The sequence below is a fragment of the Macrosteles quadrilineatus genome, unplaced genomic scaffold (assembly GCF_028750875.1).
Source record: "Macrosteles quadrilineatus isolate MER2022 unplaced genomic scaffold, UCM_ALF_1.0 Scaffold_1__1_contigs__length_201487025, whole genome shotgun sequence".
NCBI classification, from domain to species: domain Eukaryota; kingdom Metazoa; phylum Arthropoda; class Insecta; order Hemiptera; family Cicadellidae; genus Macrosteles; species Macrosteles quadrilineatus.
The window spans coordinates 184,378,578-184,439,525 of NW_026542594.1; the positions used below are offsets into that span (position 1 = coordinate 184,378,578).

The following is a 60,948-nucleotide window of genomic DNA, read 5'->3' on the forward strand; positions in this document are numbered from 1 at the left end:
TATAATAGACTTTTATAAATCCCATAATCAAGTTTCACAACTGAAATTTATAACTTGAACTTGGCTAACCTATTTATTACTTTAATGATGTAAACAAAAAATATATATATATATATATATATATATATAAGTATTTATTACTAGTGAACCATGCCCCCGTTTGGAAATTTGTTGATTACAGTAATATTGTTTATAATTATTTTTTTATTTTTTTTACTTATGAATAAAATCAATATCTAACATACCAACATCTCAAAAGTCAATATCTTTATCTTTGACAACTATAATTCTAATTATATATGAAGCAATCAAAAAGAAAAGATATGTTCTAGATACATAAATGGATGCTCTAAGCTCTAAAACCAAGATGAATCTCGCATATTGTTAAAGCTATAATCCCTGATATATTTATACGAATAAATAAGTATGTAATGATAAAATGTGTCTTATAAATTTATATTTAAAATAAGAGGGTAGGCAGAGAAAGAAATTAAAAGAGAGAACATAAAATACTGTAGTAACTTTGTAAAATATGATAATGCGTTGCAATTTCCTGCTACTAAATCATCTTTTCAACCCCAAAATATTCAAACTCGTAGTAACATTGAGTCTATTATTTTTAACTATAAATGTCACAAAAATCACAAAACTATAGTTTAGTAGTTATTTTAATTGCAGATAAAACATACTTTATTATTGAGTCCCTTTTATTTGTTTCATTACTAAAATTTTAGTTAAACAACACTTTTGACATTGCATATAGGATTATCAAGTATAGTTTTTTTTTTTTTTTTTTTTTTTTTTTTCTATTAAACTAGATGGTTAGTTACATTAAATAAACAATTCTTCTATGTATTGTTCTACCATTCAACATATCTATTTACGTTAAACTCTATATATTTTGTACACACGTGTTTTCTCAAACCTAAAAATAAAATATTTTTTTTAATATTAATCTGTACGTGATAAAAGATATACCACGTTCTGAAGTAAAAGACCCTGGTTATATTTCCAAAACATCCACTTATTAAATTTCTGGGAAGTGTGTTTTCAAGATCTCGCAAACAGAAAAATTATAACTCACTATGAATTATTCTATAAAATACAGCCGGTGTCTCTAAAATGCATTTTATTTCTTCTTGCAGCATTCTTCTTTTGTCAAATAAATGATAGTTTCATGTTATAAGACTTTACAGGTTTATCTGTTCATTAGCATTGAAACTAGAGCAAAAATAATTTAATTTAAAAAATGTTGTATTTTTCGGAATATGGGAACGAGGGTTTAAGGGGTTTTATGGGGTAAAAATTGGCGTTTCCCATTTTAGATGCTAAAACATAAAATTTTGCAATTTCTTTCTATGCCATTTTTTTAGCTTAAACTAATAAAATAGCATATTGAAGGGTTTTATGCACATAATGGTTGAGGGGAAACTGCTAATTTGAAATTCCCTTGTTATTCTTCCTAATAATTTAATAAAATTTGGAAAATCTATTTATTTCATTATGCACTTTTCACATTTCACTAAACTTTGTTACTGTAGCAGAAAACCTAAGTACTCCTTAACTAGTGCTATTTAAGTTAAATCTATATAATTAATACGCTACATGAAACTTTGTCGGTTGAACTCCTCCGCCATTTCTTAACAGATTTTATCCATTGACGTCTCATTGGAAAGAGCGTGTCGTGTAGATTTGCAAACTGGCCTTACATTTTTGAAAAAGTCCCTTGGGCTCTGCCCCAGTGGCTTTGAAAGTTCCCATGTTATCCTTATGGAGAACATAATTGTTTACATTTTGATCAGCTGTAGAATTTAATTGCTGTTATTTATTTTTCAATACAATGAAACGCATTGAGTCATTGAGTACATTTATTAACTATTCGAGTTTGTGTAATCATAACCCCAAGACGGATCGTGTTAGTATGGTTGTATCTAAAATTGGTGTATTTATCGTTGTTTTGTGTCGCTATGACGGATCGTGTTAGCATGATTCTAACTTAAATTTGTGCATTTATTGTTGTTTTGTGTACCTATAATTTGTTTATTTGTTGTTTTTTCTTTTAAATGCCTCCGACGCGACGAAAACGAAACATAGACATGAGGCGTAATCGTGGTAACGACCTCGGGTACAGAACACTGGCACGTATTAGGCTTAACTCATCACAGTCAGCACCTGACCCTGGACAATCTCAACTATTACGTTACAAATGCGCCCTAACACTACCCCAAAACGACTTTTCGTTCTCAATTGGCCCTCTATCAATGACCTGTGTTGCCTGTACAGCGAGGCATTTAGAGAAGGAGAAAACCGGCCGGAATGCTTTAGGTTTATCAATAACGATCTGAGTTACACACCGGTAATCTTTGAGTTGATTCTTTTAAACTTATTTTAAATATGACTGTTATTCGTTTTTAAAGAGCTCCTAGAATACTTTGCAATAGCTCGAATTCGAGCAACATGTACACTAGTATGGAATAATTTTGACTTTTTTAGGAGATATTTCAGTGAAAATTGAATCGGACAAGTTGAAATGCACTTAGTGTGCAGGTTTGCTGCAGCTAGGGTATTATTTAGTTTTGCAATTCAACACAATTTTCTGTAATTTTAATACCCGATTCCAAAAAGCAGCTTACACGTTAAATTCAATCTGAAAATAAAACGAGACTTAGGTATAACTACGATTTAAGCTACAACAGAACTTTTGAAACAGTAAAACCATCAGGTAATAAGTTTATATCGAACAAACTTCTAGACAATGTAAACTAGATTAAAACATTTCACTGTTCGCGTGGTTGGCAGCAATAATGTTAGATAATTTATTGTTATTGTTGTTTAGAACACTATTGTCAAAATAGGTTATTAGAGTGGAATGGTGATCTAATTATAAACTGTTTGTTTGAAAGGTCAACAGGTTAATATATCAAAATTAGTTAAATACGCACAGAGGTTTAACCTAAAACTTTCTTACTAATTTAGAAAATTCGGGGAGTGAGGTGGTCTACTGAAAGAGTGCGAGACTTCGGTCACTGAGGTCCCGGGTTCAAATCCCACCGAATCACCAATGGATTTTATCTAAGTGATAATGCCACATCCCATGGTCTAAAAAAATCCCGGACTCGTGGCTAGCGTCCTAGGACAAAAAAAGAAATTTAGCAAATTAGGAATGTAATGAGGCATTTGAGAACTTAGTTTTTAGTTTAGTTTTTTATACGAAGCTCAACTTAATCTTCTTCTTTTGCTTGGTAGTTTCAATCATTAGTGTAGGAAGTTTTTCAATACGAGCAAGAGTTTAATGAAAGAGACGCCAAAACAATAAATTATCTTCTTTTCCATTTTTGAATATGTTTTTGTCAATCTGCATGAGCTATTTAGCTCATTACTTTACATTTATATTAGATTTATGAGTTATTTATCCATTATTTGATCCTTTAACTCGTGTGGAATATACCTACTCCAGGTCCTACCTATAATGAGAAAGTACTGTTGTGGTGTAAAAATTACGGGGTTTTCCAGTATCTTATACGCATCAGTTGCTATATGCTTAACAATAATAGGACTAAGATATAAAACAGTACGCGATTTCTTATTAACCGTATTTTTTTAATATATATCGATTTCGTAATAGATATACCCCTTCTCAAGTACGCACATATCACTAATTTTTGTATACTTAAGGTATCATTATCATTTTAGACGGGGACACCTATGTGCGTATTTCAGCCCAAATATGGGTGTGGTAAGAGGTGTGATGATCAGCTGTATAGCTTTGTTGCCCATTAAGATCAGCTGTTTATTAGTAACCATTTGATAAAAGCCCAATAATCAAGAACAGCTGATTCCAGTTTTGAACCATCAAAAAGCTACACACCTTTCTCAGGATCGATAAATTTAATATTGAATACATATTGAACGCTTTACATATACAAAATCACAAAACCTTAGAACTAACTTAAACGTACTCAATGAATTTACATCTCACAAAATCTACAGATAAAAAATATTAGTTTGTAAATTTTAGAGAAATGTTGCAAAGTAATCCTGTAAATGCAGAATTAATAATTGGTTTACTCCCCTCCATTTCTCTTCCCCCCCCCATCATCCCCCCCTCCTAACGTTGAGTGTGTGTTGAAGATAAAGCTTGAATGTTTCATTACAACTTCATTATCGGGTGAAGCCCAAAACTCCTTTCTCAGAAAACAACTTTAACATCATCTGTAACTGTAGACAATATTTATTTTGTAAAATGGTTTATAACTTATGAGTTTTATTTAAACAGAACTAATTACTTTTTTCGTTGTGAAATAGTTACAATAGAAGATAATGAAATGTATAAATAAATGTAAATGTTCAAAAAGGCCAATATATAATAATTAGTTATACTTATTAATATCCAAAATCTCCAATATGAGTTCACAAAAAAAAAACCTTTAAAGTCAAGTGATCCTGTTGTTGTAGTTAGACTACCAAGGTTTTAAACACTTTTACTTACGACCGTTTTTTAAAATAACCGTTTCAGTTCAGTTCTTAGATTTGAAAAGTTTTACATAACATTGCATTGATTAATTTCATAACAGCATAGTTTTACATAACAACACGGGTAACAGACCAATGAGGTGCAAAGATTGAGAGAGAAGAAGTACAATGATCCGAACTTCAACTAATCAGCTGTTCAGGCCAATTTAATTGTTGAGTGGTGCAATTAGTGTTTGGTACAATTTCGTTGCATCACTGTCAGTGGCAATGAGAGGTTATAAACGAAAACATAACCTCTCTTAAAAGTTTTGTGTGTTGGTTTTTAGTTATTAAAACACTAATGTAGGTAAATTAGTGTACGCAACTCGTGTAAATAGTGTTAACGAATCTCGTAGTAGTTTGAAAGGCACTCGCCAAGGCTCTTGCCTTAAATTTGCTACTCGTGTCGTTAACACTATCTTTACGCAATCGTTGTGTAAACTATTATATGCCTTCATCGTCAATGGATCTAAGAAAATTAGCTGACCTATTGGATAAGCTCGGTGTATTCCAGAATAAATTTCAGTTTGTTTACATCTAATTTAAAGCTAATAAGGAGCACAAACTCTTGATAAAACCGTAATTCACATACATCAACCACATACTTAATGAAAGTTCTTGATGAGAAACATGCCCGAAATATTTTTTTTTTTCAATAGACCCTCTCCTAAGAGCACAAATCACAATACTAAAAGGGTCGTATATAATCAAATGTAAAATATTCAAAATGAATTTGATTGTTTACTTAAATAATACTTTTCGCTGAAGATGTTTTTTTTATCACATACACATTTAGGACTCAAAATTAATTCCGAAGAAACTAATTTCTTTAAACTCAATGAAAAACAATACAAAAAATAAACCAAGAATACAACAACATCTGATCAGCTTAGAGTCCTGATATTCTAAATTGTTTGTAATGAAGTGTTTTGATTATAAACCACTAAAACTTACACAATAGTTAAAAATTTAGAACTCCAATAACAATGGAAACTAAAAGCATATTCAACACCATAGATTATTGTGTCTTCAATAATGAACCTAAAACAAACTTATACACTTCCCAAAGTAACATGTTTACTAAATAGTTATTTTTCAATTTTAAAGTTTTGATTGCGTTTGTAACAAGGTATGAGGCTTTAATGGGGTTGGAGGGGGTGGAAGGGGTTGGGAGGACTTTGGGGCTGAAGAGATGATTTAAGGATCAGGAAATTGCATCGCATTATCATAATTTACAAAGTTACTATTTATGTTCTCCCTTCGTATATTTTCTTTCCACACTTTTCTTCTCTTATTCTTTTAAGAAAATGTTGTTAATGTTCTTTCATTATGTATACACATAAAGTATAACTTAAAAGAAGTCTGTACTGATTGAGGTTGATTCAGTCATATTGCCTTGAATGGTGATGGGGTTTTATATTTGTTCTTGATCTAATTGTTAGTGATTTATTGTATGTTGTTTCGCAATAGAAATAGAAATTCATGGATGCACCAAACATATTTTCTAGCTTAGATGAGTATCCTCAATCTTGAATAAACGTGTTTCTACTATTGGTGTTCTTATCTAAAACATTTTTAAAAACTACTTTTATACTCATTGAGGGGTTTCTCTATGATGCTATTTACTCATAGTACATAGGTACATATAGTATTCTATTACGTGGGATGGTAAAATGTGTTAAGTTTACAAGAAGATATATGACTATCAGTTACCCGGCGCGCGTTGCTGCTCTAAAAGCTATTATTTTAAATGGTAATTTGTTCTTTACAATCTATATCTTTATATATTTATTAGGTGGATAAATATATAAGTTTTATTTTGATAAAGGTTTTTACGTTTTATTTTTACATATTGAATACAATAGGGGAGAATTTAAACGTTGTTGAGTGCACAGGTGTGCTGCTATTGGAGTTTAATATATTTGGACTTATCTAAAAGTAAAATAGTTTTCTGTGCTGCATTCTGTGGAAACATTGTGACACTATTCCAAATCATTACTATACAGAATGTTGTGATTATTCAAACCAACAGTTGGTGAAATTTAACATCTGCTTTTAAATTATATTTATTTGCAAACATTTGTAATTCCAAAAGTATGAGACACTGGACCCCTTAAAACCCTCTGAGGCGGAGCCCTTTTGACGGATCTGCACCAAACATCACACAAACCATCCTTGAATAATGCTTAATAATGCCTAAAAGTTTCATTACAATCTGTGAAGCGGTTTCGGAGGCCATAAGGTACATACATATATACATACATACATAGTTCCTCTTTTATAGATATAGATAAGGTTCTATTTTATTTCCAAATTATTAAAAACTTGGCGGAAAAATAATTGTGTCACAGCAGCACTTTCTTTCAGTTCTTCGATTGAATTAAGATTGTTAAACTACTAACGACTTTGGTATTTTACTTTGAAAGGAAATTCCTGCATCAATCAATCAATTAGTTAATACGGGGACGCCACCTAGCGTATTTTAACCTAAATATGAGTGAAGGATGGGTATAGAGTGAGATGATCTGTGTGGCATTGTTGCTGACTAAGATCAGATGTTTCATCGGTCAGGATCATTTATTTAATGTAAATGATCAGAGGCAGACACTGGCTAAAATGATGCAGATCGATAAATACAAAACTAGAATAATTGTTCACTTTCGTAATAACTAGGTACCATACTGCAAAAGATTGATTTTTAGAGTATGATTGCTAACAATCGTATTTTCTCGTACGCTGTAATAATTTGTTTCTGGCGTTTGCTTTACTACAACTCCTATTGAACTCTGTACTATACCAACAAAGCCGTAACCTGGTACAAATAAAGTTTCACTTTGTACTAACATCAACAACAGGTTGGTCTACAATGACCTTGATAAGTGTATCGCAAAATATACGAATGAAAAATTAAAGTATTTAAATAAAATTGTTCTTCTGATATAAACTTGAAAAGAGATTACATATATATCTTATTTAAAAAAAAACGTTTGCAGGGTTGCTGCAACGAGGGTATTTACAAACTATCGTTCCAACTTTGATCTGACTTCAATAAGAACAATAAATAACCCTACGATACTGCCAAATACCACGCAAGCCAGTAAATAGATCTAATTGTTGTTTGAAAGTTACATGAGAATATAACATCCTCTGTTTTAAGAATAAATAAAAAGTTTATTTCTCACAAAAACGAATGAAACAATATATTGGGATAGATAAATATAACTGGCTACTAGATCTAGTAGTGTAACTGCGCGTACGATGGTAATTCCCTGACATCTGACATTATTTCAACAATGAAAACTACCACGAAATATTTTGAATTTACTTTATGTCCTGCTGAGAAGAAATCCAAAGGATCGTTGCTCTTCTTCTTCTTCGTGATGTTCCAGTCCAGTGAGCTAAACCCCTACTGGACTGAGGCTGTTTTAGGACGTTGTCCTCTTGCTCTTCTTGACTGCCTCAAGTGGTAGACGAACGGGAACAGGACGATTGGTACACATTTTTGGATCTTCTGCCCATGGCAGTATTGGCACAATCATTTGAGCAGAATAAGTAGGGTCAACTCGCCTGCTTGGAAAAGGCACGATTGGCACAACCGCTCGACCAGGTAGACGCCATCGAATGAGGGAAAACGGGAAGTTTAAAATGTCCCGTCAACTTACTACGACAGTCATTTGCCGGCAATATCGCGTATTTTCAAAGGTTAATATAGGTTAGGTTAAGTTAGGTTAGGTTAGGTTAGGTTAGGTTAAGTTAGATTAGGTTAGATTAAGTTAGGTTGGTTCGGTTAGGTAAGGTTAGGTTAGGTTAGTGTAGTTTTGTTTAGATCCAGCTAGCGCAGTGACCGTAGCTACAGATTTGTCGCACAAACGTACACCTTGATTACTCCAATAAGCACTACAGCAGGGAATTTGTAGGGGACAAAACAATTTCCATTTTCCCAAATTCTGGCTACCTGGCTTCTACTTCCTTACCAGTCTGTTGTGCCAATCGTGCCTTTCTGAACCTTACAGGTTGACCCTTCTTAATCCCCTCTAATGATTGTGCCAGTCGTGCTATTCCAAATCGGCTAAAAATGTGTGCCAATCGTTCTACGGCCAGACGAACTACCAAGGAAATTTATGGATCTGCAATTTTTAGTAGTGGAGCTAAAAAATACTTGCGTGCTAAAACAATACCTGTACTGATCTACTTTCAGTAAGACAAAGTCAATAACCTTTAATCCAATCCATAACTTTCTCACCGAATCAGAACTTAAAGTTATCCGGGGCTGCACTACCCTTTCTGTTACAAAGACAACAAACACTCTAGGCACCCTTATGATGTCTTTTCAGCTTGCAACCCTAATCAAACGCACTCCCCCAAAATTCCCCTTAAGAGGGTGAGCCGTCTGACATTCATCTGCATTCCCATTCAACTTTACTCTTAACGCACCTCTTAATGAATGTCCCGACTGATCAAGTTACCGTTAAAATTAAAACACATAGTTATATTACCGTTATATTGTTGACATGTTTTAGTATGTAGTTATTGATTTTACTAAACGAGCACTCGGTCTATATCCACTGATCTACCCAGCTGAATAAGATTTAATAACTAAACAGTTTGCTCTAATATTAGTTTTTATTTATTATCTTGTCTAGAATTAAATAGGCCTACAACATTTTGATTTGTTTCAACGCGCGTAAACTTTTCAAATACTACTACTTTTTTTTATTTTCTTCACCATTATGAAATGGGTTTTAATGTTTCCCTTAAGCTCGTTAAAAATAATAGTTATACATGGTCTCATATCAGTATATTGATGATTTAGTTTTCTTGAATGGTTATTTCAGTTCATCCGAGATACATAACTTACCTTGTTCATGATCTACATACTGTACTATAGTTAGTAAAAATATCTTAAATTCTAGCAATGACCTGTTTTAAGTATTTTGTGTGTTTTGTGTCATATTGTTTTGTGCCATAATGTTTTGTGTAACAATGTATTTGTAGCATTTTTCTGTTTAGCAACACTTATAACCTTGTAACCTTTGTAGCAATCTAATTTGTGGCAATGTCCTGTGTAAAGTATTTTGTGTGTTCCGTGTCATATTGTTTTGTGTAACCATGTATTTGCAGCATTTTTCTGTTTAGCAACATTTGTAGCCTTGAAACCTTTGTAGCAATGTAATGTGTGGCAATTTCCTGTGTAAGGTATTTTGTGTGTTCTGTGTTAAAAAAACCACAACAATTTTTTTATATAGTGTTCTGTGTATTGTTTTGTGTTGCAATGTTATGTGTCATAATGTTTTGTGTAACCATGTATTTGTAGCATTTTACTGTTTAGCAACCTTTGTAACCTTGTAGGTAACCTTTGTAGCAATGTAATGTGTGGCAATGTCCTGTATAAATTATTGTGCGTGTTCTGTGTCATAATGTTTTGTATAGGAATGTATTGCGGCATAAAGTTTTGTGTATCAATGTATTTGTAGCATTTTTCTGTTTAGCAACCTTTGTAGCAATGTAATGTGTAGCAATTTCCTGTGTAAGGTATTTTTTGTGTTCTGTGTCATATTGTTTTGTGTAGCCATGTTATGTGTCATAATGTTTTGTGTAACCATGTATTTGTAGTATTTTTCTGTTTAGCAACCTTTGTAACCTTGTAACCTTTGTAGCAATGTAATGTGTAGCAATGTCCTGTGTAAAGTATTGTGCGTGTTCTGTGTCATAATGTTTTGTGTGGCATATTTCCATGTTCCACTGTTCCGTGTAGCAATTTTGTCGAATGTTTTGTGTAGTGATGTAGCAAAGTTCTGTGTAGTGATGTATTAAAATGAAAACGTATCAAGCGATCCCAAGCAAAACAAGCCTGTTATTTGATATTGAGGAGGGTGTATCCCCTGTAGGACAGTAACTGGAATTTATTGGTAGAGAAAACGTTCTCTTAGAGAATTTGTTTCATTTCAGACTAAATTTTGTAACGTATATCTATTAGCTTTTTTCCATTTGTAGCGCTATATTAAAACTTTCAGAGGGTAAACCTAAGAATTAAAAAACAAACTGTTTATGTTTCCTTGGGCTATTTTAATTATTTTTATGTACTTTGATTCCTGTTTTCTTACGGTTTGATTAAAAAAGAATGATATGATTTTATTATGTTTATAAAGTTTTTGTATTGGGGAAATTTTATTGAATTGTGTCATTAGGCTTATTTGGAAAAATGTGCTTAAAAATTAATTGATTTGAAAAAGATTTAAAAGCTCCTGCAATTACCGTAATTTTAATATTTAAAAATAATTTAATTTAAGTGTTATTGCATTCTTTAGCTTATTAAATATCAATATACACTCACACAAATATTTCACTGCATAAAAACCGCTTTTCAGAAGGAATTAATTATGTAACCTCTAATCTCTAGTAGAAAGTGAACGAAAAACAATACTTTCTCCATGACCTGACTTAGAGGTGGAAACTCGGATCAAATTATTATTATTTAACCTTATCCTGAGGATTTAGCTTAGAAGACACGAGTTTTCTCGCTTTTGGAAATATATTATGTTAAGTTGCACAGTTTTCCCGTGGCTAATTTTAATACTACATCGATTTCCAAATTGAACTATGTAGTCTTTACCATAAAAGAAACCTTAAACTATTACTGTTTCTCGGGCTTTTTGAAAATATTCTTTATACTTGCCTTTAGTATTTTTGAACTAAGATATACAATAATACAACGAAGATTTGTATTATTAAAATAAATTATAACTGTTCCTTTATTGTGAAATATTGTATTAGTGACATTATTCATAAATATTAATGGAATAAAATTAATAACACAACGAAAATAACTGTTATTACAAAACCACTGTCAAAAGATCGACAACATTCGCTATCCAATAATCAAACAAAATATTCGACGGATCCAATTAATTTAATAAAGTTATTTCATTCGTGACCTCGAATTCCATTAAGGGTTGAACTGAAGACGCAAGAATATTGTTATTGCTTGTTTTCTGAGCGGGGGGGGGAGGGTTTGGGGGGTTGAGCTCCATCAAATGTAGCAATAATAAGAGCCCCGGGAAAACTACCCCTCCTGGGTCTAGTTCCCATCTTGTATTTGTTTCCTAAAATATTGACGTTCTGTAAATCTGAATGAACAGTTTAAAATGGTCCACAATAATTGATTAGTTATTGCATAATATGGAGTATGTTCCAAATCTATTATAAAATATTTTTATGTGAATTTAGGTTAAAACTTTGTGGAATTGTAATTTTAAATTACATTAAATTTTATTTGTGAAAATCTGCTGTATATTTTTAAAGTAAAAGTTTTCCGGTGTTTATATTTTTGTATTATATTAGTTTAGTCATCTGGATAAATAAACAAAGATTAGTCTAACCTTAATCGCAGCCTGTATTTCTGTGTGCAAAGTCAACAATTTTAAATTATTTTAACTTTTATGAAGGTGGCATAAAATGTGTGAACCAATAGTGTCAAAATCCACATATTGTGAAGACCTAGAAACCATAGTCACTCTTCCTGATATAGTTTGTTCTCATGAATCTAAAAGTCTTCAAGAGTATTTAGCCTGTAAACAACTTAAGCACGATGAATGTTTTATGAAACTAAAAGAAGAACTAGAAACCATACACTCAGACTTTGATAAAGAAGTTGAAGATCTTAGCGAACTGTTGAAAGACGAAATGAAACTTTTAGAAGAAGAACTGGAAACATGTTTATCTGGAGAAACAGACGGAATTGAAGAAACCACCAATTTTATCAAGAAAGTTAATAGACTTGATCAACGAGTTAAAGTAATCATTCAAGAGTTAGATTTGGACCTGAATGATTTAGGGAAAAAACTATGTGAGAATATTAGAAGGGTACTTGGACAACGCAAAGAAGAAGCAGTCAAGATCAATCATTTGAGTTTTGAAATCATAGAACAAATTTTTGAAGATCATATTGGGGAAGTAAATTGTAAAATACTAGACAAATTAAGACATTGTGAAGATCTGAAACTTAAACACCAGCTTTTTGCAGACGAGTTTTCGTCGAATTGTAAAGACATTGTTGATAGTAAAGGAAAATATCTTGCAGACATAAAAGCATGTGAGCAATTGAAAAGAGAGAATTCTGATCAATTAAAAAGGTTAGTTGAAAAAACAGTGAATGACATGAATGAAAAAGGAACTCAAGTGACAAACGAATTACGAGAGACAATAGAGAGATTAGCTGATGAAGTTTCAGATTTATCAAAAATTATGGTAATTTCAGAATCTGAACGTAAAAATGAAGACTACTTAAAAAGTATGAAGAATAGTTTAGAGATCCAGTTTGAATCCATTAGTCTATGTTATTTAAATTTAATCGATAAGTTGAAATCCTCCATTGAAAATGTCGGAGAAGATTTTGATAACAACAAAAATGAATTGGTTTCTTATATTGCAGATGAAATGGAAAATGAAGAAACCAAGTTAATATTTAGCATGTTAGAAGAAAAAAAGGTTTGCCAACTGGAGCCATTAGAGTTTTGGCTACAGATCCTCGAGGACTGGCCGAAAAAGTTGAAGGATGCGAAAGAGTTTTGTTCTGATGTAGTGTCGTTTTGGATAAACAACTTGACCCGCTTAAACGAAATTCGAACAGACTTAAATGGTACATTTGGATCTGCCCACCAGAAAATTGCAAAACAAGATCAGGGCTTAAACTTAAAAATTAAAACCCTGATGAAAACCCTTAGAGAAGCTCCAGACAAAAGTAAATTGGAAATGTGTTCACAAAAATTGGAAGAACTTTTCACAAATATATCATGTATATGGGATGAATTTCTTGGCTCGAATGCCAAAACTATAGAAGAAATCAAAAATAAGGATGCTTCTACTTTATTAAAACGAACCATAACAGAAGCAGACAATTTGTTGCAGAAGTATCCAAAAGATATGTGGTTTGCGGGAAGTGACTTTGGACATTTCAACAGAACTTTTTACAATCTTCAATTCTTAGCATGTATAAATAGTATAAATTCTGTTGAAGATAAAACATATAGTATGCGAAAAGATATAGCAAACTATGTCAATCTTTACGGTTTAGAGGAGGGAATAATCAAAGAGGATTATAACAATGTGTTTGAAGAAGCCATGAAAATCAACAATGATTATAATACGGTTTCCATTGAGCTTGGTGGCAAAACTCGCCAATTTGTAGATATGAAACGAATAAGGATAGCTGAACTTGAAATGCATTCCGAACGTTTGTCGTCACACCAGGCAGGCGTAAAAGCAATACTAAAAGATTTGACGGAAGGTTATGAAGATGTTCATTCAATTCATAAATCAAAGTTACAGGAGTTTGATGATATATTACCAACATTTGACACAATCCAACAGCTAGATACTCGTGACCAGATCAACAGCACTATGCGTAAATTGGAGCAGGGCTGGGACTCACAATCAATATTTTTGGAAAATCTCATACTCGATGCAAAAATGAAATGCCAACACAAATTTGAAATATTGAAACACTCAAATGACTCTTACCTTAGAGTAGCCAACAATTTCAAAAACGGAGGGAACTACACAGCAAATGAACTAAAGACGTTGACTAAAGAGTTGAAACAATTGGAAAAGTTATTTTTGGGACAAAGCAAGAATTTGTTGAATCAATACGATGTTTTACTCAATGGTGTGTCAAGAAAAGAGGTAGATTCTATTATGCAACGTCTGAATGAAAAACTTAGCGTAATAAATTTACACGATGAGATAGAAGATAAGATAAGTTTGACAAGAATAAATCTTAAGTCTGAAATAAGTAAATCTGAAGCATTGCAGAAAAATTTATATTCAAAAATTTCAAATGTCATCTCTTTAAGAACACTCGACGATAGCCTTCTCGATGAAACATGTTTACTAGTCTCTTCCTTCCTTGATGATTTGTCTTATGAAGGACTATTAGAATGTGAACAAACTCCAAGCCTGGGCAAATCGTTAAATATAAAACCAACGTTGGAAAAGGATCAAAAGGTGACAAAGAACAAATCTCTTCAAGACAGTGTGGTGTCAAAATCCCTCATGCAAAATACCACAGCCGAAAATTTAAAGGATAAGAAAGACTTTCTATCTCGCGTTAAATTGGTCCTTTTAAATAAATATGAATCATTGATCAAAGTTATTGAGAACAAATCAAGGCCTATATCTGCTGATCAACCCAAGAGCCCGAAGAAAAAAGAATTAAAACAATTGAATAGAAATAGTGCATTTGAAGAAACCGTTGGTGTTATTAAGAACGTTTTTCTTTCTTACAACAAGGAATGTGAACTTTTTTGGTTCCAAATGGGTAGAGAATTTCGAAACCAACTTTCCACCTTAGAAAGAGCAATAAAAGAGGTTTCAAAAACTATTTTGGACGAAGCACATTCTTTACATACAGATAACTTGAAAAACGCTCAAAATTACTACAATAACAAAGCATTTGAAATTCGTAAAGTAGCAAGTGAATTGAATAAGTTACGGAAGTCTATTGTTCTACCGCTTGCCCATCCAAACTACCAGCATAAGCTTGAGGATATATACCAACAAGCAATATCGATAAGTGAATCTAGGATCAATGAATACAAGCAACTAGTTTACAACTATCAAGAAAATCTTCAGGCGCTACATGACTATTACGTTGACAGAGTGTCCTTCTTGAAAGAATCTTTAGAACCTAGTCATGCAAAAGTTTCTGAATTGGTTTCAAATAACAAGGTGGGAACTAAAATTAATGAAGTTAAAGATTTCATACTTTCCCAGCCGGTGGATGTAGGAAAGGGAAGTAGTACCTCGTCATCACATAATATACGAGAAAATGAAACTGGTTGTGTCAAGGAACACGAAAAAGAGTCAACAGTTGAAGCAGAACAACTTGAACATCCAAGATACCAGATGTCAATTTGGGATGATGAAGAATCGAATTTCTCAAGAGGCAATGATTTATCTCAATGTACAGAAATTCGACTTTCAACAACAACAATGTCTATTCTTACAATGGCAACTTCAAGTCTGAAAGACTCAGTGGAGATTATAGAGACACTTAACAACAATGTCAAAGACGAATTAAAAGCTTTTGAGAGAGAAATACAAACTTGTGTGAGAAATCTTGAACATGACATGAACCAAGCTAAGCTCATCTACAATAAAATTTGTGATTGATAAATGTCTACAAAAATTCTAACTGTATCAGATCTACATAACAAAATATAGATTACTACAGTATTAAGAAACTAATCTTTTTCCAGTACATGTTTTTATTAATAGTTTTAATAAATCTTTGCATTGTTGAGTTGGTAGTAAACAGACTAAATGCCGTCACACAATATTAAGTTGTTTAGTGAAAGGTAGGCCAGGCCAACCAGTACAACCTTTTAGGTTATAAGATATAACATGTAAACATCTCGAATCCATATAATTTTGCCCAAAATGTTTATAAACAACGACCATAATTGAATTATTAACTCATTCCACAATAACAAGACCATTACCTCGATAACAAGAAACAAGGACTCTTGTGGAGATTAAGACTTGTTATCAAGGTTGAATTCTTAACGAGGTTTGCAACATATTGTGATTGAGGGTAAAATAAATTCTATGGGACTTTAAATGATACTTGTTATCAAGGGTGACTTGTTATTGAAGTTAAACTTGACAAAATATACATAAAACCCTTTTGTGTAGACTTTTTGTTATTTTAACTGTTGATTTCTTGTTGTTCAGCAAACTTTGAGGCTATTTCAATTGTATAAACGATCTATTTGTTTATTGCCCTTTTGATGTATGGCCAAATACTAAAGTATACATTGCACAATTCACCATTAAATAGGAGATAAATATTTTGTCGTCATTGGTGTATTTAAGTGTTACTGTACATGAAACGCGCCAAAACAATCTTCATATAATAATAGTTGAAAATTATATTTGTACTTAAAGTCTTAAGTCAAGGATCAAAACCCAATTTTCTCTTCCCACAACCTCTATGAACACATAAATGTTCGTAAAACATAGTTGTAATCGTTACAGAACGATTTTTCAAGAACCAAAGTCGTTGCAGCTCCAACCGACGTTTCTCACACTAGTTCCGTTAGCACCGAGTACGCAACAATGTATCGAGTGGCATTATACTAGAACGGCGATCTTGTTCTAGAGTACTCTATGATTGACAGTTCATTGTTGTCGGGTCCACACAGCTGATCTCCCAACATTTACCACTTCTGCTCTAGTGTTTGTTTATGTCGAACCCCCCCGTGTTTAGACAGTGATTTCCGATTGCTTTTGCAGTGATTAAACCGGCTCTCACGTTATGGGGTTGGGGTTGTAGGGGTGTTTATGTTGTGTGTGATCGTATGATTTTATTTGAGCTTGTAAACATATTTTGGTTTACTAATGAGGAAGGTTTTCAAAGAGATGAAGTTTGTAGGTTTCATTTGTGATCAGGTATGAAACATTTAAGGAAGACTTCCTGGTGTTGATATTTCTAGGAATTGCAATATCCAATATAGGGAATCAGCTAGAAATACGATTCGTTCATTTGTTTACCGACGACAGTTTTAGTAGCCGTTTCAGTTCAGTTGAATTGAAAAGATTCATTTAACAGCACTGTTGTTTTACTTGACAACACGAGTGACGGACCAATGAGGTTTAAGGATTAAAGAGGAAATAAGAAAAAATTTAATATTTTGAACGTCAGCTTACCTTTTAATATAAGACCAATTCAATTGATTAAATGAATAGTGGCTGGGAGAAGGAGCCATTGCATCACTGTACGTGGCAATGAGAGGTTATAAGCTAAAACATAACCTCTCTTAGAAGTTATGAGTAGTGATTTAAGTAATTAAAACACCGTCGTAGGTAAATTACTGTTACGCAACTCGCGTAAATAGTCTTAACGACACTCGTAGAATTTTTTAAGCATCGTTGCGTAAACTACAAATTATTGAATACTATTCTAATGTAACTTTAGCCATCATCATATCATTTATGAATAACTAACTAGAAATCACCGTAGGCATTTAATTTGTAAAAACATGTATCCATTTTTCTTTGAACTTAAAATAAACTAATGTTTAAAATGTTCATACTTCTCTTAGGCTCGTACCTTATATTTTCTACTCTTGTCATTAACACTATCTTTACGTAATCATTGCGTAAACTGCTATAATAGCATTGTTTTCTTACTTAACAACACAACGGACCAATGTGGATCAAAGATTGAGAGAAAAGAAGTAAAACTGTAATGCTTCGAACTTTCCTCGATCGTTGCGTAAACTATTATAACATTTTTATTTTCTAGAAGTACTTATTGAATACTCGACGAATATTTAAAGAAATTTAACTCTACTTTAAATAGCAAAGTGTTTTCTTTACATTCCAATATTCACACACATCTCTGCTAAAATACACATTTACATTGTGTATTCCTCAACAGCGCTCGCTAACTTATTCTACATTTGCAAGAAAAATATTTAAAACGTGCCACGGCATCTTGATGGCGCTATTCAATTCTTATTCAATACATCTAAACATGGAGCTGTACTTATTGGATCGGTAATGTGAATATGTTATTGGCAATGTGACGTATTTGTAAAACTGTGTTTTGTGTATTTTGTTTCATAATTTCACTGTGAAATGTGTTAGTTATACGATTCGGGTGATATTTTTCTTGTAAGTTTATTTATGTTTGGAAGTAACTATGACTTGAATCAGAATTGTTGTAATCAATGTGTAAATTTGCTTATATTTTAAATTATATTTTAAATCAAATATTCAGCAGAAAATAAAACTACTTTCATTGTTTGCAAAATCTTTCAAGCACTAATATCAGACCTTATACCTCTGTCTACAGTCAGTTGGTTTTATTTCACTGGCAAATCAGTGATCCCCAACCCATCCCAACACCAACGATAGAGCTACAACATCAATGTCAACTTCTTGACCGTATAGTCAAAGGCCTAGCCAAACATGCATGAAATGAAATACCCCCGCCGCAGCAAACCTGCAGACTAAGCGCATTCCCATTTACCTGGCTGGATTTCTAATAATATATTCCCTAAAAATTGGCAGATTTATTTCCTATTTAAATAACCTTAATTTTAGTAAGTACTTAGGTTTGCTGCTACAGGGAAGATACTGAGGTGTGTTTTTTTTTTTTTTTTTTTGCAATGTTGATAGCTTAAAGTATGAAATAAACCAAATTTCCAAATTTAGTTAAAATATATCCATAAACAAGCAAAAACAAGCAATAAGCAACAGTTTAAATTTATTCTCCGTAAGTATTACATGGGAATTTTAAATTTACAGTTTTTTTTTTAATCTCCGTAACCGTTGGGCTTACAACACTTTAATGTACTAAATTATTTTTTTAAGCTCAACAAAATGGTTTGGAGAGAAATAATTAAATGTTCTGTTTTTAAGGTCAAAAATGGGAAAAATCAATTTTACCCCATAAAACCCCCCATAAACCCCCGTTTCCATAGTCCGATTATGCTGGCTCGCGAACTCGTTCGAATAAAAGTATATAAAAGTAATTTTATATTTTTTATTATTGTCTCTTGAGTTTTCTATACTATGGTTATGACATTGACAAGAAGTTGTAGTTCCAAGATGTTTTCCTGAATTGGCTAGGCTATAAAGTAATGTAGTTAAATGTCACAAATCAAAATATGGACTGCAGCACACTCTCAGTTTAAAATTAACTGTTGGTTTAGTTAAATTTAATTTGATGATACGAATTTTATTCCAAGAGTATGTAATTTGTTTTGTGGTCGACTAAAACAATACCACGATACTACATTGAAAAGCATAAATTTCATTTTTCGAATACAAAGTTAGGTTCAACTTAAATTTTCTCAAAAGATTCTAGGATTTTCAAAGTTCTTGCAGCTTTCTGTAGACGCTATACACACAATAAACGTATAGTTTGGCAAACTTGTCATTTCCTTCCCAACAATCCGTTGTATGTACAGGCCCTGTCGACCCACCTCTGTGATGGCTTAAGAAATATTTCTTCTCTGGTTATATAGGTGTTTCTGTTGAAATTGAGGATCAGTCAATAGAATTGCAATATTAAGAAAAATTAAGAATTGGGCTTTCAAATATTAAGAAATAAACTTATATGGATTTAGTACCTGTCGGTAGTTCCAATCGTAAATACCTGGTTGTGGTTGTTTGCCTGTTCTGTTTTTCATGAAATGCCAATCGTATCACCATTATTTAACATTTTGTTGCATTTGTCGTGTTCAGTATGTGTTGTAATATGTAACTTAACCAACAACAAAGCAACTTAAGTGTATTAACATGCTTACTGGAAGGCGGTGTTTGGAAATGGCATCCTACAAAAACACGAAACACAATTGTTACAGTTTTAACTGATGAAATGCAGGTCTAATGTAAACTTAATATAAATGCTGTAAATATATTACATCACAGACTATTATGGCATAGTCCAATGGTATATTGCCTGTGATAACAGTCAACATAGCATCTTTAGGCTACGCATGAATGGTTATAAATTTTAAAAGTAAATTGAAGGACGTAAAATTTGACTTTTGAAAGTTTTGGAATGGTTATTCATTTAACACAATAATTATGTTAGTTTGTATTATCTGCAGTAAAACTGAGAATTGAAGTTGTTACTCACCTAAGGTTCAGTTAAGAAATGTGTTGCTCTCGAATTTACATCATTAGTCAAGTTTTCAAGACTTCCATCGATGCTGATGTTTTGGTGTGAATATTCATATAAACTCTCATGACGTACACAAACATGAAATAACAAAAGTATATTAGGATAATTTATACTTAAATTTAAAAAAATATATTTCATATATATATCTACGTTTCTGTCAGTTCTAAACCAGTTAAATTTATCGAATCCTTTATTGACCACATCACTCTTTAGATCGTAAATTTTAAGGGTAGCTAATTCCTTAACTGGCTGCCAGAGATATACCCCAATTCCATCTGGTGGTAAACCCCTGAACTATTGCAGGCCCAATGTAAACAAAGCAATATTGTGCATTGCGAGAGCTCTGTTTTAGACACGTTATTCAATTTAATCAAACTTCTGCTATTGTTTATATAAATTTTAAAAGCTACTTAACTTTTTACTATTATATTTATTAAACTCATAGGAAGTTTTTTTTATTAAAATACATAAAATGTAAATAATTGCATTTGCCTCTCGCAGGGATGTAAGTGAATTAATACATCCATATGAGAGTATGATATATGTTTTTGTTTAGCGTGCTGGTATCCGTTGCTGGATAAAAATCTCAAATCTCTGAAAAGCTGTGACTCGACTCGCCCGGGTCGAGGAGCGGCTGAAAATTAATAATGATAATTTACAGAAAATAACATAATATACTGTACTTGTATACTGTATCCTCTAGTCTCTAGTCCAATCCCACTCCTGCATTAAATCGGAGACAAATAATAACATATTACAACTGAAGGTAATATAAATTCGGAAGTAAACATATCACGCACATTAGTCGACCTCTTATGTCTCAATGAGATATCCTTTGACTTAGAACAAACATAAATTAATTTTATAATGCAAACTTTTAAACGGAAATTTTCTCTCGATTTAAAAAATAGATAATATTTAACATGAAATCTGATGACAATACGACGTGGTAAAGTAATCCAAATTTCAAAATCCAGAGAGATTTGAGTTTACAAATTGGATAAAAAAATATTTTATTTAATTTAATCAACATAATCATAATGGAGGGACTTATCCAATATCTAGAAATAACTTATCGTCTAATATATCCTTGTTTTGTTTTCTAGACACTGTAGGCACAGACAATGGTCTATGCTGTGGGTGTTTGGATCTAGTATAGGGTGATGCTCAACACATAGTACTACGTAGGACCTTATTGATATTACTAATCAAATAGATTACGTTATTATTACGCATCAAATTTACCTAATTAATATCTTTGTCGTCCAACTTCAAAGTCTCAAAATAATGTATTGCTTCCTAACGTTTTACTACCTTCTGTAGATGTTGTGTGCTAAGTTTGTTTTTAAAACTACAAATTACTGTATAGGCCTACATTTCGAGCGATTTATATTGCTTTAGATCCTATTAAAATTAATTGGACAATTACATTCTATTTATATGTAGGCTATTGCTATTGCTCTTATATTAACACTCCATAGACGTGTACTTACTCAATTAAATAGTCCAACGTAGCCGTGTATATCCACACATTTGACGTGACGTGACAATCTCTTACTTTTGAGCCTTGAGAGGTTAAGTTTCGGCGTTTTTCGGATCCCATGTCTTCCGGGTTGAACAATCTTCTTAGGAGATGACAGATCCATTTGTTTATACCAAGAAGTTACCTTATTATAAGTATATTTACTAAACTAGATTTCGTTTAGACTGAGTGCATTGATTGAATTAATATAAATGCAATTTTCAATATCCATGGTAACAAAAATAAATCTATTGTATGAAAAACTATGACGAAAGTGATAAACAAAGATATATTTAGGTTTATGAATTAGTAATTCAGTATTTTTTACTACCTAATTTGAAAACAGTCCATAATTAATTTAAAATCGTAGTTAAAATCTAAAAATGTCTGTAGAGACTAATTTTGCAACTATGTTTACCAAAGTGGTGTAAAACAAAACTTTAGCATCTCCTCGAGTCCTCTTTCAATTGATTCTATATCCCGTGATGATAGGTTGTATAGTTTTTCATTTATAGAGTTTTAAAAGTATATCAATCATTTAGAATAGAACTTGTTATCATTATCGAGTTATTTTATCACAATCGGATTTTCTCGAAAACGATTCAAATGATTTTGATAAAATTCAGTACAGTACGTTATAGTCCTTTACATTCCAAACAAAATGGTACAAATTCCATTTCCGTTAAAGTTACGTTTCCAAAGTTATTGCAACTTAAGTTTTTTTTTCCATAAAAACCCCATAAAAACAAAAAATTGGATTTTAGAAAATGGCCTGTTTTGATAAAAATTCGTATGTTATGGTCCTTAAAATTTGAAAAAAATTGTACCAATTCCATTTCCGTAAAAAGTAAAAGTGATTGTAACTTGTGTTATTTCCCATATAAACCCCATACATTAACAAAACATAGGATTTTAGGAAAAAAGCCGGTTTCGATTAAAATTAATGTTTTATGGTCTACTCTAGTCTAACTCTAAACAAAAATAGTGCAACTCCCCATTGCTGTAACAATTACGGTTCAAAAGTTATTGCAACTTTTGTGATTCATCCCTATAAAATATCATAGTTTCCCATAGTTTACCCATAGAATAAAGGTTGTTTACAAGCTTATGGGATAAAGTATGTGTCAGTTTGCTGATACCGCTATTTAAATAGGAAAAAATCTGAAATTTTGAGGAATATTGTAGTGAATATAAATTTAATTATTTATTACATGTGAAATACCTAATCAATTTTACTGAGCATTTATTCTTGTACTAGCAGGGTACCCGTCCTTCGTACAAGGTTGGCAAATAAGTATACAGTGCATATTGCAGTTATACTCAAGCTTTGCTTTTGTAATGGGGAAAGACACAATTTGGTAAAATTTAATTTGTTTCTTTAAATTTACGGTATACTATAGTATAACACATCTACCATAGCCATAATGTTCTATCACTGCATAAATCATAGAAAAGGAATCGATCATCAAATATTTTCTGAAAATCACAAATTATTCTTTAAATTTAAACATAGACATAACTGTAAAAAATCCTACTTTGACAGTTAATATTGAGTATCACAGCTTTTTGTTGCTGCTTAGTTCAAAATAGCTGATGTCATAAATGCAAAAAGAATATTAGTGCTGCACCCTGTTGGTAAACCTTATAACTTTTTAATGCCATTGCATATCATAGAACCAACATAAACAGCTGACTAAATTCTTTAATTCCTTGTAAATATGAATACTACTCATACATGGGGAACAACAGAGCCACTGGGGCGGAGCCCGGAAGGATTTTTGAGATAAGAATATGCCTATATGTTAATCGGGAATGTGATCTATCATCATGTCAAATTTCAGCCCAATCCGTCCAGTGGTTATTGCGTGATTGAACTTCAAACAAACAAACAAATTTTAAACAAAGACACAAAATTTCACATTTATAATGTTAGTATGATTTTACACAAAATAGGTAACCGTTTTACAAAAACACAACACAATTCCTTATTCAGTGTGACTACAATCGTGATCAGTTTTATTCAATCCCCTTTGGATTCCTAAGGGATGAATTTGGCAGTCATGAATGTTTAGCATATTTTAATCTTTTGTCGTTCCAATGTTGGCCGCCCTGCTTGCTCCATTGTTATGCGTATTACATATGACAGCTGTCTACTCAATTCAACTACTCCTCTTTGGGTTTCGTGTTTGTGTTTTATTTGTTTAGTTATTGCATGAAACCAGGTTGTGTTGCCTTAGGGTTTCTCCACAAGGTAGTTTGTTTTATCGTTGACAATAACAATAACACTACGTCCGTCCCTTATTCAAAGTAATAACAATATTTTTTAGATTATTGTTAGCAAATCAACCACTAAACCATTTCTTATATATTTTAGTAAATAATAATTCTCTCGCTGGGAGGGGGACACAGGATATATCTCATTCATAAATTTTTTACTAAATTAAAAGATACAATTTTATGAGAAATGAATTCAAAACCATAATTTGGTAAACATTAACAAACTTAATGTAGGTTTTCATTTGAATAAGCCCCACAACATACATTATTATAGTCAAACAAAATGTAAATCTTTATATTATTAATTTAGTTGATTACTCAGCACACAGAAAACGCAAATAGATGGATGGTTGTACTCGTAATTTTTTTCTCAAATCTTATATTTTTAACCTTTAGGGGTTTTCTTTTTTTAAGAAATAATCTGCACTGCATTACATAATACAGTTTTGTGTTACACTTTTACCACAGACAATATAATACTCTAATGGTTTATTCCATTGTCTGTGCGTTTACACTGTAAGAGTTAGACATGGTATTATGCAGTGTCAAATAAAGACAAGAAGTCCTTCTTTATTTGAATAAATCCCCCATAATCCTCAAAAGTGATCAAGACAGACATTTTCTTTTCATTCATAGTACAAGGGAAATTAAATCAAAATGTCCATGCTATCCAATTATAAGAGGGGTAAAACTAGATTAAAGTTCCGGAAAGTTAAAGTGGTAAATTACATTTCTAAAGGTACAAAACATAGAAACTTCATCATTTTCATAGACGGCGTTTTCTCCAAAGTGCTATTTATGGACACAATTTAGCCAAAGATCATACAATAATAATCGAGCAGATCAGAACATGCAAAAACTGTTCCCGGGGGAGTGCTTGGGCCAGACTGGAGCAATGAAATGTTTTCTTGCATCTATTATTGAAGTCGAGAGTCTGCGAGAGTCATTCAATCATCCAAGATCCAATCCGGTATTTCTGCATAATTTAGGGTAATTTTTGAACTCGGGACTAAATTTTGTGTGATAAACAGTGATGTTTTAGGTTTAGGTTTCACATTAAACTTTCCTTCTTTTAACCTGGTTTTTTGGGATTGAAAGTGTCTACCTATTGATATATAATACAGGATGGGGCAATGAGGGCACCCTAATTTTCATTTTGCTGTCACATGACAAACATTGGGACAACGAATGAAAAGCTATGTTTAGGCTATAACATCAATAATTAAACCATGTTATTTTAGAAAAAATTGAGCTATTCGCTTTTCAAAGTTTTTACTTCAGTAACCACACATCAAACACATTTTGTTGACCAAAAATGTTTATAAAATCTGATAGTAGAAATAGATAGACACAAACAAAATCAAATCAACCTCGACATTTTCGAAAACAACTTGTTCTTCAAACTAACTTGAATAATTGAGGGAAAAGAGGTTTTAAAAATTACTCATCTGTAAAAAAACTTATTTAATACTTATAAAACATAAAAAGTTCAGTTCACTCAAACTTGATGCCCTGAGCGAGAGGCAGTGTTTTTCCATGGTTGATGGTGATGGTGGATCTCCTCATGTACTGTTTCCAGGAGTCTGAACCGCTCTCCCTACCCCCGCCTGTGTGCTTCTCACCCCCGAAGGCCCCACCTATCTCTGCCCCGCTTGTGGGGATGTTCACATTGACGATGCCACAGTCCGAGCCTTTAGGCCCGATCCACTGAAAATGTTTAGCGATTAAAAAATTTCTGGTTTGAAATGGTTTTGATGTAATTTACATTTGGTAAATAGTCTAAGGAATCAATGATAAATAGTCAGAGCATAAGAGACCCTCATATAAGTAGATCAAGCAAAACTCAGACCAGTAGCCTATATTCTTAACTATTATGGAAAAATCAACAAATGTCGGGAATTAAATTTAAAACAACCAATAAATTAGTTAAAAACTTTGAAAAGTGCAGCTACACTAAATTACTGGTATTAACTATTTTGTAGAAGAATATATTTAACTCAGCAAGAAATACAAATATTGATTAAAAGATTCTATACACATTTCTACTTTGAAATCTTCAAAACCAGACCCACCTAGAATCTTGAGACTGAATTTACCATTTAGGAAACTACCATTTAATAGTTATTTTAGAATGTGACAAAAAAGCTGAAGTACCTTGAACAGATTGCCGATATCTTGTGTGAAGATGCTAGAGGATAGACCCTGCTTAACCTCGTTGTTCCAAGCGATGGCCTCCTCTACGCTAGAAGCTCGCAGGACGTACACGATGGGAGCGAATGTCTCTGTATGAACAACATCAGCGTCGTGAGGCAATCCACTGATGATGGTCGGCTCTACAAAGTACCCTGGTCGATCCAACACCTACGAAACACAATGATTTAATTATGTTTAAAGTGCATTTGTTACTTTGCCAAAGGATGAACCCGATGGAAGCAAATGTCTTTGTTTGAATGACATCAGAACACGATGTGAGCAAATGTCTTTGTTCGAATGACATCAAAACACGATGGGAGCAAATGTATTTGTTCGAATGACAAAAAACACGATGGGAGCAAATGTCTTTGTTTGAATTACATCAGAACACGATGGGAGCGAATATCTTTGTTTGAATGACATCAGATCACGATGGGAGCAAATGTCTTTGTTTGAATGACATCAGAACACAATGGAAGCGAATGTCTTTGTTTGAATGACTCGTGAGGCAGTCCACTGATGATGATCTACAAAATACCCTGGTCGATCCAACACCTAAGAAACACAATGATTTCATGATGTTTGTAGCAAATTTGATAAACACCCAGGGAAATATAAGCTGGTAATGTGTTCCCCAATAGGAATCCATTGATTTGAATTTATTTCAATTTAGTTATTTATGTATAGGTAGTTGAATGGTTATAGTGATTGTCTTTAAATCTGAAGGTCGCTGGTTCAAGTCAGAGTCACACTAGAGCGAGTTCAGCCCTCTCAGTAAGTGTGTGTGAGTGACAGTCCCAGTGACAGCAATAGTGACACATTCTGTATCCAGTAAGTTAGCTGTAACTAGAAATATAGCAAATTGGGATAATCTTGGCTTCTGATCAGGGCCGATTTACCGAATAGGCACGGTAGGCACGTGCCTAGGGCGCGAGGCAATTGGCTTTTTTGGGGGGCGCCAAAAATTTGGAAAAAAAGGTGGTGGTTGTTTTCATGCGATTGCGGTAAACTTCTGATAATCCCTCGCAGACATCGTAATCGTCTCCCGCGTTTGCGGCGAGATTCTTACTATTTTCAGCGGTCAGGTCGTTTAGACATAATTATCGTCTTCCATGATCGAAGCAATATATGAGCATATCCCGCGGTCGTGAGGAGATTATCATCGTCTACCGCGAATGAGGCAAAATTCTGATCTTTTCCCGCGGTCGTAAGGACATTATCTTCGTCTTGCGCGATCGTGGCATAATTCCGATCGTCCCTCGCGGCCGTGTAAATCATTATTGTATCTCCCGCGATCCTGTAGACATCGTAACCGTCTCCCGCGGTCGTGTATACATGGTAATCGTCTCCCACGATTGCAGCAAAATGTTAATCATGTTCCGCAGTTGTGTGGAGATCATCATCGTCTTCCGTGATCGCGGTAAAATTCTTGCTGTTTCGCGCGGTCGTGTGGACATTATCATCGTCTTCCGTGATCGTGGCCATATTCTGAATATCTCGCGGCCGAGTGTAGACATATTATAGTCTCCTGAGGTCACTGCTGTCATGCGCGATCACGGTAATTTGAAAACTCCAGGTAGAAATACAAAATTCACACATAATTCCCGGTTCATAAAATTTCCGCATGATTCCCGGATTTCTCGGTCGGTGGACACCCTTATGTATATATTGCAAAGGGGCGCTACTATTAGTTGTGCCTAGGGCGCTAACAGGGTCAAAAACGGGCCTGCTTCTGATAGGTTTAGTTAGGTGATTATTACTCTTGTAATTCAAGTACAATAGTGTGAATAAAGTAGTTATTGTTAAATCGCTATTGTTTTATTATCTAGTGCCCATAAGCATGCAAAAGTATCCTTGATTTGAAAAAAAAAATACTATTTTTTGTGTCAAAAGATAGCAACAAGAAAATATAAAACAATCATTGAAGTATGTTCTCATTGAGTACCAAACTGACTACGACTGCTTATCTATATTGATGGGATTTCTATGTTAATATCCAAAGTCAATGGTATTACCTTTCCACCAAACTCGACTTTTCCGCCAGCCTTCACAGCATTGTCAACAGTCTCCCGATACCTCTTCACAGAGTCCTCGGAATGTAATGGTCCGTAGAGAGTGTTCTCGTCTAGCGGGTCTCCGATTCTCGTCAATACTTTCTCATAAGCCTTGATAAGTCTTGGCAATATAGCATCATACACCTGTAATGGAAGAATAGGGTTAAAAATTATTTTAAATACTCCCGCCATGGCAAATCTGCAAACTAAAGGAATTTCAATTTTTCTGTTTACATTTTTTCACAAATATTTCCGTCAGATTTATTTCCTATTTAAACAATATTAGATTTAATGAGTACTTAAGTTTGCTGCTACAGGAAAGGAAAGTGTGTGTTTTGTTAAAGCGTTTCAATACATTGTTGAAGCAGATAAATTCTTTGTTGAAGGGCTTCAAAATGTTATTGAAGTGGTTGACGAGTGGAACCACAGAAAGCATCTCAGAATGCAAATTCATACTTTGTGGAAGCTTCAGTTTTCTTTTAGAACATTTTTAGAACTGGGGTGTACACCAACTAAAATAGGAGTGATGAAGTATGTTAGTGGTTGAAACACGATGTAGGTCTTAGACTTGATTTAGCTAGTTCGGCTACGGACCTTATTTTCAAAAAACCCTCAAACATACACTAAGAATATTAAACCAAAGTACCTTGTGGTGCATTATGAGTCTTCTGGTAGTAGTACATCTCTGACCAGCAGTCCCACAACAAGCAAACACTACAGACTGAGCTACCATGTCTAGGTTGGCGTCCTCTGCTACAATGATGGCGTTGTTACCTCCCAGCTCTAGCAGTGGCTTACCAAACCTCTCTTGTACCTTCACTCCTACCTGTAAACAATAACTTGTGATGCATTATGAGTCTCCTGGTAGTAGTACATCTCTGACCAGCAGTTCCACAACAGGCAAACACTACAGACTGAGCTACCATGTCTAGGTTGGCGTCCTCTGCTACTATGATCGCGTTGTTGCCTCCCAGCTCTAGCAGTGGCTTACCAAACCTCTCTTGTACCTTAACTCCCACCTGTATAAAGATTGGGCTTTAGTCAAACAAAATCTAAGGACATAATAAGTTAATCCCTCATGTGACTACTCTATTGGCTATTTGTATTACTCGTATAATTTAAGATGGTGATGTGACAAGTATATTCGTCAAATTAGTGCGTCAACAGTGCAATGCCCTTACCAAATGAATCAAATCTTGTATTTTTGTGGGACACATACCTTATTTTTCAGTTGAAGGGACACTACGTACAAAAATAACATTTTAAAATTTCACATGATCACTTCAATGGAAAAATGTTACCTACCTCTTGGTCCGACACCTCAGTACCTAAAAGTTAGGACTAAAAATGCATGAGGTGGCAAGTATGACAAGTAGCCTCCAAAATCCAATCTATCCTAATTTCTAACCAAACTATCCTTACAAGATTGAATCAATCATATTATTGTAACAAATCAAACTGAGGAATTTGACACCTACCCAAACAACAATTTAACGTAAAGAACAAATTAACAATTAGTAGGTTCACAACTGTTGCACTTTCACTCCCAAACTACATCTGTACCCCAATATTCCTTACCTTCTGTCCAACGGCAGTACTGCCAGTGAACGACAACAATGGTAGTCTGGTATCCGTGGCCATCGCTTCTCCAATATCAGATCCTCCACACACCAATGAGCACACAGCTCCTGGGATATGGTTCTTTTCCAATACCTCGGATACTACCTTGGTAGTAGCCACGGATACTAGGGGAGTGGTGGGCGCTCCTTTCCACAACACGGTGTCACCACAAACCTAGACAGGTTGAAATGTTATTCAATGCCGTCAATTCCACCACTGGTGTTTCTTTGTAATCACATCAACCAAACAGCCATAATTGCTGAATCTGCCCAACAGCATGAAAATATTTTTTTACTAGCATAAGGTTGTGAGAAGCAATTCTCAAGGTTGTTACTTTAAAAAAAATAGTCGCTCACTTTGTTAGCACCACTTATCAGACATCAAAACAAATTAAACCTTTTGCTTGTGTGTAAAAAGTGTGCTCTTTGCCAATTTCCCTGACCATTCAAGCATCATTGTTTTTTAAGCAGTACTGGTTAACAGAGCAGCTAGGACACCCAAGGAAATTCAACATAACTTAGCCATAGTCAGGACAGCTAGCCGCACAATAGATAAAGATACAGTATTTTATTTTGCAAATGGTTAAGCTGGGTTTTCCTTGGTCAAAAGCAAAGCACGGAAAGCGGAGTTTGTTCTCCTCTCGTCTTAGGTAATTTAGGGGTACTGTTTTTATAGAAACAAAGGGGCTTGCCAACAACAAACAACAAGCAACAACAACAAGCGGAAAATCGCATCCTCACACTCCGCTATCCATGCCTAGGAAAACCCAGCTTTACAATGAAATGTCATGTATACCATAGCGATAGCGCTGTTCCAGCCGTAGACCGCTATAGGGAAGTTGAATGCACTGATGACTCCGACCACTCCCAGAGGGTTCCACTGCTCCAGTAGAACATGTCCGGGTCGCTCCGATGGGATGATAGACCCACTGAACATTCGGGACAGTCCGACCGCATAATCACAGATGTCTACGTACTCCTGCACCTCCCCGATACCTTCCGGAAGGATCTTTCCTGCAGGATAACACTGCTTGAGTTGACATTTTGAATTTCATGATATTAAAATAAGTACTTCTTAAACTTTTTAAGGGTAATTTAAATTAATGCTTCAAGCATCGATGGTTTGATTCCAAGTAAGATTGATTCTTAACACAGATGTTATTTGTTTCTTTGATTAATGGTGTTATTCAACAAACAAGCAACAAGAACAGGGCTTGGATCATTACCTTACAAACACTTAAACATTCTAACTGTGCAAGCACAAGTTCTATAAAATCCAATAAACCTAAATAAAAACTAGAGTTTATAATGTCTATGATAATAATTGTGAGACTAAGACTTTTGGTTCAGTACACTGAAATAGATATCCCATCTATGGACCAATAGTCAGTTTTGTACTGGTTTAATGGTTTCTCTCAGAGTGTAGAATTTTTGTTTTTATAACATGAGAAAAAAAACATTTTAAAAATAGGCATGACAAAACAATAAACAATCACTAGAGCTTATAGGATTAATTAGTTAAACAAAACAAAACTTTTGAAATCACTGAAGATATTTTTACCTACCCATCTCCAAAGACACAAGTTTTCCGAGTGGTACAAGTTTTTCCCTCAGCGCGTCTCCAATCTGTCTTACAATCTCGCCTCGCTTAGGAGCCGGCAGTTCGACCCACTGTTGCCACGACCCCTGACAAGCCTTAACTGTGTCTTCATAGTCTGTTAGGTTGCCTTCCTGCACGGCTGCTATGACTTGACCATTGGCCGGACAGACTGACTCAACCACCTGCCAAACATAAATTTAAAGCACAGGTCATACTAGGCTGGCATCAGCGGCGAATTGAAAGAACTGTCAGCTTAATGTGACCACTAAATTTGCAGCTGACACCGCCAGCCAGCGAGCATTTGTCAGCGGCTGGCGAAGTCGAACGTGTACAACTTTTGGTAGCGAGGTAGCGACAGCTAGAGATCACGTGATCACTCGAACTCGCTGACACCAGCCAGCAGCATAGTCTGACCACCTCTAGAAGCGTAGTCTGACCATCTCTGGAAGTGTGTCAGCGGCGACCAAAGAAAATGTTCAACTTGGTTTTACACAAAAGCACCTGTCTCATTTTTTCAATTAGAGGTTTAACTAATTCTAGCAGTTCCTGGAATGTATGCAGTGACATTCGTAAAACATTTTTGTATGTTTCCGATTCATCTTCTTTTATTTTGCAGCCGGTTTGAATAAGCTCATAACTAACTGTTACATTTTTTGTATCCAAGGCCTGTTCCACTAACGCCTCTTTTTGCGGCTAAGCATCTTTAAATAATAGTTATTTGTGCAACTAGTGAGAAAAGTGAGCAATTGACTCACTCGAGAGAAATCCTTACTCACGAGCCGTAGGCAAGTGAGGAATGGTTTCTCGAGTGAGGCAATTGTACTTTGCACTCGAGTTGCACATTATATTTTTCCTACAGTTACCATAAAACAAATAAATTGGCGAAGAAACGTAACATATTTTTACACAGAAGCGTACTTTTAATATAACATTTAATGTGAAGTGACAAATACAACAGTACAACAGCTGACCAGCTGATTTACAGCCAGTGCTGCCAACGTATTTCGCGCGCATACGACGTTGTCTGCATGTTGCGCGCTCACTATTTTGTGCCTACACGTTGCAAATCTGGAGTGAGACAATGTTAACACATTGACAACTGATGAGCGAATTGGCCACTTTGCTTTCTCAAATCAGTGAGAGAACATGTACATTGTTAGGTAACTGTAGGAAAAGTTCTTTTTCTTTCACGTATCATCAATATTAGATTAAGTACTGGTTTATGAGGACGAGGACCCAAGGACGAAATAGCGACAAGAATTGAGCTTTAAACTAGGCGATTAAAAGTATTAATTTGTAGCGTAGAAATGACTTAAGTCCGTCTTAAGTGACTTACAAAATGACCTTAAGTGGTCGGGGAAGCAGGGAAAAATACCAGCTCACTATCTGGTTTAAACATATAGATTTACTACTTTGTCCACAACTCAATATTTTTATAAATTAAAATATTATCTATTAAATACATCTTACCTTCCCGTTAGCTTTCCAACGGCCATTATAAACTCCAAGGTTCACTTTATCCAACCCGAGCTCTTTCAAAAAACCATACTTGGGATCATCAATCAAGTATTTGGCCTGAGACGACATTCTCCGTGAAACCACCCTTAAGTACATCTTCTCACTCTCACTAGTCACTGAGTAGTGTCTTCTTATCTCAACTTTCGGGTTATCATAGCTGACTTGTCAAGACTTAGTTCAATAATTAGATAATCCCATGAACTTCAGAAAACATTGATAAAACTGAAGAAAATATCAATTGGTAATTATTGACTAAAACTTATAGAAATTTAATGATAAGTGTGATTAAATAGGCATGTCTTTCCCATAATAAATTGGTTCTTATTTTTGGACTTGAATAATAGACTGATAGTACTAAGTAACTAGATTATCTTATTTGAGGGTGATAAAATTAAAATAAAGTGATTTTTTCATCACTCTGTATACAGAAATAGGTAAATTTTGTATAGCTGAACTATAAAAGAATCGTTGATTTTCTATGTATCAAAAAATATGATTTTGTCTAATATACAGGGTTTTCATAAAACAATGGTGGGGTTTAGTTCTGAAATAAAGAGATTTGAGAAAAGCTATTTACTGTATAACTATTTATTTTGTTGGATTCCTAACATAAAAAATTTTATATACATAGCTAATGAGCTTAAACATGACAACCATTTCTTGCTCTATAGACGTCCGGGCAATGATCTATTTCAGCCTACACGTCCAACATTTCTCTTGTTACAATCTCTGGTTATTCTAGTAGATATGCCTGATTTCGAGTTTTTTTTAAGAATAAACTAAGTTTTTGACATCTTAAGTGGCTGTTATACTAGAGTCAATGACTCTAGTTCACATAGTTACACACTTAGCCTTTTCTTGACTGAAAACATGTTTATAGGAAAATACAACTTGAAGACTATTTAAAAGAGTAAGTAGGTTGTCGATTAGCACAATCAAATTTCAAACGCAGCAAACAGCTTTTATGGTATGATAATTAAACACCCGTAACACCCCTTCACAGTAAATATGTTTCATCTAACTAAATAAAAAGAAAAAAGGATACAAGAAAAATCAAGTAATAACTTTTGTAAATCTTTATTGTTATTATATTCATCCATATACATAAACTAAAAATCACTATAACATTTATATTTATTTTTTCACAAACCATAGTTAAATCGTATAAATAATTACCAAATATAGAATGTATAAAGAAAACAGGAATAAACATTATTTACTATCTTTTAAATATTTAAAATAAAATATTCAAATGATTAACAGTTTACTATTATTAATAGTATTTGAGCGACCGAGTTATACATTGTGAGTATATTTTTGTATTATTTTTGTCTTTTGTTATTTAACATACTAAATCTACTAGTTAGACGTAAATTCAGTTAATAAATAAATATAGTTGACCTGAGTATTAAAGTATAAAATATTTACATCAGTGCTTGGTTGATATAAGTGACTTATGAGACACTTGAATTTACCTACAGTCTTTTAAATGTTGATCTCATATCTATAAACCCAATGTTGAGTTTATATCTATAAACTATTTATAAAGCGAATAGATACTTAACAAATAACTCATGTCTTTTTTGCTTAATTAATACTAGTGGAAGATACATATATCACACTACGTGGCAAGAATAAACCTGACCGTGGAAAATAACGCTAAAAAGGAACAAAGAAGAACACACAATAAACATGTACACATAAGCTAAGTATGTACAAAAAGGTAGACACATAATAGTACATAATATCAGTAAGCTGCACAGATTTACTAAAAAAACTTAGTAAGATAGTAATACAGACTCTTGCTGTTAAAAAACATGTTATGGCTCTGCCTTCAGTAACAAACAGTTGGTTTTAATTGTTTGTAAAAACTGTAACAAAATGAAATAATCTTGAATTATTTGTAATTGTACTTAACTACTTCAGATCAGTCACAAAATAACCGGAAAAGTAGCCTTATGTTTAAAGGTGAAATAAAAGTAAATCCTTTATAATTTTTAATGAATCTAGTATAGTTTGAGTACTAGTATAGTTTGAAGGAAGTTTTCTTGGATAGAATAAGGAACATTCAAATATAAGGGAGATTCAATCATAAATTACTGTACGGTATTTTAAATGTATACATTTTACAATCAATTTCTTGGTTTTTTAAATAAGCATTTGAAACTTATGTTTTCTGAGGTAGTATAATGATGTTTGAATGTTACACATATGATCAACAAGTTTTTCAAATGTGCCGTTGAAATTAAGTTAACAATATACATACCCAACCCGAAAAAAAATTAAAACATATTTTGACCACAGTGATATAAGACTTAGATCACCCAAAATATGAATATTAACAAAAAATCCTATATTGCTCAGTCAAAAAGACACAAAAAACAACAAACTTTCTAAAATAGCTGCTGCATTCAAACATTCAAACGTTCAGATCAAATCAAAACTGATTACCTATATAATCAGTGCTCGATTTACTGCAAAATGGCTTTCCGGTACCCCACTTTCAGACGGATAAAAATATTAGCATAAATAGTTACTAATCATAGGTAACAGTTCCGGCACTACAAATCGAGCACTGAATATAGCAATAGCAGTTATTTATTAAAATAAATACAACCAAACCTGAGAAGTTCTTACAACTATTAATGTAGTTAACAAATCAACAATGCTTTTCAACGTATTGAAGAAAATATTTTAGGATGGACATAATATATTAATACTGATAAATCAGCCTTACAAGTGATGTAAACAAACATTTAATCCCTATGGCAAGTTTGATTAAATAGTAGACTCTAAATGACAAGGTCCTCAAACAATAGTCAGTAGGGCATAGAATAATAATCCTTAACTTAAAGTCATTTGATATTTGTTTGGTATTTTTTAAGGATTGTAGCGTGTGATACTAGAGGCGGGCTTTATTTAATGGAATAGGATTAATTTAACTATTACTGAAGCGTCACCTATTACCAATAGATTACTGAGAATAACCTATTATTTTAGTAACGTAATCTGAACTGTTTAAACAAATGAAATAACTATTCCGCTGATCATTAAGGTTTCCATTAACAGTGAGCATCACGAAATAGTGGTAACCTACCTTAGAAATATACTATTGAAAATTTGCTTATTTTTGTAACGTAGTCTGAACTGTTAGAACGAGAGAACGAGAGAGTGAAAAAACGCTGATCGTGTCTTCCTATTAACGGCAAGCACCAAAAAAATTAAACCTTGGTAAGACGATAATTTTTATTGTCTTCCGAAATGTTAAAACGAGTAGCTTAAATAGCACTGATCGTGTCTTCCTATTAGCAACAACCGGCTGAAAAGTCCTTGACATGAAATAATTAGATGTAAAAAATAATAGTACTATTTTACCTATTACTGAAAAGCTACGGAACATACCTGACTATTATATTGCAAAGTAAAGGTATTCCCCATCTCTATTTGATACCAGTAATGCTATTGGACAGTACGGTAAAACCCCACCGAAGGTTTAAATGTTGCCCATGAGCTATAATTGTGTGAGAAGGTAACAACAATGAATAAGAACAATCACTTCATTTTAAAAATTTTCCTTTTGTTTTGAATTGTATTGTTTGATACGTGTAATGCCATTGGACATTATTAATAGAACGATGCACACTTCAAAATGTCGCCTGTAACTTAAAATTTATTGAGAGAGCCAAAAGACAGTTAGTTGTCTGGAAGAATCAGTTTTCTTATGTAAAATATAGATTTTTAGTTTTTCATGGAATTGTACAGTTTGATAGTTGTATTGCTATAAAACCAGAAACCAACCTAGGGCTGGTTTAGTAAATATTTGACTAAGGTTTTTTGGTTTGTTGGGGGCACAAAGAAGAGAAAATTCCTTCGCGAGGAAGGGCACAGCAACTATCTGTTAGGTCCATGGTGTGTCACATTCAAACCTTGAGCCTGAATCAATGATAGTTGAAAGAATCTACAAAACAACCTAACAGTTTGAGTTCTAAAACACTTAGAAATCTCAAAGCACTCCTTGTGCAGCCAATTCCTCCAAGCACCTATCAAGGAACGCCGGGTCAAACCTGGAATGAGGCTCAGTTTTGTGGTGAATGTCGTTCCACGTGACGACATCCTCTCTGCCAGTAGTGACGGAACGTCCAATGGTGAACGTCAGCCTACGCTGGAACGCCACTCTCAGCAGGTGTAGCACTCTTCGTCCCTTCTCTGTATCCGGCAGGTAGCATACCCTCGGGAACCCCACGGCGTAGTACGGCCGACCTGGATTGGGATGCTCTGGTCCTTGGATACCGGAGACTATGCTGCAATAGAAAAATATAAAGTTTAATAAAAGTAGGTTTAACATACAATCTTTCACTAATGATATAAACTAGACATTCCATCACCATGTTAAAGTTATTGTTTTGTAATAAAAATGAACGTAGTTTAGTTGAAGTGGGTTACTGTCAGATTGCACTGATATAAATTAATTACTGATTTCTGCCAAATAACCAAGTGAAACTCATAGCTTTTTGTAGGCAATTGCATATTTAAGCCTTTTTAACTATCTCAGTTCCAAAAAATAAGGTAGAAAATAGAATTTTAGACACTAGCACATTATGTGATTGGCTCAAACAACTATGTTCTTTTCAAAAAATAAATTGGCGACAGCTGGTCCATATAGATGGGACGTTTTCTTCGGTATCCCAAAGTACATTAAAATTATGGAGCAATAGGGGGGGGGGGGACAGGATTTTTAACCGTAAAGGTATAAGGCAGGGGGAATGGTCTGTTTATAATGCAATTACGATTAAATTTTTCCAATATTCACCACTTATTGAAAGATTTCTTCCGATCCACTACAAGGAGTGCATATGAATAGTTTTCATTAAATTTGCCATCAACAATATTTTGGATAAAGGTCTTGGAGATTGGTAGTCACAACAAGTAATTCAGAAATTCAAATATTTTCATGAGAATCCAATTTTGAATAAATATTATGAGATAATTCTTTATAGCCTATATTTGCTAGAAAAATTACTTCTACGGAAACATCTTCACAAAGTAGATTCAAAGTACAGTAAAAATCCAACCAATCAAATCACCTATCTGAATTCCTTACAGAAAAAACTACGGTAATAAGAATAATTATTAAAGAAGGCAGAATATTGGCCTAGATTATTTGTCTCTTGGAGTGTGTTTTTTGTTACTCACTGGTATGTAATCTGTATCGTGTGAGTGCCGGGGAAGCCTGGTAGTGAGGTTGGCAACAGTGTTGTGTCCATCGTCCCAGGTGGTTGGTTGCCTCGCTTCTCACCATAGATTGTCATACACACCGGACATTGGATGTATAACCACTGCAACCAACAATACAAAAATTAATATGCTATTCCACAGTGTTGACGTATAATGCATTTGAAAGATCTTCAATAGGCAACTTAACAACAAACAATATATTAAGTTTTTTTAGGATTTTTTGAGAGGATAGCAGGCTTACCTGAATGGGAAAGAGTCCAAACTGGCACAGGAAACACAAAACAAAACTTTACACTTTACAATATTTTTTTTGTTTTGTTTTGTTTTGTGTTGTTTTTGTTTTTTTTGTTTTTTTTTTTGTGTTTCCTGTGCCAGTTTGGACTCTTTCCCATTCAGGTAAGCCTGCTATCCTCTCAAAAATCCTAAAAAATCTAGGCCCTTGTGCTCTATGCTACACCTTTAATATATTAAGTTTGTTCTTTGAATTTACTAAGTTCAGTGAATTTAGCCACAGAGAAGTAAGGCACAAAAGGAACATTCAATGGTACACTTATGTGGTGTCTAGCAATAGTTGGTGTCTACGGCTAAGTCCAAAACCGCCCCACACCTTCATGTACAACAACGCTCAGCAGTGAAGGAAGAGCCTATGCCTTGTGCGATAATAATTTCTGCACTGTAAATATCTACTGTGGTCTTGAAGACATGATTATCATCTTCCACCATTGTGTCTATATTATGAACATCATCATTCATTATCTTCTGTGATCAATACAAAATTCTGAACATCTACTACAATCTTATAGGCATTATCATTATTTTTCACAATCACAGCAAAATACTGGATGTCTCCCGAGGTCTTGCTGACAGCAACATTGTCTTCCATGACTACGGAAACCTTATCATTGTCCCCAGCGATTGTGGAAAAATTTTGTACAACCCTCCTATTGTAAAGACGTAGCAATTCTGTCAAAAATATAGCACCAAAACCAATATACCAAAATTCTCGGTTTTGTTTTTCTTTTCATAAAAACTGTTAAAGTTAAAACATACAACCGAACCATCCCTATTTTCTGCTTTTAATTCGGCCAACATGGATTTTTGCAATTAAGGCTCTGCCACGGTCCTCGATGGTAGGCATATAACCTAATCAGATTCTACAGAATCAGTTAACATTGTTGATTTACAAGGTCACATATTTGAATTTTTTAATATAGTCTCCTATAGTCTAACCTGATGTGAGTTCGGCTGGCTCGTGAGCATGGAGTTGAGGCAGTCGAGGTGTAGCCGATGATGACACCTTGTGAGTGAAACAACCAGCAGATCAGAGTCCAACTCACACAAACACACCGGACACAAACCTTCACACTGGTCTTGTACTACGCACACGTACTGTGATATGCCCTCACTGGCTGCGTCCACTCCTGTACAATGTAATAGATTAGATAAGTCACATAGAGTAGGCCTAAGAAAATGTTAGGTGAGTCTGAAGTAAGTGATTGATGATTGTTAGCTAAATTTATAACTTTTCTAATATGATTGAGCAGTTACTTATGATCTAGCGGGCTGTTAGAAAGCTACAGTTTTATCATTTCAAATTTGGAAACAGCTGATTCTCAATAACAAGACACTTAAGAACAGCTATAGCTTAAACATAGATCCCTTAGTAGATTTGTCATCCTTATGGATCAAGTGAAGACAATTTTATTGTAAGTTCCATCCGGTGCCGCTAGAATTGTGATTTTCCAATTCACTTGTTGTTATTAAAAACCTTGTTCATCCAAATAAACAATCTTATCATAAACAATAACTTGTACCCTTGTTCTATAACAAAACAGTAATAGTGTAAAATTATATATAAGGTTACATTACCTTGATCGCCAAGGATCCTTGTAAGTCCAAAAAATAGGATTACGCGCGTTTCGACGTCAAAGCATCATTGTCAAATCGTACAAAAACTTTCTTCAGACTTCAGAAAGTTTTTGTACGATTTGACAATGACGCTTAGACGTCGAAACACGCGTAATCCTATTTTTTGGACTTACAAGGATCACTTGGCGATCAAGGTAATGTAACCTTATATATAATTTATCATCAGTGATTCAGAAAAACAACATACACCATGAAGTAATAGTGTAGTCATTTTTAATCAAAATATCTCCATTACCTTAAAAAACTCTAATAAGTTTCTAAATTTATTTTCTAAATATTGTATTTTATGGCTGAACAGTTAATGATATCGAAATATTCTTATGACAAAAGTTGTAGATCTTTCTTTGGCAAACATTTTTTAATTTTAATGTTTTTTTATAGGATGAATAGTTTTTGAGTAATTGGGAAAAACTGGTTTTTGGATGCCATTTCCCAAGATGGCGACCATAGCACAAGTTGTTTTTTTTCGAGGACTTTTAGTATGTTTTTCAGGAAGTAAAATTCAATAAATGTACCAAGTTTCACATTTATAAGAGTTTTTTTAGGTTATTTCTCAAATATGACTAGACTATAAAGCAAAAACCGTTAAATTAAACCTAAATAGAAACCAAATGTTGTTGACACTAGCATCCACTATCACCAACATGAACTAGCGATGAAAAACAAGCTTTAGATTTAAAAATGGGATGAAAAGTCTACTTGTGTTGGTACTCTCAGCTTACCAACTATTGCACCTTGCTTCTTATAAACAGTTCCGGGTTCAAACACATCTTCACTGCTACCAGTGCAATCCAACAGGTCAGCCTGAAACAAAAAACACAATGGTCAGACACACAGTTTAACCATTGACTATAGATTCAGACAAGATGTAACCAGTTCCAGAGTTGAAGCTTGATCTCAAGCTAAATCAATGATCAATGATGCGTGATTCAATGATCACAAATGTTGCCGCAACCATAGAGATGGCCAGTGATGCTGCGGTCATTCGTAAAGGGTTGTGAAAATCGGCTATAGATTTTAGATTTTGAATTCTTTCAAAATAGTCACTAAAACACTACTAATGAGAATCAATTTAATACTGATTCTGTATTGTATTTTATAACAATTATTATACTTGGATTTGGGATTGAGTACTCGATTCAATAGGTTTCAAATTTGGAGTCAAAGTTCAAAATGAAACATGGCCATCATAAAAAAAATTACTTATTGGTATCATTGCATTATCAGTCCACAATATAATTTATTTAAATCAAAAGTGACATTTCATTTAAAAACAAAACGAACCCCTAAGGCACAATCATAACCATTCTTTTATTTTGCTGTTTATTTACGCCAGCAGGGAACGTTTATTTGACGTTTTTTTGTAAGGGAATGGTCTAAAACCAGGTCTTGTTACTATCTTAGATAGATTTTTTGATAGTTGATCACCTAATGACAACTGGTAAGTTATCTAGGGTTTGATAACAACCTCGCTTGGAATAAAACTAGCAACCTTCCGATTCGAAGGCCATCACTGTAACCACACCGCTAAGGCTACCCAGACAATCTATACAAATACTGCCCCATATATGTTGTTAACGTATACTATACCCTGGAAGTGCGCATCTCGCTGTCGTGACTCAGGTAGGTAGACACGGTGTCTACGCTCGGCCGTCGTCCGCTCTTGGTGCTGCTAGAATCTGTGTCCAACACACCTGTGTTGCGCTTCTGCTCCTCCACACTTCCTTTGTGGCCTGCAGGAAAAAGGTTTGTCAGTCTTAACATGTGTAACTATGACACTTACATACGATGATAATTGAATAGCTTCGCCAAACAATGATGCAAGTTACAAAAGTGAATATTTTTGGTAATTACACTAAAATATTCTGGCTGCCCTAGTGCCAACATAACCAGTTTCCCACGCCAATTGCTTGTAAACACTGCTAACCTATGTATTTAAAATAATAAATATCCCACACAGTAGGGATTTAATTATCATTTGCATTTGATTTTTTCAAAATCTCAATTTTACAAAATATGTTGTTTGCAACGTTATTCGGTGGAGATATTCGATTACCTCGAATGGCAGGTAGTTTTATGAACCCTTAAAATGTGAACTTTTACCGTTACTAAATATTACCAATTTAGATGAGGATGCTGCTGGGCGTACGGTATTTTATAAACCCAAATATGAGTGAAGGTACAGTGTATAATTAAGTTAGACGCCTTGAGTGGTTTAGTAACGGAATAAGAGCTGAAGATTCTTTAAGAAAAATAATTTATCAAACGCTCAATCATCAAAGACAGCTAGGTCTAGAACCCTCAAAAGCTAAAGAGAGACTTTGCTCAGGCCCTTCCGATAATTAGCCGAGTGCTACAACCACTCAGCTACCAATACACGTTAAACATTAACCTACAGGTTTTCCTTCATCACTCAAAAGTAAAATTTTAGTAGCCTTTATACTTCAAGTGAAGAATTATATTATTATATATAAATACCGTAGCACAAAATGCTCGCAATACATACCAAAAATATTTAAGTTGTTTAGTATTGTCCTTGCAATATTACTAGGCCCTTCTCCTTTCTCATTTTTGGTTTTCTTCACTTGTTTCTTGATGGTGGAATGAGTATTATTTGTATTGCCGTTTGGTTTTTTGCAGCCGTTCCCAGAAACGCCTTTCTCATGATGGTCACCCCTGCGTGACTGTTGGTGTGGATTTTGGCTAGAATTCCTCAAACCTGGGAACATTGGAAGGGTTTAGTAAAATTTAACACTGAACTAGAGTAAGGTAAATTTAACAGGGTTTGAAACCTTGTTTGAAAACAAATGTAATACACAATACCCCCGCCGCAGCAAACCTGCCGTCTAAGCGAATTTCCATTTGGCTGAATTGATTTTCAATTGGTCTATTTAAATAACATTAGGTTTAACGAGTACCTAGGTTTGCTGCTACAAGGAAACTAATAAATAGTGTGTTTTAAGTAAAATAATTATTGCTTAGTATAAAATGAATATATTTGCCAAGTTTGATCAAAAGATATCCATAAACAAGCAAACTACAACATTTTACAATATTCTCCATAAGAATAACATGGGAATTTTAAATTTAAATTTTTTTTGTTTTCTCCGTAACCAATAACCGTACAAAAACACTTTGATATACTGAATTGTTTGTTTTTTTAAGCTCTTTAAGAAGGTTTAGAGAAAAATTGGAAAATTTTGTGTTTTGAGGGTCAAAAGTGAGAAAAACCAATTTTTACCCCATAAAACCCCCCATAAAATCCTGTTCCCATGGTCCGATCATGCTGGATCGCGAACTCATTCAAGTTTATCCCGCCTTACACCTTCAAACCAAATTTCATCAAAATCGGATAAAAATTACTCAAGTTATCGTGTTCACGGACACATATATATATAAATCTATATATATCTATATATATATATATATATATATATATATACATATATAAAAATTTGAACGAATGGTGTTTTTGGCCTCTGGGGACATCAAAATGAAAAAGTAAATCGGTCCCGAGCCTAAGTCTTACCATGAGACCTACGGTAATAGCTACTTCCCTATAGGGAAATTCGCTAAAAGGTGATTTCCATCAAATGTGCAGCATGAGTACTATTGATTAGTGTTTGCTTGGTTTAACTAATTATGCTGAACTATAGCTTGTCACAAGTTTGTACAATCTAAAAAGTCTTCAGAAGAAGACTACAGTAGTTGGTTTGTGTCAAGATGCATGGAGTAAAAGAGGTGGGCCAGACAGAGCGCGCCCCTCTCCCCCCCTCGCCCATCGGACTGAGGCAGTGACGTCACTGCAGTCCTCGAGCCGCTACTCACAGCCCGTACACAACACCTTTAGATGTTGTTTTGCGCTTTTTACGCCAGATTGTACTACGCAATTCTTAAAATTGGTTTTGCTTCGTTTTAAATATATTAATATGTTATTCCTTATTATATTACTACTCAAATATTAGAGCAATTGTTGATTAAATTGATGTCCATTTCTGCAATTGTTGTTATATCACTAAGGATCTACTCTGATCCGGTAAATAGCATCTAATTTTATGATCTATATATTTTTAGGATAGCCTACTTAACTACAGTTGTTCATGAATATATTAGTAACTAAATTAGATACCCTTAACATTTTTCAAATTATTATTTAAATCAAACAAACATTTTTCACTATACAGATATACAAAATAAAAGTAGCTTTTGGTAATGTACAATCATCATTAGATTAGTGTAATTAGGAATGGAGATTTATATTTTTATGAATGGAAAGAAAACACATTTGAAATAAAAACACTTTACTTACAAAGTGTATCTCTCACCATTGGACATGCAATCAGATTATAAACACATTGAGTTGTAGAGTTCTTGAAATCTTTTACTTACTCTTAAATTTAGTACTGACGATGACGTTTCTTAGTTGATTGTTTTTTATTTTTTGTTGCTGTTCATTTGTTTTTGCCTGATTAAAAAAACTTCAATATCATTAGACTCTACTATTCTTCTTTGAGCAAATAGCTCAAGACGGTCTAGAGGTAAACGATGAACTTTATGGCGTAATGGCTTAATGTCTTTACTTTCTTAACAGGGTCATTTATTCATATCAAAGCATTTTAAATAGGCCTAGGTAAAATACCTATTTAATTTTCGATTTTAAAAATTCCTTTTCCAAACTCTCAATTTTCATTTAGCCTACATTGTGGTGTTTTATTATTTCAACACAGCTTGCACAACTTTTTTGTTTCCCCGGTAAAGTTTTCTCAATTTTCGTTTTGTAGAACATTCCTCCGCATCACTGTGATAATACTGTGTTCAGTAGACACAAGTTTCATTCAGGGCTCATGAATGTTTAACATTCCCCAAACTCAATAATCATGAAATTAATTCCTTTAAACATCTTCAAAATAAACAAATATAAAAATGATTGAAATCCAAAAATCGTTTCTTTTGCACATTTCAATAAAGACAAAGCATATTTTGTTTGCGAATAAAATATGACTCTTATGTCGGATTGAGCTTTAGTTTTAAAATAGGTAACTGTCATTATATATATAGCTAGCATTTTTTATCTCAGAAAGTAAACTCGTATAAAAACACCGAACAACGTGCACTTACATAAAAGAGAAAATCCTCTTAACACGAAAATAATAAAGTCTAAAATGAAACCTATGTTTATACATACGGAATTAATATTTTTCTTTAAAAGTACCTGTGAAACAAGCTTTCCTCGGGGAAAATCATTAGTATTCTCTGAGCGTATTCTTTGGTCAATGCCATTTATCCAAACAGATTTTTGTGGTCTATTTAATTCCTGTAAAATAGTAATACAGTATCGTAGTTGACTTTGATTTGTAAGCAACATTTATGATTCTCATGTAAACTATTAAATAATTGGTTGTTGTTTTTTTTTTTTTTTTTATCAACAAACCCAAATAAGTTTATCATTAAAAAGGAAAAAAAAAGAAATAAAACATGAAAAAGGATGGCGTTTCATTTATAACTAACACCAAAAAGCAGTTGAAGTAACTTTTAAACAGGCAACTTTTTTACCTAGTGCTAAAAGATATTTTTTATTAACTGACCTGAAAAAGGGGAGTGTTATATCTTAATCTAAAATAATTCTTAAGTGTAATATTATTCCAACTGAATCGGTAGACGCCCGCATTTCATCACTTTCTATGCAACATACAGGCCTAATTGGTTATTTACTATTGTCAAACTGTTCACAATTCATGTTTAGTTCAAAATCATAAAAATCATTATTTAGTACACAAAGATATTTGTGTCATGACGGTAAATACCTCCTCCAAACCAGCGTAAATCGTGTCTGAAAAAGTAAGGTTTGTGCGTTTAGCATGTATCTAGCGGCGAGGCAGCCGCGGCCGGGACTGCAGTGACGTCATCGCGCGCAGTCCGCTCTGTCTGGCCCACCTCCTTTACTCCATACATCTTGGGTTTGTGTTCCAGTTGGTCTATTCGATTCTATGCGCTCAAAATATGTTCGGTATATAGGCCTACCTACATGGCTAGCTCTTAAATGTTCGTTGACATTTTGCTTGCTGTTTATGTAATTTTTGCCACTAACTACTATCCAAGGACTATGAGAATTTTTCCAAAAATGTTATTTTTAATAGTATTTAAGACAGTTTGCAATTGAAATATTTTAATAAGGCCTAGATAGGTTTATAGAAACAGCTTTTCAATTACACAAAATAACACTCTTTCATCTTCATTTTGACTCACTTGCTTTGAAAAGAGCAGTTTGAAAATCACTAACAGGTTGATGTTTAAACGTTTGTTCAAAACTTTTAACAATGTCTATAATCAAAACTAGATAGCCTACCTACAATAACATATTTAAATGTTAAGTATTTTTCTTAGTCTATGTAGTGTGTACCAGTATAACAAAAATGTCATTGAAATCCAGGATGGTTTGGTTGGATAAAACGACATCTGTGTTGTGTTACTTGTGTTGATGTGGAATCACAAATTTAATCAAACCATTGGGTTTCCAACATTTAAAAATCTTATTTGAAACACCTTTTAGGCAAAGGCATGAAAAAATTGTAGGCTATAGCGTTTATAATGTTAACATCCCATTGGAGCGAGCTGGTCTAGTGGTAAGATAGAGTGCGGGACTTTGGTCCAGAGGTTTCAGGTTCAAATCCCGCCAAATCACCAATTTGGCTTTTTAAGTGATAATCCTGCAACCCCTAGGCCTAGCCTGAAGTAGGGTGACTAACAATCCTGGACTAGAGTCTAACGACCTAGGGCATAAAAAAGGGGGAAAATTCCCAATAACATGTTGCCTACCTTTGATCGCAGTAATCTCCTCAGGGGACACCTTCACTAAAGGGTACGGAGCTTGCTGCACTCTTCTAATGCTTCTCACGAACCCTGTGTTGTTGCGTACTTGGGTGAGGTTACAGAAGTTGATGATGTAGGGAAACCCTAGATAAGTCTTGCTGACATCTATCGTCTGGTCACCCTGCGGAGGCAAGTTTAATTATAATTAACGAGGATGTTTGTAAAGAAATCCTGATGCTTAAGTTACAAGTTAAGTAGGTACTGTATTGAAACATTAATTAGGAATCGTACAAGCTCTAGGACTACGGCTCACCTTGGCCCAAGCAGCTTCTATGAGTGACTGCACCTCCATGTCGTAGGTGTGCCATTCTCCAGGCGAATCTCCGGCCCACTCCCACCTCACTCCCTTACCAGCAGGAGAGTCTGGCGGATAACACATTCTACGGACCCTGTGTGGTCCACCTGCAGCAGAAATTAAACATTAACTTGAGCGGCAGTATCCTAAGCCTGAGAGATCTTAAGTAGGTAGGCCTAAGGGGATAAAACCTTTAAATAAATATACTACTGCCACAGTACCTAGTAAACTTAAATTAAGTTAGCTTGATTCTTGCTAACTTAAACTAGTGTAGGCCTAAATTACAAAATGCCCAAAATGTTATACTGAACTAACCAAACCTAACACATCTTCTGTAACGTTTCAAATAATCTAACTTAGGCTGCCGTTTGATAAGCAGAAAAGGTACCGGTATGTGAGGAAGATAGGTGATAAGCTTAAGTGGGTTTATGTTAAGTTATATTAACTTAATGTGCGTGTTGGACACAATATGAAACCACAATTTGTATAAAATGTTAGAATTGTTTTAATCATCATTGACTAATCTATGATTTAAGTTATTAGGCCTACCAATTTAGGCCTAACATCAATTTTTTTCAACAAGCCTAAAGTACCGGTAACCGAGTGAAAAACTAGCTAACTTTACTTACACTTCAGCTTAAACACCATTTATTTCACAGGCATCTATATATTAATTTGAAACTGTTTTTCTTTGTGACAGCTAATTTGAGAGAACGGCTGGGCGTAGAAACTCGGAAGAAGTGTCTAAAGAAAGGTCTTGGTCTGTAGATGAGCCATCAAAAGAGAAACGTGGTAAATTCCTTCGGGGCTCTGCCCCAGTGGCCTTTAAATTCCCATCCCATGTTATTCTTATGGAGGAAAAACGGGGTTTTGTCACAGCTAATTTGAGAGAACGGCTGAGTGTAGAAACTTGGTAGGGGTGTCTAAAGAAACGTATTGGTCTGTAGGTGAGCCCTCAAAAGAGAAACGAGGTAAATTTCCTTGGGGCTCTGCCCCAGAGGCCTTTAAAGTTCACTCCTGAGCAGTTTTGTTTACATTACGACCATATGGATAATTTTACACTACTTTTAATGAACCAGCTGTTAATATTAAAATTGTATTCAAAGGTCTACTGAAACTGTCAAAATTAAATGTTTACACATTATTATTTATGATTTAAAATTGATTCTCCACTGCATGGCAAGTTTTTATGGTTTCAACAAAATGATGAATTTATGATACGTTTTAAATGTTTTGTTAAAAAATCTATGCTTTATTGCTCTTAACAAATTTGAAATTTTGAAATCAGTGTGACATATCAGTTTCAAAGGAACCTATAATTATTCCTCGGGTTAGCTTAAATACATATTGTAAGGTTCAAGAATATTATTGAATTCAAGAAAGAAGACCAGAAATTCATTCATTGGTTTAAAAGTTTTCGATGATCGGGTTGAAAATTGTGTCATAGATGAGTAGGCTAGGTACCGTACATTGAGAATGAGAGCTGTGTTCAAGTTTTGGAATAGACTTACTACCTACGGAGTATGTTTCATCTATGGTTTTGGTGAAGTACGGTAGGTAAATTAATGTCAATTCAGGTATTTAAAAAAATGTGTACATGGTTTTTACTTTGATGTACACATCTAGCTAGGTCGAACAACGCCTCTAAACCTCACTACATACAACAAATTCTGAAACACAACAGTGCCATCACATCTCATCGCATTTGCATCATTTGTTAGGTACCAAGGCTGGACTAGGTTATGGATTTGGTTCTGCAAATGTTCAAGATTTGTGGGCAAATTTCCTACAATTATGGTTCATTCCATCCACGAAATACATGCACAGCTTTATGTAATCGATATGGCCAAGTCAAAACGACCCCATAAGTTAATCAATTAGCAAGTAAGTACAGGATGATTAAATACACGGGTCCATGTGGCAAGAGAAGGAGTTAAAATTGCTTGGATCGAAGTAAGAATGTTACTGCTTTCTGGATAATCAGATATTTTTAACGAATAAAAAAACTGATTTAATATGCTAATAAAATTCTGTATGTTTAGGCCTATAACCGAAGATGAAGATTCACTTATAAATCCGAATACAATCTGAATGATTTTCCTAAAGCAGATGGAATTAGTCGTTAGTAATATTGCCTCTTTCCGTAACATGATAGACTAATTATATGAACTCCTTCTCCCATGTAGTGAAAGTGACTTTGACATGAAACAAACTCATGAACAAACATTTGTAAGAATTCTAAAAAACCTTTTGGGCAACCTAAAGCCGATAAAAAGGTAGGAAATATTGTGTTAAACGAATTCATCAATCACGTTTTTTAGGGAACCCAATCGTCATACTTATTATTATGCTTATCCTCCCTCATTTAACTAAGATTTTAATAACTTCACTCTATCTATCGCAGTTAGCTAAATTTACATAAAACATCAAGATTAACCGTCGATTTCGACGGGGTTCCACTAGTAGTCTTTTATTCTTATCTTACAGGCTGATAACATGATGGCAACTAGGCATATACTTAATCATCCAAGCAAAAAACAGATAGAGTCGCTTTATTACAAAAACATAGCCTAGGCCTAGAACCACATTTGAAATTGTACATAGCCTAAGTTAGACTACGCCTTGGCCTACCTGTTTCTGTTTCTTCTGAACATTGGTGCTTTGTCCTCAAATTGATGTAGTATTTATCTAATAAAGGGTCTGCATCACTAAGCATTACTCTGGTAAGTCTTTTAACATTTGCTCTTTCAAGCAACTGAGATACTTCAGGACTGTATGGTCTCCATCTACATTGCCTATTCTCCCATTCCCAAACAACCACTGCATGGCCAGTTGTCATTTTCGGTTGTTTTAGCTTCTGGATACAATTTATACTAATCACATCAAGAAAATCGTCTTCTCAATACATTTCCACTCTGTAATCCTCTTTAGTGGACCTAGCCCAAGCATACTAACTTAGGACAAACTTAATGAAATATCACACAAAACAAGCTCACACACCAGTAACACAATTCTTTGATAAAACAAGAATAATATATTTAAACACCGTGAAAACTACATCATTCTAAGCCTATCACAGACAAAAAACACACATCAGGCGCATTCAAATCAGTTAGAAAACGACGAACACAAACGAAGCCGACCATCATTAAATCTCGAAGCGTGGGAAAATTTTGGTTCTGTTTACAAATTCTTTATTCAACAACCCATAATTCACTTGCTCTTGCAGAACTCTAGATCTAGACAAGACGCCAAACGCCAAACAGCTTTCAGTCATCATCAGGTGTTTGTTTTTTTTCTTCATCTGTCTGTGGGACAGACTACAAAAAAAGTATTTTGGCTTATTCACTAAAATCATTGATCATAGAACAATTGTGTATAACTAAGTGCTCAAGAGATGTTGAAATAATAAAATAACAGCAATTAATTGTATTTATTACAAATAAAAACTAAAGAAAATATGAAATACCCCCGCCGCAGCAAACCTGCAGACTAAGCGAATTTCCATTTGCCTGATTGGATTTACACTAAAATGTCTCCTTAAAAATATCACATTTATTCCCTATTTAAATAGAATCAGTTTAACACATACTTAGGTTTGCTGCAACAGGGAGGGTAAAAGTGTTTTTTATGTAAAATGTTAATAGTTAGTAAGAAATAAAAACATTTTCTAAATTTGGGCAAAAAATGTTAATAAACAAGCAAACTACAACAGTTTACTACTTATTCTAACTACTTATTATAACATGGGAATTTTAAATTTACAATTTTTTGAAATTTTCTCCGTAACCATTAGGTGCATTATAACGCTTTATATACTAAATTATTTGTTTTTTTAAGCTCTACAAAATAGTTTGGAAAGAAATTGCAAAATTTTATGTTTTTTGAGTCAAAAGTGGGAAAAACCCATTTTTACCCCATAAAACCCCCCATAAACCCCCGTTCCCATGGTCCGATCATGCTGGTTCGCGAACTCGTTCGAATAAACGTAGGTTTACACGTTTGTACCAAATTTCATCAAAATCGGATCGTTTTTGCTCGAGTTATCGCGCTAACGGACACATATATATATGAATTTGAACGGATGGTGTTTTTGGCCTCTAGGGACCTCAAAACAAAAAAAAATCGGTCCCGGGTCCAGGTCTTACCATGAGTACTACGGTAATAGCTTATTCCCTATATGGGAAATTCGCTAAAAGGCTCATTTAATCTTTGATTTCCAAACAAATAAACAGCTAAAGACAACAACCAAATGCAGTTGTCCTACTTATACACATGCCGGATTAAACAAGCAATATACATAGGATTTTACCAAAAAAGTATATTTTTAGCATAGATAAAACATAAAAATGTTTTATCTTTTTTTTTTGTCAGAATCTTGAGTTCATTAGGAGACACTAGAAATCTACAGCTTTGAATCATGAGTCCACATCTGGTTTTGGTCGGTCCACAAGGGGTCACTTGTTGGAGAAAATTGTTTATTGTTACAATCTATTGTTGAAAAATATATAAAACAAATGTAACTAAGAAAATATTAAAAGTGTTGCCGGTATTTTAAAAATAAAGTTATAAAATACAGTAGTTGTAACGAATAGTAATGGCAATCTCTATCTGCAATTTCGGTCGTATAGACTCGGTGACTCCATATGGACTCACGATTTATTTGAAGCCTGAAAGAGGAATTGAATAATAATTGTCACAAATGTGGTTAATAATTACTCTTTTTAAGCTCAAGTCAAGGGTCAAAAATGGGAAAAGGCTATTTTTAATCCATAAACCACGTGGGCCACAAGATGATCATGCTGGTTCGGGCACTCGTTATATTAAAAGTTTACTATATGACCTTTAAAATGAGGACTCACAACGGGTCTTTACATTTAAAATTTTTGAGTTGCCTATCTTATCTACCCTAAAAGGGGGGAGGGCCCAACCATTTTGATTTCTTGCAAAAAGCTAGACAAGTTATCATATTGTGATAAATTGAAGCTCCAAAATTCTGTTTAAATTAAATTTGGAGGTGTTCAGACTTTTTCAACACCCTACATAAGTTATAAATTGAATTTGAACAGATGGGGTGTTCTTGGCCTGGATGTTCTTTAGTGTGGCCTTGCCTGGATAGGTACCTCAAAATTAAAAAGTAAATTGTTCCCGGGGCCAAGTCTTATGGGTGGTTCCATATGATTGTGGAAACACAAAGGATGGTAAGGTTTTTTGTTTTTTTTTTTGCCCTAGGACGCTAGGCAGGAGCCTGGGATTGTTTTCACATTACTTCAGGCTAGACCTAGGGGTTGCAACATTATCACTTAGATAAAATCCATTGGTGATTTGGCGGGATTTGAACCCGTGACCTCTTGGACCAAAGCCCGCGCTCTAATAACCACTAGACCAGCTCGCTCCCCGATGGTAAGGTTTAGAGTTTATACTAAGTGAATAGACATGGTATGTTATATCTGCAATAGTGAAACGGTTAGAGAATAAGTGAAAGTCTAGTAAACCATTTTTAGACTCCATTCAATAGAATGGAGAAAAGTGAAATGAAACCTTCAATGACTTACCAGTCAGGTGCAAATCAAAGAGAATTGTTGAATATATGATTGAATGGTTTGAGACTGAAACTTTTGACTATATGAATATACTCTCATAGCATACTGAATTCAATAGGGATTGTTTTGTTTAAAGTAAAATGGCCATATACCAACTAAATTTTTACCAAAATCATTTTAGCCGTTTAAACACATTTACATTGTTTTATGTGGTTTTATGGGAATCTCACCATTAAAATAATAAATTCATCAAATTAAAAAAAACACAGTGTGATACCATGTACTCCCATTTCAAATGTCATTGGAAATCGGACCACAGGTGTGGTCTGTAGCTCTGGTACACATAAATATTTTGTAAGATATATTTGCAAGCAATCCTGCTGCAACTAGGATATTAATTTTGATAAAAATTCTTCAAAATTAAAATTAATTCTTTTACATACATCCATGGGTGTTTGGTGTTCTCACGTTTTAACTAGGTACTAAATAACTTTTCATATGAGGGGGGGCCGGGGGTGTGGAAATGTCCTCCCAGTAAAGAGGCAGGTTGAAGGTTCAAAGATCCTTCCACGAAACGTTTCAAATTTAGGTGTTAAATAGTTCATTTAACTTTTTTTTATTTTTTAAACTAGAAATCAATTTAATATAGATTACAAGACAAATAAATCTAAATTTACAGATATTACTAAAAATATTGATTCTTTCAATAAATATGTTGGATGCCTGCATAAGTTTTATAAGATTTATAAGTTCATTTAACTTATTTTTGTACATTTTCTTTGCCAATTAATTTTTAAGGTTTTACTGAAAATTTTGAAAAAATATTATTAACGTGGCCTTATATTAAATACAGCTTTTACCCTTGCTTTCCTCACCTTCCGCAACGCCATCTGAATTATCCATGAGGAAATATGAAATAAGGTCAAGTCTTCTTAGATTAACTACTTATCCACTTATCCTCTAAGAATTGGCTATGAATTTAGTATTTAATTTTGCACTACCTTGACCAAAAGACAAGATTTTGGGTGTTTTTCTTGTTTGTCCTTGAAATTGTGAAAGCCAAATGTTTGTTTACTTGTTGTGACCATGTCAGTGAATAAGAAGTTTGAGATGACATCATATTTTAAATTTGGTTTCCTCAATTTTGCGTTTTAATAGTTTCAATGGATATTGAAACTCATTGGAAAGTAAATTATTGTAAAATAATAATTATATTAGGAAATATTCTATTTTTATGAGCTTTTGTGAGGCATAACATTCTGTTGTCAGAGATATAAAGTAATTTTAATCCTTTTAATTCTACAAATTTTCTTATTTGCTCCATCTCTTTATGCTGATTAGTTGGCAAAACATGCCAGATGATTGATTATAATGTAATGTTTTTTTAGCGTTGATTAAAACTTAAAACTAAAAAATCTTTATCCTTAAAGTAGCCACAACAATTATGAAGAGTTTTAAACAGTGCTTTATATGTAAAAAATGAGGTGCCAGAACTGTGACCTATTTATGCCAATATTTTATCTTTCCCAAAGAGAGGTACTGGAACTCCATTCCGCCACATTCCCCTGCAAATCAAGCACTGGATTTAACTATCTTAAACCAGTACCGTTGTTGGAATTTAATTATTTCAGCAGGTTCTTAGATAACTACAAAACAATTATTAACAACATGAATTTATTGTCTGGGTACCTGAGTATTTGTAGTGTCTTCAAATCTGAAGGTTGCCGGTTCAGTCCCCTGCAGATTAAAATCTTAACCTAGATTCCATTTTTTTCATTGGGATGACAATGAATGACGTTATCAAAAAAGCTCAGCGGCATTAGAAAAAAGACAAACTTTTGTTCAGCCAATTTTTTTTTTTTTATAAAAGAAATATTTTTAGCAATTACATACACAAAAACACTTACTTAAAATGGAATTATAAATTTTAAAAGAATTATATTTTTGATTAACATAGGTCTTAACACAATATAACCATTTAAATAATGATTATAGAATGGTTATAAATTATTGATGAATGTGAATAAATACTTGGGTAGGTTTTGTGCTGTAATATTTTCATTCATTCTTTCTGTTTGTATTTCTAGATATCTAGGACTTCCAGGTTCCAATAATAGTTCAAGTTAAAATTAAATTATCACAACTCATTGTTGACTACATGTTTTAGGACCAATTCAATAGTGATACTTTTGTGAATAGAATAAAAAAATATTTATACTTTTTTACAACTCTTTCCTTCAAGAATTATTCCTAGAGTGTCTACTAGGATTTAGGATTGCCGGGTGTTACAAAACACTTAAGAGGATGTGGAGAATACTTTCCCTGTTTCAACTGTGCCTGCCTAGGGGTGGGTGACTTTCCCTCAAATTCTTCCACAACTCTGGTGACAACTAAGAACTCCGGTCAGTTAGTTGTTGAGTATTGAAGTCATCATGTCACCAACACCCTACAGGTATGGCAATTGTTTACTAATTTAAGCTAATTATACTGAATTCCTAAGAAAATATTACATGTACCAGTTCCTTTGGGTAAAAATCTGTGACTTTTCAGTTTTCAGTGAGCGCTGACAAATATCTGGTTTTCTGTTGTATAGAAAATTCATTGACATTCTAAAAAAAGGGTTAAATTTATTGAGAAAAAATGCAATGTATGGTTCTTAATTGTACTAAATGTGTGATTGTATTGTTGCTTCAATTAAGTGGATAATAAATTAAATTAAAGGGTTCTAATTATTTTATTTTTTAAGGCCAGTGAAACATTGCGACTTAGAATGCTTTTAAAATAAAATTAATGCCTTTTTAGTGACTTCTACGTCTCCTTTGTAAAATCAAAAACAATTTGTTAATGAGCATTTTTACTTACTATTGTTTTTTTTTAAAGTTTTTTAAGAGCTCACTAAAACCCACAACTTTTTAGTTTTAATTAATTTTTAATGTTTGGCTTTTATTAAAAGCATAATTATTGAAAGCTTTTGAAGATGATAAAATAAATTAAATGTTACACATTTTAAGTATTTTTTTCTCAAATTCGTGAATATATTTTGCTTATCAACTACTGTACTGTATACTTTAAATAATGGAATATGAAATAGAGAAGTCAGTAGGGTAAATTAATTAACTTCAATTATTGCATCACAATACCTTTCAGTGTTATGTATTTATTTTTGGATCAGTTATGGATGAGTAAGATTGCATGAATGGAGGTCGTTAGATGAGTTGACTGTTGGGCCAAACAACATTTTTAAACTAATGCATTTCAAATAAACACTAAAATTCAAAGAAAACAACTTAAAAGGTTCGGTGTGTAAGAGATAGAGTAAATGGCTGAAGGTTGTTATAGACATAACTGTGACTATTTGCAACAAACAACATTCTTAGACTAATGAACTTCAAGGTAACAATAAAATTCCAAGAAAACACCCTAAGAGAATCGGTATTGAAGTATAGTCTAAGAAACATTTTCTGTATGATATTTTCCATGACACTTCAAAAATCTTAAATCACTTGCGATACAAAAATATTACAGTTCTTGCTAGACTTAATTGTTTATTCTTCGTAATTTGCTCAATATTTGAAACTATACAAAAACAGAGAACAACTTTTAACATTTGACAGGAATTTAATTTAATTTAATTTTAAAATTAAAAAAGAATTTAGTAAAGCTATTATTGAATTTAACGTTTAAAATTTTTGTTATTTTCCAGAGTATTACTTTAACTATCCTCTCATCGTATGCTACTATTGAACTTTTTTCTGTTCTAGCTTTACATACAATTAATTATAGGTGATGGGAATAAAAAATAAACGGTATCACAAACTGACACATTGTTTTCCCTTTAGCTTGTCGACAACTCTGATAATGGGAAAGCAGTGGTAGTAACTACGATATTATGGGTAAATTCACAAAAGTCACCATTACTTTTGAACTGTAATTTTAACTGCATTGAGGGTTGTATAACTTTGTTCACAGTTAAAAGAGGCATAACTTAATAAATTTTAATCAAAATATTTTAAGCTGTTTTTGTGAAAATTTAATTTTTGTTATTTTATAGAAAAATCCCCTTTAAAAATTCAAGTAAAATAAACGATATCAGCAATCTGACACATACGTTCTCCCATGCTTGTCAACAACCTTTATCATATGCGGTGAGAGTAAATATGATATTTTATAGAAAAATCACAAAAGTTGCAATCACTTTTGAACCGTAATTGATACAGCAATGGGGTGCTAATATTTTCTTTAGAATTATAAGGACCATAACAAGTTTTGACAAAAACAATACTTTATCCATATGGGGGAAGAGAGTAATTTAATATAACAACAAAAGTGTCCCTTTCTGTTTGGCCCGATTAACCTTCCATTGGGTGCATAGCAGAGGTTACCTATGTACTCATAACTAATGCGCTTCATTTCAGGTAATGCAGGTCCATTCATGAACCTTATATTCTATTACAGGCGGTTTTGGTTATATGGATAGATTGGCTACTGTTGATATTTGCCAGGGCTTGGAGAGGTAACTTCCGTTACGCGTCAAGTGGATCTAATGTGAAATAGTGTTTAGTGCAGACAACGTTTTCTTAGTAAACTTGTTTATTGAAGCGTTTTATCAACTTAAAAACAATAAATATTTTTAAATTAGTGATTTTTTTCTAGGATGCTATTTAATATCTAAGTATTTTGCTTACAAACTTTAAATTTTAAACTTTTCACCCGTGGACCTATGAAAAAAATGTAGTTGTGGTCAACATTTTTGAGTTTGAGTTTTCGGTGGAAATATCGCTTGTGGGTTCCTCAACTCTAAGAAAGGGGTTTTTGAAGTGATGTTTGGTTGTGAACAGAATTGCAAACTATACACCTTTGGTCCAATTTGACAAAATGTGGTTTTTGGGTACTGATTCATAGTACTGTGTACTGTATTTCCAGGCTTTTATTTAAACAAATTTTGTATAGTTATTTTACCATAATATAACAGAAAATCCGATTTTAACAAAACTGCTCAAACGATTTTGGTTAAAATGTTGTATGTTATGGTCATTTTAACTTCTAAACGAAATGGTACTTAAACCCTAATGCTGTAAAAATAACGGATAAAACGTTATTGCAACATTTTTGATATTTCCATAAAATATCTTAGTTACTCCCACACCCATTACTCTTTAAAAGGGTTGTTGACAAGCTAATGGGAGAAAGTATGCGTCAGTTTGCTGACACAATTGATTATGTCTTGATATATTTCTTTGAAAAAGAAAAAAAAATACTTGTAATGCCATATGTATCAGTAGGTAGTGCAATATAATGTTATTGAATTTTATGAACTTGAATAGTTTTTTTTTTATATTTCTACACACGGTAGTAACATTGTAACAACTGAGATTTCAGTCGGGTTTTTTAAAATCAGAGCCCTGAACCAAGGGTTAAATTAAAAAGGAAGAAAATGTTTTTGCTGCAGATGAAATAGTAGTTTACACAAGGATCGCGTAAAGACAGTGTTAACGACACAAGTAGAAATTTATTGTACGAGCCTTGGCGAGTGCCTTAAAAAATTACAACAAATGTCGTTAAGACTATTTACACAAGTTGCGTACACTACTTTACCTACGACAGTTTTTTTTTTAATTCTAAGAGAAGTTTTATAACCTCTCTGTGCCACTGAAAGTGATCCAACCAATCATTTTACCAAACACTAATTGCACCACTCAACAATTAAATTGGCCTGAACAGCTGATTAGTTTAAGTTTGAAGCATTACAATTTTACTTCTTTTCTCTCAATCCTTGTTTCTCATTGAAATGAAATAAAATGAAATGTGTTTATTGTCTTGTGAATTTATACAAATTATTGACAATGTCCGAAAACTGCTAAAACTAGCACAGTCAGTTAATTAATACAATATACAATATTTACAAGAATACTACACACAAGGAGACATGTTACAATACATACTTTAATATTAGAACCAAATAATCTTATTGTTAAGAAAAATGCAAGTTGTTTGGAATAATGGAAGTTATTAAACCCCATAACCAACTAAATCCAACAGTAATTTGGTAAATTTGCTAGCTCTACTTAAAAATTAATAAAAGGCATTTCAAAAAAATCTTTTAGAGAATAATAATGGTTGTTCAAAAGCCATTTGTAGAATTGGTCCGTTACCCGCGTTGTTAAGTAAAAAAAACAATGCTGTTAAGTTAATAAACAATTTTGTTAAGTGAATCTTTTCAATTCTAAGAACTGAACTGAAACGGCTAGTTTAAAAACTGTTGTAGGTAAAATAGTTTAAAATGTTATAAAAAGAGCGTTGTTAAAATGTTTGTGAAATAATTTTGCTTTCTTATGTTCCAGGCGGTTGTGGTGGTTACTGGTAGCTCTACTTGCAAGAGACGTATATGCTGATGGCATACACTGTCCCTGCGTCCCAGCTGAGGCTTGTTCCTCTCCAGAAGGATCCCACCACATTGAGACGTCCTCCACTCCATGTGAAGACCTGAAGTACGTCCGCTGTTGCGATGATTCATCATCCCCAGCAGCACACAATGAACAACTTCAAATGGTCAAAAAAGACCTTGAGCAAGAACAGAAGTTTGTGCAGGCAGTTGAAAATCTGATGGAGAAAATGCAAATCGCTATTCTAGAGGAAAGTCACAGGGAAGAAAAATCTTTAGATAGCACTTCAAAGAATGGTTTGGGCTGTGTTGGGAAACAATGTGAAGTTCCATCAGACAGCAAAGATCAATTCAATCCACCGCCTTTGGATAGCTTAGATACATCTAATATAGTTACTAATTCATCAGAAGGAATTAATTTACAAAGTGTCCACAAGAACTTGAATCATTCAGAAGAGGCGAGCAACAAAGTTATCATTGTGTACGCTGAAAAAGCAAACAACAATACATATGAGACGAAAAGTCCTCAAATTGTTTATCCAAGTTTAGAAGGGATGGAAGAGTACTTGCAAGGTGAAGAGTCATCAATAATGGCACACAAAGTGGCAATGAAAGATCATGAGGAGGAGACTGAAGACAACAATTTGGAGGCTTCTAGAAACCAACAATTCAGTGGTCGATCAAATCTTCGTAAATTGTTTCCAAAAAGAAATTCTCCACTGAAATCTTCACAGGCTCAAATCAAACCAGATGATCAAGGTGCAGCAGAGTCAGAAGTAGATGAGGTGAAAACTACAGTCCCTTCTCCTGCCCAGCCTGAGCAACCCACAAATCGGAAGCCTTTCCGACCCATCTCCAGACATACGACATTCAGTACTAGTACAAGTGATGAGAACACACAAACCGGGAGTGTTTCACAGCCAATCAGACCGAGAAACAAATTGAACCTTCACTCGTCAACACAAAATGATATGACAAGGTCAACAATACCTCAAGATCCTATACCGACAATAATGGATGAAATAAATGTTAAAGCAATCAACAGCATGATGAAGACTAGTTTCACACCAAGACCCACCATCCCGAGAAGGCAAAGACCTACGTGGCATCCTCAGTCTCGCCACCAAACAAGTGATGCAGCTGCAAATACACCAATAGGAAGTCCTGTGGAGCAAAGAAATCTACCACAGTCAACAAATACTCAAACAGGACAAACAACTTTGTTAACAGATCAGTTTCAAGGAAAAACATTGGAAAGCTCTCAAAATGTTGAACGAGGAACTTCAAACACCACTGTTGGAAGCCAAGGAAGCAGGTACGTCACCAGAAGGCGAAATCAGTTCAGAACTCAAAACTCTAATCTACAGTCAAAAACTTCGCCAACAGTTTCTATGAGACAAGAGCAAGCTTTTGACACTTTGAAAGAGTCAAAACCTCAAGAAGCATCCAGGCTAAGGACTGCTTACAGGAGGCAACAAGTTAAAGCACAAAGTGGAGTGTCAAATATTGATCTGGCTGAGAAAATTAACTCCCAGTCAGACCCAACCTATGGTAAAGGACGAACCAAGTTCCGACCTCATTCTAGATATAGCGCCACTCCAGCAAAAACCAGCAATGAACATGCTGATGTAAGAAACACCGATACAAGAAACGCTCCAACCCAAACTCCTACATCAAATAATGACAACTCTCCAGGAAGAATTCA

General features: G+C 33.8%; 2 protein-coding genes across 2 annotated transcripts; both read right to left on the bottom strand.

The window, feature by feature from the left end:
• Nucleotides 1–25,449: 25,449 nt before the first annotated feature.
• LOC128983319 (alpha-aminoadipic semialdehyde dehydrogenase) lies at nucleotides 25,450–33,132 on the bottom strand. Its single transcript, XM_054402563.1, has 8 exons — nucleotides 32,942–33,132; nucleotides 31,437–31,653; nucleotides 30,668–30,885; nucleotides 29,831–30,046; nucleotides 28,899–29,078; nucleotides 28,214–28,396; nucleotides 26,160–26,366; nucleotides 25,450–25,712 (listed from the first exon to the last, which is right to left on the bottom strand). Exons 1-8 carry the CDS (start codon nucleotides 33,083–33,085, stop codon nucleotides 25,500–25,502), a joined length of 1,578 nt encoding a protein of 525 aa, XP_054258538.1. The 5' UTR covers nucleotides 33,086–33,132; the 3' UTR covers nucleotides 25,450–25,499.
• Nucleotides 33,133–36,205: 3,073 nt separating this feature from the next.
• LOC128983320 (protein deltex) lies at nucleotides 36,206–50,182 on the bottom strand. Its single transcript, XM_054402565.1, has 9 exons — nucleotides 49,950–50,182; nucleotides 47,277–47,425; nucleotides 46,970–47,144; nucleotides 42,660–42,872; nucleotides 41,744–41,886; nucleotides 40,876–40,957; nucleotides 39,455–39,645; nucleotides 38,183–38,325; nucleotides 36,206–37,290 (listed from the first exon to the last, which is right to left on the bottom strand). The coding sequence occupies exons 1-9, from the start codon at nucleotides 50,155–50,157 to the stop codon at nucleotides 36,993–36,995; spliced, it is 1,602 nt and encodes a 533-aa protein (XP_054258540.1). The 5' UTR covers nucleotides 50,158–50,182; the 3' UTR covers nucleotides 36,206–36,992.
• Between the last annotated feature and the right edge of the window lie 10,766 nt (nucleotides 50,183–60,948).

What these genes read in the sequence shown, in the direction of transcription:
- LOC128983320 (XM_054402565.1), bottom strand. Translation starts at nt 50,157, where the DNA reads ATGACAACTGGCCATGCAGTGGTTGTTTGGGAATGGGAGAATAGGCAA. An exon ending in GCGAGATGCGCACTTCCAGG is followed by an intron (nt 40,958 to 41,743) that starts GTATAGTATACG and finishes TTTTTGTTTCAG; the next exon opens with GCTGACCTGTTGGATTGCAC. An exon ending in ACGATACAGATTACATACCA is followed by an intron (nt 37,291 to 38,182) that starts GTGAGTAACAAA and finishes TTTCTATTGCAG; the next exon opens with CATAGTCTCCGGTATCCAAG.
- LOC128983319 (XM_054402563.1), bottom strand. Translation starts at nt 33,085, where the DNA reads ATGTACTTAAGGGTGGTTTCACGGAGAATGTCGTCTCAGGCCAAATAC. An exon ending in GGAACAGCGCTATCGCTATG is followed by an intron (nt 30,047 to 30,667) that starts GTATACATGACA and finishes CAACCTGTCTAG; the next exon opens with GTTTGTGGTGACACCGTGTT. An exon ending in ATATCGGCAATCTGTTCAAG is followed by an intron (nt 25,713 to 26,159) that starts GTACTTCAGCTT and finishes AAACATTTTCAG; the next exon opens with TGGATCGGGCCTAAAGGCTC.